Below are 69,388 nucleotides of genomic sequence, written 5' to 3'. Positions count from 1 at the left end.
GGACTTCTTCCCGAGCAAAAGTTCACTGCTGTTATACGAATGTTGGAGTATGGGTCATCTGCTGATCAGGTGGATGAGATTGCCCAGATGGGGAAGTCCACTGCTTTGGAGAGCTTGGTGAGATCTTGTGATGCAGTCGAAACTCTGTACAACAGGGACTACCTGCGCAGACCTACGCCTAGGGTCCTGCAACGGCTTCTACAAAAAGCCGAAGCTCGAGGATTTCCAGGAATGGTTGGTAGCATCGACTGCATGCACTGGCAGTGGAAGAATTACCCAACTGCTTGGCAAGGAGATTATGAGAATCGGAAAGGGCAAAAAAGTATCATCCTTGAAGCCATTGCAGGATTTGATACATGGGTTTGGCATGCTTTCTTCGAAGTTGCCGAATCTCAAAACGACTTGAACGTCCTGGGTCAATCCCCGGTGTTCAATGATGTTTTGAGAGGTGAATCCCCGAATGTCACCTATGAAATCAACAATACCGTCTACCAGAATGGGTATTATCTAGCTGACAGCATCTACCCGAGGTGGACCACATTTGTGAAATCAATTCTGCATTCGCGATCCCAGAAGCAGAAATTATTTGCTGCCCATCAAGAGGGGTACAGAAAACATGTGGAAAGGTGCTTTGGTATCCTCCAAGCCCGGTGAGCTATTATTAGGGGTGCAGCACGTCTGTTTGATGAGGAGGTGTTGAGGAGCATAATGATGACATGCATCATCCTCCATAACATGATTGTGGTGGATGAGTATGATTACGAGTCTGCAGACGTGTACAAACCGGATCTAATGAACACGGGCTTGACAAGAATATATGAAAAACCCATGGGGCCAAATGGAGAACCAGTGCAGCATGAACCGTTGCTTAGGGACGGTCGTGTAATGGGCCGTATGATTGATCGATATACGGAGATGCAATCGTCTTATATTCATGAATGACGTCATGTTGACTTGATGAAGCATTTATGGGCGGTGAAAGGCAATGATGGCGAATGAAGTGAAGTGAAGAAGTTTATTTTTATTTATTATGTTTATGTTTTATTTTTAGTTATGCTTTGTTTTTTTAATGCTTTGGTTGTGGTTTGTTTATTTTTAATGCTTTGGATGTGGTTTGTCTTTTATGTATGGAATGTGTTGAATAAAAAGGTATTTTATTGAATGCTTTCTAATGAAATAAAATACATGAAATAAAAGACAAGCAAACTAACTTAATGGTTTTCATCATTTAACCAATCTGTGTTGCTAGGAATATCGTCACGAAAAAGTCTTCGTTTCATAACATCCCTTCGTTCTAGCTTCCAAAATTGTTTTGTTTCAGGGGAGGGCTTGTATCCATGGCCATGGATTCCCGATCCGTCTTCTCAATGTTTTGTTTGCGTACATACTCCCTTTCTTTTGCATATTCCACTTGAAATGCCCTCTCATCTTCTTGGGTTTTCTTGTCTATTTCAAATCTCATGGCGCTTTGCTTTGCAATTTCCTCCAAAAATTTAGATGTATTACTAGTAGAATTACTCCTCTCTTCACCTTCGCCGCCTTTCTCCCAATAGGCCTTGGCTCCTTTTGGATGGGTGAGTCTTCACTCATCGGGGAATTGAGAGGCGAATCCGATGCCGTTGAATTATGGAGTGGTGTCTCGGTCAACACAACGGTCGGACCCGAGGGAATAATTCTGAAACGTTTGCAATTTTTTACTACCTCCCAACATTCTTGATGGTTAAAAGATTTTTTCCCTTGCCCAGTAGCACCAAATCACATTTGTGCTTGCATAATCTATTTATAAAAAAATATTGGAAATACAAGAAACATTAAAAAATATTGGCAATGCAAGAAACATTAAAAAATATTGGGAATGCAAGAAATATTAACAAAATATTGAAAATGCAAGAAATATTTATAAAAAAATAATAGGACATTAAAATTAATAAAAAAAAAATTACAAATAATTTACCTCTTCGCTAAGATTTTCCCCGCTTCTACGGTTATCCATTGCTTTTGCCAAGGCATCTCTCCATTTCCCCAACTCTTTATTGAGAATTTCCACCTACTAGACAATGCCATTTTCGTACGGGTCGAACCCGATCTTTCACAAAATTCGGAATGAATTTTTTTCCACATCTGAAAGAATTTCATCTCATTGCCCAAGACGGAACAATGAGAAATTTGGACCCAACACTCACACAACAAAACATCTTCCATGGTGCTCCATGCCCCAACACCGTCGATAGAAGAAGCCATAAAGATGATAAAGAAAAATAAAACTTGAAAGTGAATAAAATGTTTAGTAAAAAGTGAATAATAGTAGAAGTAGAAGAAAATGTATGAGGATTTGGTGTTGAAAGTGAAGAGTATTGGTAGGTATTTATAGAAAAAAAATTCCAGTATTTTTTGGTATTTTTTTTTCATATTGTTATTGCAAAAATATTAGCTGTCGTTGGATTGGAGAAGAGAATCACGATCGGAGCGCCCAAACGACACCACATGTCCCAAAGCCGTTGGCGCAACACAAGGCTGACGTAAGCCATGACGTCAACGCGCGGAGTTCAATTTTTTTTACCCCGTGCGCTGACGTCATGGCTTACGTCAGCCCCCCCTCGTTTTGGATCTCGGGCCAGCCTGTCTTCGTGGCCCCCACCTCTGCCCAGGCCAGCCTTTGTTGCCAGAATCGATTTTTTGGCCCTAACCCCACACAACCCAAGTCCAGCCTTAGCTGCTAGACTTGCTCTTACCTGGCTGGCTGATCATCAAAGTCTAGACCATTCTGCTTCCATCTCTCAACATCCTAGGCAGAAGGCAGACCACCAACTTCCTCCCGATACTCGCTCAGTAGCCACCAGCGGCCATTGCCACTCCAACCGTCTTCAGCCACCAGTCACGACGACAACCAGCCTGGTCACACCCAGTTGTTCCTCAGCCGCGAAAAAGAGAAGAAGAAGAAAAAATATACGTGCTCGACTTAACTTGAGATGCACGACAACTCCTCTCTTCGACAAGGAGTACAAATTCTCTAAGATCTCTCTCAAGCTAGAAAGTAGAGAAGTTAAGTTTGCGATGTGAAGAAGAATGAAGAGAAGCCCTACATTTATACAGGTTGGGCATACTAGGTCAAGAAGGAGTTGCAAGCCCATTGCTACTGGGAACCCAATTCCAAGAACAGTCAAAAGCCCACTCCAATTGGGAGCCCAAATCCAAGAAGGAAGCCCAGACACAGTTGGACAACCCAACAATCAATCCACATCCTCTGCATGCCACCACGCGCCATGCAAAAGCTGGGGGGCATTTGTGGGAACCGAATTTTAGCCAAACCCTAGGTCAAATATTTCCTTCCATTTGGGGATTATTTGATTTGGGGATTCTTGCCTTGAATTAGGGATTTGATTCTCATTAAATCCCTAATTGATTTAAATCTCCTAAAATCAGAAAAATAATTCATTTCCCAACAAGGATTATTTTTCTCCAAACCTTAACCCTACGAGACTCTATAAATACAAGGCTATGCAAGGCATGAGGTAAGCCATTCTAATCTCACAAAAATTCCCTCTTTGCCGCCCTCTCTCTCTCTCCCTTACATAAGGCTCTGGCCACCATACACGACTCCGGCCGCCCGGTTCACACCATACATATATCTTCGTACCCTTTTTAGCTATTGTTTCTCTACGAATCAATTGAACTAACTTAGGCATTGGAGGGCATTTGGCCAACACCCCCCCGAGTGTGGTCCTCTTATTCCAATCTATTTCACAGGGAGAAAGAGACGATGAAGAAGAAAGGGGAATCAATCGATCGAATATTCTTGTGGGATGAAATTTGCTCCCACAACCTTAATTTTATTTCTTCTATATTCCGCATGTTTATTTATCAAGAATGGGTATTGGAATGATTCCAAATCCTACTTCTCCCGTGTTTTACACATGGGTATTGAAATTATTCCAATTCCTCACCTCTTGTGTGTTTTCTTACACATAAGGAATAAAAAATTATGTGGGTTCCACATTAAAACCCGTAAGCAAATATACTCTTAAAATCAATAATGAGATTAACTAGGAGGAGTAGCTGATCTGATTCCCATTCCTTGATTACCCTATCTAAGTTCCCCAAACTTCTCGCATTTCTGATTAGTCAATGTGCCAAATCAAAGAGCAAAGTTGTTCTCTACGAGTCAAGCATTGCAACCTATGATTACAAGTATAACTTGTGAACTATATATATATTTTTCCTACAGTAATAACATATATCATCAAACTTTTCTTGGTTTCTTTAAAAGTTTACAAATATAACTTGTTAAGAATATAAAAAGTTCGCTGTCTTTGTCATAACATATAAGAGTTTGCTGGATGAAAGGGTCATGTTAATAAACATGTAAGAAGATAGAAAACATCATATAAAAAAAGGAGATAAAAAACTTGAATTTCATTAATAAACAAAAAATGTCATCGTTGTCCTCATCACTAGCATGATTTGAGTGTTAAAGGAAAGCGAGTTTAGGGTTTAGGAGACGAAGTTGGTGAAAAGAGGAGTTTGATGTAATAGTAGTCTTGGTAATTATTACGAAGATGGTGGATGTAACAACCCAAACCTTAATTATTATTTAACTATTAATTTAATGAAGGAAAAGACTAAACTACCCTCGAAATAATTTATTAGGTTTTAAGTTGACTTTTTGACTAGGAAAGAATTTGGAAAATCCACTTGTACCATTGCGTAGAGCATGACGAAATGAGTCCATAGACACGTAATGGGCTCAATTCCGAGTTGTATTGAAGGAATTACGAGCAAAATACGTAAAAAGGGTAAAAAGGTAATTTTCGAAATCAGATTTTTTTTTAAATCTGTTTCTTCCTTTCTCTCTCCTCACTCTCCCTCTCCCTCACGTGACCTCTCTCCCTCTGCAGCTTCAGCCGATCACCACCCAATCTCCCAGCCACCATGACGCCACCATCCAGTCGGCTGGACCAGATCAGAACGGAGCCCCACCGCCTCCGCACCTCACCCCAGACCCTCCCAGCCATCCAGCAGCCACGAGCTCGCCGGACAAACCAGAAATCGCGTCAGTTTTTAACAGATTTTCATCAGCTCCGTTCGTCGTCTTCCGGCCACCAAATCGGATGAATTAGGTATGGTTTTTCGACTGATTTTCATGCTCTAGCTGATGGTTGGATAGGTTTCGAGAGATTTTGATGTTTGAAGGGTTGATTTACGAGTTGAGTTTCTGCCGAGTTTAGGACACCGATATCAGCCACTTCCGGCCACGTTTTGGCCATAGTCCAAGAACAAAAGTGGTTCCAAATAGGGTGTATTACTTAGGATAGGAGTTTGGGCCGGTGATTTGGAGAAAATCCGGCCACCGAAAATTGTTAGGCACACCCCACGCGCGGCCGGCGCGTGGGCGGCGCGTGGGCCAGGTAACAGGGGCCACTCTTGGTCCCAGAACAATCCTCGTGTCCTCACGAGTGCGCAGGAGTTTACGGATCTAAATTCGGATAACGTCTGAACCCCGAACGGATCTCGCATAGTGTGCGATTTCCGTGTTCAATACGTTCAGACCGTTGGATCGTAGTCAAACTGGAGTATGTTGATCTAGGTAATTTTAGGATCTTGTAGGATTCGACAAATCGTCAATCGGAGTTTCGGATACTCCGAAAAAGCCAACCCTAGAGCTAGGTTTACGGAAAATCGTTCGTCCGTCCGATCGTGCGATCGTGAGCAGTCCGACCGTCCGATCGAGACCAAACTCTCAGGACATGTGTCCTAGACTTATCGGAACCTCGAGTAATGATCGGATCAAAATTCTGAGGTCGTGGACCCCACGGGGTCTCGGGTTGACTTTTGGGGACTTTATCGCTTTTGAGTCCCGAATTATTTCTAAATCGTGCCCTTTGAGAGGAAAGTTTTGTGGGCATAGGAATGACCTTTAAAGTGATGCACGCATTTTTAGGAGCCGGGGGTCAGGGTTTTTATTTTAATATTATATTATTGAGTTGAGTTATTAATAAAATATTATGATGGTAATACAGGCACCCGGGCACTAGGTGACCCGCTGGAGGGACCTTCAAAGGGTCCAGCTGGCTCAGAGTATCTGTTAGTGGACTGTTTGTTTTATGAACGTTTTATGCATTCATTATTTGATCTTGAATAAGTTTTACTGAATACGGCTTTCCAAGCATGACTTGATAGATTTAAATATTTTTGTTTATTTATGTGCTGCCTAGTGGAACATTTAGAAAGGGATTTGGAAAGTCAGAACTGAGGTATTATCAGATTAAATGGCAGCAGGATTTAAGGAATTGTTTTATAAGTAGTTTTTTTTAAACTTTAATCTTTTTCAGAATTATATATATATACATTTATTTTAAGCCAGCATAGGTACCCAAGGTTGCCTTCAGTATAATAAATATTGCCTCGGAAATAAAGTTGCCTTCGGAATAAAATTATGTTGCCTTCGGTATTATTGATGTCGACGGACATTCAGTTGCCTTCGGGTAGGTCAGCATGCTTGACACAGCCCCACGAGTCTCGGGGACGCTTGAACCGTGTGGTGCTAGGATTGCGGATCAGGCCGACCAAGTGTCCCTTGAATTCTACTAGGATTGCGGATCAGGCCGATCAAGTGTCCCCTGAATCTGCCAGGATTGCGGCTTGGGTGACTCGTGTTTCCCGAGGTCTGCTAGGACGTGTCACTCCGGTGGCACAAGTATGAAATTGACGGATTATATGGAATTGACAGAAATTAAAGGAATTGACGGATTATAAGGAATTGACGGATTGCTAAATGGGTACACCTAGGTGGTAGACTAAAGTTGTTTTCAATGCTTTCGAGTAATTAATGTTTAATTAAATGTGTGATTGATTCTATATATATATATATATATCTATATATCTATATATATATACGATTGCATTGATTCCAGTATGAGATATATAAAAAGAAATGATTTAGTTTTATAATTGATTTTACAGAGGGGTTAGTACGTTCATATGTTATTTTCTAAAACTTTATTTTTGGTCCACTCACCTTTTTAATGTTTTGCGCCCCCAGGCAGTAGTCGTGCGTCAGTGCGCCACCACCGGGCCGAGTCCATCTTCCGCCACCTTCCTTGACAAAGTAGGGTCTTGTTTATTTATTTTATCTCTGTAATCTAATCTGTGTAGAGCTCTGATATTGCCCTAGAACACTTGTCTAACTGTTAGTATGTAAATTTTTGTATGCTGGCAGTTAGTGTATATTTTTATATGCATGTTGACAGGTGTAATCTTGGGTTTGGTCTTTTTGTAGGGGAGACTATGCTGAGTTTTTTCGGTAAAAGTCAAACCCCAGTTTGAGTTGAAGTTTGACTAGAAGGGCAATTAGGTCTTTTGTGCTCGGCATTTGCCAGGTGTCGGACACGCACAGGGTTCGGCTCGGATTCCAACGTTTAATTTGGGTCGGGTCCTGTCAGTTGCGGCTTCGTCGAGAGACAAACATTGGAGGTCCTTGAAGGACTCCAAAAGGCTACTAAGGCCATCTCCAACCATGTTGGGGCTAAACTCAAATTTCCACCCTTTAAAATACAACTATTCATGTATTTTCAGGACTCAAATTTTTTTTTCCTCCAACCTTGCAAACTCATAATTTGAGTCCGCAACTTTATTAAATTGTTTAAGAATGATTAACCCTTAAATTTTTTTTCTTGACATTATTTTTGTTTCAACATTCGTGATTTAATTTTCTAAACATTTTAACCTACAAAAATTTAAATTCCAAAACATAATAGAATTTCACTTAAAAATAAAAATAAAAAGTACAACACCATACGTATGCCTGGAATAAATTATAAAAGTGGTTGTATGATTTAATGAATTATGTGGTTTATCATTGAATTTTAAAAAATAAATGACAATCATAAATAAAGATAAACGATAATTATAAATAAAAGGGAGAAAATATAACAAAGGGAGAAAGGAAAACAAAGGGATAATTATAAAATATAGCCGTTGGAATTATAAATAATCATAAATAAAAAAATAAATTTTTTAAAAAAAGGCGTAGCACAAGTATTAAAAATATAGTCGTTGTTGGTATCAACTTGCACAAGCCAACATTTCACGCGGGGCCCAGCTGTTGATGGCCAGACATCAAAAATTTCACGTGGGGCCTAGCTTACTTTGGTCTTCACGTGGGCTTCCAGGCCAAAAAAAAAAAAAAAGCAAAGTTTGGGCCCACTTAAAATACCAATCCATGCAATACTTGGACTGGAATTTCACCCAACATTTGAGATTTCTCAAATTTCTACCCCCCAAAATACATGGGTTGGAGAAGATTTTGGACTCAAAACTCGTAATTTGGGTTTCCACCCTTTGGGTTGGAGATGGCCTAAGAGCATCTCCAAGGGACTTGGAGATGTCAAATGCAAAATGTTAAATTTGAATTTGATGGCTTATGTGGCAATTTGACACTTTGAAAAAAATTGAACTCAACCCGACATGCCAAATATCATATTATTTTATTATATTTTAAAAAACAAATGGGGCCTTATGATGCATAAAGTTTTAAAAGAGAATAAATGATAGTGGGGTCCATGACTAAAAAATATTTAAAAAAACTTTGACATCAAGTTTTTTGATATGTTATTTTTGACATATCTCTTCCAGCCTTCAAATCCATGTAGGATTTGACTACTCGGTTGGAGCAATTCTTCAATTTTTTTCATTTCATGTCCATGTGACAATTTGACATATATCGCCCACCAACCTTCCATAGGGTCAAGATCGGAGCTTCCAGGAAGGATTTCGAGGGTTCATGGGGTCAAGCAACCCCTTTTGTCCCTCTAAAGATCCGCCCCTGGTTAGGGCCACTTATTGTGGTCATAGTAATGGCTTGGGTGTTGGTGGCGGGTTACATTTGGAGGGATATAAGTAGAAGGATGTGTGTTTTAATTTATTTTTAAGTGTTTATTTTTATTGTTTGTATGTATTTTATTCTCACTTTCTAATTTTCAATTTCATTTTTATATTCTATCTAAAACCCTTATTTCGGTATTTTCGGTTAGGCACTAATTGCAAAGTCAAACAAAGAACTAATATAAATTATACTAAAAAAATTACAAAAAAATTAAATATACTAAAATTCAATGTAACTACTTTTTTTTTTTCTTCCCACAATGTAACTACTTCATTTGCCACACATGCAATAACATAAGTAGCCCTCTCTAGCTTTTGATTAGTGTACCTTTAAATTTGCATGTTACCATGTGTCCACACCACCACAAATTTATAAAGCCCAAATCTTTGATTGCAGTGCAAAATCATACGTATTTATGAAACTTCGAAAGCCCAAAGAATTTAGTTGTATTAAAAAGATCATTGAATACATCCAAATGTGAATGAATTTTACAAAGTCTAGTTTGAATACACCAAAAAATTTATAGAAAATTTAGCTTTTCTCCATAGAAGTGATATTTCCTTGACTGCAACCCATCTCTTTATTTTCCCATGACTAGGATCTAACTCAGCAAGTTACCTAATCAACCTAGGATCCTGATTTATTGTATTTTTTAGATTCCAAAATTGCCCCTATTTACAATTCAACGTGTTTTGTGGGGGCTTTTAAAATGCGATCGTCCAATTTATTGTGGTTTTTCCCTCCAACAGATTGTATTCAAGTCTCTTTTATTTATTATATGTTTTTATTTTAGGTTTTCCTTCAACTGATTGTATGGGATTTAATCATCAATTACCATAGGTTTTTATTATAGTTTTAATATGTACCATTGTGTTTTCCGTAGGTTTTGAATGTGGGTTTAATTTGGGGAATAGATTTTTCATTATATTTAAATTTCTGAGAAAGACCCAAGTCTTCTCCACGTGTGTTTTTGTTGGTTCAGTTGCTGGTTCCGGAGCCGACTTCACAAGCTTGTGTGATCTCCCTTGCATACTGCAGGTAAATTACAGTGTTTTCCATATAAGGAAAATGGTGTTTTCCTTATAAGCATGGTTGTGTTCTTGTTGTGGTTTGCCTTTGATTACTTTAAGCATTGGAACTCCAATATTTTTCCTACTAACCCCTTCAGATGCTATAAAGTTCCTTTTAACAATATTTGCACTATCTTTCAAACTCCGTTTGTTAATATTTATCTCACAACTAGCATTAGGGAATCCAAGCAATTCCTCAACATCAAGACTAGTGAATTTTGCACGCCTATCACAATTGCGAACTCCCTCGTTGTAGCATTGAAACACTTTACTATTCCGATTATATCTATATATGTTTTCACTAACCAAACTTTCATCATAAGTTGACAGGACCCGACCCAAATTCCACTTTGGAATCCGAGCCGAACCCTGTGCGTGTCCGACACCTGGCAAGTGCCGAGCACAAAAGACCTAATTGCCCTTCTAATTAAATTTCAACTAAAATTGGGGTTTGACTTTTGCCGAAAAACTCAGCAGAGCCTCCCCTGGAATTAGACCAAACCCGAGATTACACCTGTCAAACGAGCATATAAAAATATACACCAACTGCCAGCATACAAAAATTTACATGCCAGCAGTTAGACAAGTGTTCTATGGCAATATCAGAGCTCTACACAGATTAGGTTACAAGTATAAAATAATTAAACAAGGCCCTACATTGTCAAGGAAGGTGGCGGATGATGGACTCGGCCCGGTGGTGGCTCACTGTGCATGCTTACTGCTTGGGGGCGCAAAACATTTAAAGGGTGAGTGGACCAGAAACAAAGCTTTAGAAAAATAGCATAAAAACATACTAACCCCACTATAAAAACTGTTATAAAAACTAAATCATTTCTTATATAAATACTCGCACTTGAATCACTACATTCATATATATATAATCAATCACATACTTGATCAAACATTAAATCATTGAAAGCATTGAAATCAACTTTTAATCTACCACTAGGTGTACCTAATTATAATTCCGTCAATTCCTTATAATCCGTCAATTCCATCCTTGTGCCACCGGATTGACACGTCCTAGCAGACCTCGGGAAACACAAGGTCACCCAAGCCGCAATCCTAGCAGAATTCAGGGGATACTTGGTCGGCCTGATCCGCAATCCTAGCACCACACGGTTCGAGCGTCCCCGAGACTCGTGGGGCTGTGTCAAGCATGCTGACCTACCCGAAGGCAACTGGATGTCCGTCGACATCAATAATACCGAAGGCAACATAATTTTATTCCGAAAGCAACTTTATTTACGAGGCAACATTTATTATACTGAAGGCAACCTTGGGTACCTATGGTGGCTTAAAATAAATGTATATATATATATATATATATATATATATATATATATATATTTCTGAAAAAGATTAAAGTTTATAAAACTACTTATAAAACTATTCCTTAAATCCTGCTGCCATTTAATCTGATAATACCTCAGTTCTGACTCTCAAAATCCCTTTTTATATGTTCCACTAGGCAGCACATAAATAAACAGAAATATTTAAATCTATCAAGTCATGCTAGGAAAGCCGTATTCAGTAAAACTTTCAAGATCAAATAATGAAATTAAAATGCATAAGACGTTTATAAAACAAACAGTCCACTCACAGATACTTTGAGCTAGCTGGACCCTTTGAAGGTCCCTCCTGCGGGTCACCTGGTGCCCGGGTGCCTGTATAACCATCATAATATTTTATTAAAAACTCTGCTCAGTAATATAATATTAAATTAAAAACCTTGACCCCCGACTCCTAAAAGTGCGTGCATCACTTTAAAGGTCATTCCTATACCCAAATTAACTTTCCTCTCAAAGGGCATGACTTAGAAATATCTCGGGACTCAAAAGCGATAAAGTCCCCAAAAGTCAACTCGGGACCCCGTTGGGTCTACGACCTCAGAATTTCGATCCGATCATTACTAGAGGTTCCGATAAGTCTAGGACACATGTCCCGAGAGTTTGGTCTCGATCGGACGGTCGGATTGCTCACGATCGGACGGACGAACGATTTTTCGTAAACCTAGCCCTAGGGTTGGCTTTTTCGGTGCATCCGGGACTCTGATTTACGATCCGTCGAAACCTACACAATCCTTAAAATACCTAGATTGACATACTCCAGTTTGGCTATGATCCAACGGTCTGAATGTATTGAACTCGGAAATCGCACACTATGCGAGATCCGTTCGGGGTTCAAACGTTATCCGAATTGAGATCCGCAAAATCCTACGCGCTCGTGAGAACACGAGGATTATTCTAGGACCAAGAGTGGCTCCTGTTACCTGGCCCACGCGCTTCCGGCGCGTGGGTGTGCCTAACAATTTCCAATGACCGGATTTTCTCCACAACGTCGGCCCAAACTCCTATCCTAGGTAATATACCCTATTTGGAACCACTTTTGTTCTTGGACTATGGCCAAAAAGTGGCTGGAAGTGGCTGAACTCGGCGATGCAAAATCGGCAGAATTTCAACTCCAAAATCAACCCTTCAAACCTTGAAATCTCTCAAAACCTACCCAACCATCAGCTAGAACATGAAAATCAGTCGAAAAACCATACCTAATTCGTCCGATTTGGTGGCCGGAGGAGGGAGAGCGAGAGACTTGAAATTCGGAGAAAAACTAGCCAAATTCGAGTTGTTTCCGGTGGCTGGAGCTATCGACGGAGGCGGCGCAGGTCAGGGGTGCGACGGCGAGGTCCGGCTGGCGTGTGGGGTCTGGTCCGGTGGGCTAGGCGGCTAGGTGGTTATGGTGGTGCGGCTGGAGCTACAAAACAACTGTTTGTGCCTGATAAATCACGGCCATGAGCTGGCCGAAGGAGCCCTTTCTCTCGGCCCTGGCACTTGTTCACAGAAGCTGAAACGCAGCGTTTCGCCAGGGTATTTCGCCTTCCTAAAAAATAAAAGAAGAAATGCTAAGACATGATCATCTCGGCCTTAAGCGTAGGCCGAGGCCGAGGCCGAACAAAATTGCGGCCAAGGCATTAAAGGCAAATCATCACGTGACAGCAGGGTCCCAGGCTTCATTTAATGAAGTAGTGCCTGTTTAATGCAGCAAACCCATTGGCCACAAAAAAGCATTTAATGCATGAGGGAAGGTGGGAAGTGACTGAAGTCAGGATTTGGTGATGAGGATCAGAGTGATTAGACGTGGACATTCTCACAAGGATTCTGACAGCCTGAGATGTTGGTTCACCAGCTATCCAGGCCATAAATGCGTCTCCACGGCCAGAGGCTCATAACCCACGATCAAGAGCGGCGGCCGAGATTCACCAGGATTTCTGGGGTCTCACCACCATACTTCACGATCCCAAATGTCGATTGGACTGCCCACTTGCGCTAATCAGACTCCACTACGCGTAAATTCAGCCTCGATTACTCATCCAGGGACTCTTCCTATAAATACAAGACTCGAGCTACATTCAAAGGGTTCAACACCAAAACAAAGCCTCCTACGGAGCAACTTATTTTTTCCTGTAATGCACTTTCAATATCTTTACTTGCTTTCCTAGGAGTAGTGGTAGATTGTAAGGAAAATCCATTCATCAAATATATCATACGACCCTTGATTTTCAAGGCGCCGGAGCACCATCCTTGTTATTCGTTCACTCACCCCATATATCACACGACCGTCGCTCCCTGAGCAGCGCGCCGGAGCACCGCCCAAAACCCACCACCAACACCATCACTCAACGGCCTTGTAGTTCAGGCCGTGAACCTAACAGCCGAGACCAGTTCCTCTCTCGGCTACAATCGTTTGAATAGGAAGACAGATCAAACAGGCGCACCACTTATCCATCCAACACTCATCAACACATCAACGCACGGTAGACCGTGCTGGCACGCCCGCGCACAACCGCACCGCATCCAAAAGCAGGAAACCCCGTATTAACGCACATCCCCTCGGCCCGGAACTCCAGGTCGTGAGATTTGCGCGGCAGACAACAACAGGGGGGGTGGGGGGGTTATCACGAGAGAGAAGGGGAGAGTGAGGAGAGAGAAAGGGAGAATCAGATTTTTAAATCTTATTTTCCAAAATTACAATTTTTGCCCATTTTCGTAATTTGCTCGTATTTTCTTCATTACAAGTCCGATTTGAGTCCACTACGTGTCTACGGACTCGTTTCGTCGCGCTCTACGCAATGGTACAAGTGGATTTCCAAAATTCATTCCCGATTAAAAAGCCAACTTAAAACCTAATAAAATATTCTAGGGGTAGTTTAGTCTTTTCCTCTATTAAATTATTAATTAAGTATTATTTAAGGATCGGGTTGTTACAATCTACCCCCCTTATGAAAATTTCATCCTCAAAATTTGCGTACCTGTCACTCGAAGAGGTAAGGATACTGGGCCCGCACACTTTTCGGGTTCCCATATGGCCTCTACCGTGTCGTGACTCCTCCACAAAACCTTCACTAGTGGAATCTCTCTGGATCGAAGCACTTGCATCCTCCAATCCAGAACCTGAACAGGTTGCTCTACTTAACTTAAAACCTTCTTCAACTTTATGGGCTGCTCTTCCAATACATGGGATGGGTCTGAAATATATTCCCAGAGCATAGACATGTCGAACACTTCGTGTAGACGGGAAAGATCTGTTGGCAAGACAAGTCTGTAAGCTACTGGGCCCACACGCTCCACAATCTTGTATGGTCCAATATAGCGAGGGCTTAGTTTTTCTCGTTTCCCAAATCTCACTATGCCTTTCCAAGGAGACAATTTTAGAAATACTCAATCACCTACTTCGAACTGAAGATCCTTTATCTTGTTATCTGCATAACTCTTGTCGATCCTGGGCCGCCTTGAGCCTTTCTCTGATTATTTCTACATGTTTCTTTGTCCTTTCAACATCCTCAGATACCTGTAACCTGTGCTCGCCCACTACATCCCAATACAAAGGCGTTCTACACTGTTTCCCGTATAAGACATCAAATGGTGACATTCCTATACTCTCATGAAAACTGTTATTATAGGTAAACTCCATGAGTGGCAATTTCTCATCCCAGTTACCCCGAAACTACAATGCACATGCTCTCAACATATCTTCTAAAGTCTGAATCGTCCTTTCAGACTGACCATCTGTCTGGGGGTGGAATGCAGTTCTGAACTGCAGCTGGGTCTCAAATGCCTCATGCAACTTCGTCAAAAAATGAGACGTGAACCGAGGATCTCAATCAGAAACAATGGATATTGGTACCCTATGAAGTCTCACAATCTCATCTATAAAAATCTGGCCAACTTATTCAAAGTATAGTTCGCTCTCACCGGCAGAAAGTGAGCTGACTTAGTGAGTCGATCCACAATTACCCATACTCCATCATGCTCGTCCTTTGTCCGAGGAAGTTTGAACACAAAATCCATAGTAATATGATCCCATTTCCACTCGGGAATCGAAAGTGGTTGCAACAATCCTGATGCTTTCTGCCTTTCTGCCTTGACTTGCTGACACACTAGACACTCACTAACATACATCTTGGTGCTACTTGAGTGCATGGTAAAAGTTGAACAGTGGGCCTCCTCGAAAATTCTCCTTTTAATGTCTCATCCTCAGGAACATACAATCTTGTTCCTACCATCAAAGTCCCACCATTCCTCACTGAGTAATCTGTCCTAGTGCCATTCTCAACCTCTAATTTCAGTGTACAAACTAATGGATCTTGAGACTGGGCTCTCCTTAATCGCTCCACTAGCACTGGTTTCACATTGAGAGTATCTAACAGTGCTCCCTGATCATCCATAACTAGCCCAATTCTCAATTTCCTCATCTCCACCAACAGTGGCAAATACCTCCCTGGAACATGAGCTATCGATCCCGAGGACTTCCTGCTGAGGGCATCATCTACCACATTAGCTCTTCTTAGGTGATGCTCAATAGTACAATTATAATCTTTAATCAACTCTAACCATATCCTTTTCCTCAGGTTTAGTTCCCTCTGGGTGAACAGATACTTCAAACTCTTATGATCCTTGAAAATCTAGCACGTTTCCCCATAAAATAATGTTGCCAAACTTTCAGGGCAAACACTACTATGGCAAGTACCAGGTCATGAGTAGGATAGTTCAACTCATGCTTCTTAAGTTGCCTGGAAGCATAAGCGATTACCCTACCATGCTGCATCAACACACAACCTAATCCTTGTCGGGATGTGTCACTGTATATTACGAAATTTCCTGTGTTGTCTGGAAGTGTTAATACCGGAGCAGTGGTCAACCTGGTCTTGAGTTCATTAAACTCTCTTCACACTCATCTGACCATTCAAATTCGACGCCTTTCCTAGTCAAGTGAGTGAGAGGTGCCGTTATAGTAGAGAAACCCTCCACAAAGCGACAATAATAACCAGCTAACCTAAGGAAACTCCGTATCTCAGTAACACTAGTTGGTCGTGGCCAATTCACTACTGCCACAACTTTCTGGGGATCCACATAAATACCTTATGCAGAAATCATGTGCCCCAAGAAGCTCACTCTGTCCAACCAAAATTGACACTTGCTGAACTTGGCATACAATTGTTTCCATCTCAAGGTCTTCAACACAACTTCCAAATGCTTTAAGTGCGCCTTTTGATGTTTAGAGTAAATCAAGATGTCGTCTATGAACACAATCACACAGTGATCCAAGTAACATCGGAACACTCTGTTCATGAGATCCATAGATGCAGCTGGAACGCTAGTTAATCCAAATGGCATCACTAGGAACTCATAGTGCCTATACCTCGCCCGAAAAGCTGTCTTAGGCACATCCTCCTCTCTAATACGCAGCTGATGATATCTAGATCTCAAGTCAATCTTAGAAAATACCTTGGCACCCTTCAACTGATCAAACAGGTCATCTATCCATGGTAACGGATACCGGTTCCTTACTGTGCCCCTATTCTACTACCCGTTGGCAATACACAATCTCATGGTGCCATCCTTCTTCTTTACCAACACTACTGGAGCGCCCCATGGTGAGGAACTGGGTCAGATGAAACCCTTATCCACCAGCTCCTGTAACTGAGTCTTTAACTCCCTTAACTCAATTGTTGCCATTCTATACGGCGCCTAAGAAATGGGTTTCGCACTCGGAACGAGCTCAACAGTGAACTCAATCTCTCGGTGAGGTGGTAAACCTTGAGATCCTCCGAAAGCACATTTGGCAATTCCTGTACCACTGGAATATCCTCCAACCTCAATCCATTATCCCGGGTATCGATAAGGTGCACCAAATTTTCTGAACATCCTTTCCTGAGCAACTGCCTTGCCGTCATGGTTGAAATGAGGCAAGATGGAAGTACTCTGAGCTCACTTTAAAATGTCACCTCAGGTCGTCCGGGACTACGAAACATGACCTCTTTCTGAAAACAACCTACGGAGGCATAGTGCTTGTGTGAGATCCCACATCAACCAACGGAGAGTGGGTGATGTGCCTTATATGTACACACCCGCATCCATATAGCACGAGGCCTTTTGGGAGCTCACTGGCTTCGGAGTCGTAGGACCTCCGAATTTAAGCGAGTTGGGGCCCAGAGCAATCCCAGGATGGGTGACCCACTGGGAAGTTGGTAGTGAGCTCCTAGAAACAAAACCGTGAGGGCCAGAGAGGGGGGGCCCAAAGCGGACAATATCGTGCTACGGCGGAGCCGATCCGGGATGTGATAGCTTGGCTAACCAATCCATCCCCAAAATGACATCTAAATCCACCATCTCCAGGGAAATTAGATCTGCCTCCAGAAATATGTCTCTCAGCACCTCTAGCTGCTCCATCTCCAGAGCGGTTCCCAGAACTACCACTTTGGTTAGAGTATCTGCTGGAACCTACTCCAGGTCGAAAACCTCCATAACTGCGGCTACTAGATGATTCCGAACTGAAACTGCCCCTTTTTATGACCCCTGATTGACGCCTTCAACCCTCGGGTGAACAACTGACACTTCTTTCTTTCATTTGCTACCAGTGGAATACAATATTTAGATAACTCGTTGAACTTCTGTTCATACTCCAATATCGTCATCCCACTCTGTTTTAGCTGCAGAAACTCTTCCATCTTCATATTCTGATATGCGAGCGGATAGAACTGCACATCAAACTCTGCTCTGAAATCTGACCATGTAATGGGCGATGGGTTCTGATATCTCCTCCTGACTGATTCCCACCAATATTTAGCATCTCTGGCCACAAAAGAAGTGGCCAGGGTCACCCTGTGATCCTGTGGAACGGCCATCACCTCCATAATCCACTCTATCCGCTCTATCCACTGCTCGACTACAGCTGGGCCACCATCACCATCGAAATCGGTGGCCCCAATCCTCTTAGCCTGATCTACGTAGCTCAGAGAAAGATCTCTGGATTGCCCAGTTCTGGATAGGGCCTAAGTCCACAACTCCAAAGTCTGCTGGAAATTAGTGTCCAGGTGTGGGAGAACTCTCGCCGGTACGGCCCCTGTCTGACCTCCCACCTGAGACTGTTCTACCTGCTCTAGTTCAGGATGGGGATCCTGTCCTCGAAGTCGGGACAACTGTCTAGTCCCTCTCCTAGTGCCACCACGTTATGGGCCCCTGATTCTGTCAAAAGAAACAGAAATTCCTTGAAACCGAGATGCACACACAGTGCGGAGTCTACAGGAAGTTAACCTAATTCTCTGATACCAAGTTGACAGGACCCGACCCAAATTCCACTTTGGAATCCGAGCCGAACCCTGTGCGTGTCCGACACCTGGCAAGTGCCGAGCACAAAAGACCTAATTGCCCTTCTAGTCAAATTTCAACTAAAATTGGGGTTTGACTTTTGCCGAAAAACTCAGCAGAGCCTCCCCTGGAATTAGACCAAACCCGAGATTACACCTGTTAAACGAGCATATAAAAATATACACCAACTGCCAGCATACAAAAATTTACATGTCAGCAGTTAGACAAGTGTTCTATGGCAATATCAGAGCTCTACACATATTAGGTTACAAGTATAAAATAATTAAACAAGGCCCTACTTTGTCAAGGAAGGTGGCGGATGATGGACTCGGCTCGGTGGTGGCTCACTGTGCATGCTTACTACTTGGGGGCGCAAAACATTTAAAGGGTGAGTGGACCAGAAACAAAGCTTTAGAAAAATAGCATAAAAACATACTAACCCCACTGTAAAAACTGTTATAAAAACTAAATCATTTCTTATATAAATACTCACACTGGAATCACTACATTCATATATATATATATATATATATATAATCAATCACATACTTGATCAAACATTAAATCATTGAAAGCATTGAAATCAACTTTTAATCTACCACCAGGTGTACCCAATTATAATTCCGTCAATTCCTTTAGTTTCCGTCAATTCCTTATAATCCGTCAATTCCATCCTTGTGCCACCGGATTTACACGTCCTAGCAGACCTCGGGAAACACAAGGTCACCCAAGCCGCAATCCTAGCAGAATTCAGGGGACACTTGGTCGGCCTGATCCGCAATCCTAGCACCACACGGTTCGAGCGTCCCCGAGACTCGTGGGGCTGTGTCAAGCATGTTGATCTACCCGAAGGCAACTGGATGTCCGTCGACATCAATAATACCGAAGGCAACATAATTTTATTCCGAAAGCAACTTTATTTCCGAGGCAACATTTATTATACTGAAGGCAACCTTGGGTACCTATGGTGGCTTAAAATAAATGTATATATATATATATATATATATATATATATATATATATATATATATTGAAAAGATTAAAGTTTATAAAACTACTTATAAAACTATTCCTTAAATCCTGCTGCCATTTAATATGATAATACCTCAGTTCTGACTCTCAAAATACCGGCAGAATTTCAACTCCAAAATCAACCCTTCAAACCTTGAAATCTCTCAAAGCCTACCCAACCATAAGCTAGAACATGAAAATCAGTCGAAAAATCATACCTAATTCGTCCGATTTGGTAGCCGGAGGAGGGAGAACGAGAGACTTGAAATTCGGAGCAAAACCAGCCAAATTCGAGCTGTTTCCGGTGGCTGGAGCTGTCGACGGAGGCGGCGCAGGTCAGGGGTGCGACGGCGAGGTCCGGCTGGCGTGTGGGGTCTGGTCCGGTGGGCTAGGGTGGTCGGCTGGGTGGTTATGGTGGTGCGGCTGGAGCTGCAAAACAACAGGGGGGGGTTATCACGAGAGAGAAAGGGAGAATCAGATTTTTAATCAGATTTTCCAAAATTACAATTTTTGCCCATTTTCGTAATTTGCTCGTATTTTCTTCGTTGCAAGTCCGATTCGAGTCCACTACGTGTCTTCGGACTCATTTCGTCGTGCTCTACGCAATGGTATAAGTGGATTTCCAAAATTCATTCCCGGTTAAAAAGCCAACTTAAAACCTAATAAAATATTCTAGGGGTAGTTTAGTCTTTTCCTCTATTAAATTATTAATTAAGTATTATTTAAGGATCGGGTTGTTACAATAAGTCTTGGAAAGACCCCAAAATGATGTTTTCCTCAAACCATTAAAAACATTAAAAAAAAATGGCCCAAAACCAGATCTGTACTGGATTTTCCTATTCCAACATACGACCTACAAAAATAAAAAAGGTACATATCCAATGTCATCATTTAACATATAGCTAAACTTGTATTCAAACAGATTGTAATTTTTTACTTAATAGGTATGCATATAACTATAAAAAGAACATATAAAACACAATTAGTAAACTACATATGTAGATAAAAAATAAATTGCGGGACCATATCAAACCAGATAATGAACAATTTAAAATGAAAAAAACAAAAGAACAAACTTAAGTCATTATGTAGGCTTTTTAGATTGATTGCTCCACACTATACATGCAAACAATGATTGCATAAGTAAACTACAGTGCATGTTTGTTTATACCACATATGACCAATCTCTTTGGTAGCTAACAAAGGGCATCGACAAGTGCTCAACCTTCAGTTAACACCCTTGCCCGATCGTATCAAATGTAGGCACACATATGCCCTAGGACACGTAGCAATCCCACAAAGGATGCCCATGAATCCCACATCAAAAGATCACCTCAAGTAGGTCTCCCATATTTCTCCTCTAGAAATAGGGCCCTTGTCCAACCTCAAAAGGTAATAGTAATTTGGCTTATGTATCCATACTTTGCCGAATTACTTACTCCCCTCATACTTAGCTAACTTAAGCATCGAAGAGCCTTCGACCGGTACCACACCGGTGCTAAGGTCTTCACCCTTGCACTCTCCTTCTGCATATCTCACTCCGCTTGCCGAAGGGAACTCCATTACCAAAGGCAAGCCATCTCTAAGTTGGGTCCAAAAGTGATCATCTATTTTTGGGCATCAACAATGTTCATACCACCTCCAAAAATAGAAAAAGTACATACCTAGTGTCATCATTTACCCCTATAGTCAAACTTCTATAAAAATAAAATAAAAACTCCTTGCACTTACCTTCACTGCAGTATACTTGCAATTTACCTACTTGTTCCCGTAAGTAATCTACATCTCCTGCATTATCTATGCAGGTGACATACCAAAAAGGTAAAATATGCATCATAGACATGGTATCTATTGCTACCAAGGTGTTTTTTTTTCCCTAATCCCCTGGTTTACATATAAAAACTGTTTATAACGAATCATCAAATCGCATAAAACCAAAAAAAAATATTCTAGGCATTCTTGATCTTGTGATGCTTTTCTTTCTTTTTTGCAATTTACCTACCAGTTCGCGTAAGTAATCTACATTTCCCACATTATCTACATAGGAAACATACACAAAAGGTAAAATATTCACTATAGACAAGGATGTATTGATAGAACCTTCTTTTTTCCTTATCCCCTGTTTACATATAAAAATTGTTTATAACAAATCATCAAATCACATACAACTGAAAAAAAAAATTCCAATCATTCTTGATCTTGTGATGATTTTTTTTCTTTTTTGCTTCACGCTACAACAATTTACCTACTACAAAAAATACTGAGCTACTACTATATCGCATCTCCTATTTGTAAGTTGAAGAATAAAAGGTAGTGATCGGTTCATAATTGTATATCATTTTGTACCCTTCTAGCTTATGATTTGGTTATGTTTTTTAGTTAAACTTGTGCTTTTAATCATTTTTGTGTTTATCTTTCAGTTCATTGAGCTTTAGGTAACAATGATGGCTTTGGATAGGAAATGATGCAATCCATGCATGTTAAGGCCTGATTTGGGTGAATGGAAGAAGAGCTTAAAGACAAACTAATTTTGGCTACAAACCCTTGCCAGCCCAGTTTCGTAGGTCAACGTCTTGACCTTGGATCAGCATGCTCTGGGGCTCGGATGAGGTGAAGATCTTCATGAAAGTTGTTCCAATGGGTGTGTACTATAACATATACAAATTTCAGCCCAATTGAACATATCTGGAGTCCTTAGCCCGTCCAACACTGAACCCTGCTCAGGAGGATTTGCAGCTGCCAGCTTTTAGCCATGTGGCTCCTTTTAGCCATGTGCCTCACCCTAGCTATAACTGACTTTGTACCCAACATAATGAGTGAAGTAGGGAGGCATTCCAGCTATGAAAGTCTAAAGGAGCAAGTTGGTACATGCTGGAGCTATTAAAGAGAAGCATGTGCATGCATGTGAAGCAAAAAGAAAGAAATGAAATGAAATGAAGTCAATTCCAGTCTCTGTTCGGCAGCCAACTTGAAAGGCCCAAAAAACACACTTCTACTTCTCCAATAGGAATACTTTCTTCATAGAAGTTGCTCCAATGGGTGTCTACTATAACATAGCCAAATTGGAGCCCCATTGGATACGTTTTGAAACCGCTGGCCTTCCTACACCAAGCCTGGTTCAGAAAAATCATTTCTTTTCAGCAACCAAAATAAAACCACATGGGTTGGCAGCAAAAGGCAACCACAATTGAACACCTTTGAAAACCCATGTGAAGAAAGCTTCAAGAGCAGCAAAAGAAGTATGGGATGAAATTGATTCCAACCACACTAACATAGACAAGATGAAGTGAGAGTTATGGGTTGTATCAAAAGAGGAATGGTGGTGTTGGAATTCATCATGATGTTCCTCCCTCTTAGCCCTATAAATAGAGAAGTCTTCAAGCTTCAAAACACACCCCAAGGGGGGGAGCTCTCAAACACTTCTCTAGAGCTCCCTTCCCTTCTCTCCCTCAAATTCTCTTAGTTTCCTTTCAAGTTGTCAATTGTTGTAACAAAATGATTTTACTAAATTTTCCTTCAAGTTTTCTTAGTTCCACTTTACTTTTATTTGTAATGTACATTCTTTCTTAAGTATTCAAGTTTAATTAGTTTCCAAGTTTCAATTATGGTTTTTGTTCTTATTCATTATGCTTATAAGTTAATATGCTAGTTTGAATGATTGATCACCATTTTGGCTTGCATGTTAGCTATCTTGGTTTGAATTAAGAGTAGACACCATGCTTTAATTCGAATTGAACTATGAATAGGAAGAGTATGTATGGACATTCGACAACAGGGATTAGATACATGCTTGGTTGTTTAAATTGTTCTTCTATGCTTAATGGGTTCCTAATGCTTAATTTTAGGTTAGACAACAAATGATCAAATTAGGGAATTAGGAACACAAGGTTATGACCAAACACCATGGCTTAATCATACTTTAGCTAGAATCAATCCGTTAATCTAATTGAACTTGGGAACTTATTTGCTTGAGTTATTTCCTTTTTTTCTTGTTTTATTTATTTTCTTTTTCATTTCTGTTTTGTGTAGGGGAAATGAATTGGATCATTCAATCACCAATCCTTGTGGGATCGACCTCGCACTTACATATGCTATATTACCGAACGGCTCGTGCACTTGCGAGTATCACAAGTTGAGGATGCAGCTGAATCCATTTTGGTGCAGTTGAATCGACGCAACAGGTAGTACTAACACAAGGTAAAATAACATCACAAATCACTTGTGCATTCACCTAGGAATTTCCTCAAACACATAATGTGCGCAACAAAAACACAAGCCCAACTTTTAGGTCATAGACAAATTATGGAAAACATAAACAAATATTGAACAATATGAAACTCTGAAACAAATAGTCAAACAACCAACTGATGGGGCTCCATGGAATTGCATAATTTAGGGGTAGATATGATCACATAGAGGATACGAACAAAAAGTGCTAAAAATTCAAAACACATGAATCGTAATTTACCTGCAATATACAAGGCAGACCATACAATTGTGACGTCAGCTCTAGAATAGATTGTTTCAGTCACTATCGTTTTTTCTTAGCGACTAGTTTGATGAATAGAATGTACCTACGAACCCAGAATTTGAACAACAGAGACATTGGAGGGGAATCTAACGTTGGAGAATCTATGGTTTCAATGATGGGAATCGATCAAGGCTGAAATGGTTGTAAATTGAATTTGTCATGAATGAAACGGTCGTTCCCAGTTATTGAAAACCATCAGGATGCATATCTAAACTCTAGTGGCAACTAATGTAAATACGTTGAGTATTATGACCTCTTATATCTTACAGGGTATTTCAGTTTGAATTTGGGTTTTCCATATAGATTTATAGATTGATGGGTTTGTGTCTAGAGAATATAAATTGTAGGGGCCTATATTGGACTCTCCCAAAATTTTATTTATTTATTTATTTTAATACAAGCGATTGGGGGAGGGGGTTTATATAAATATTCATTGGGTGCATGGAGATTTCAAACCTCTGCCCATATGAGTGAAGGTGAAAGAGCTCAACCAATTGAGCTATACCCTACTGACTACCAATAATTTTATATACTTCTATGAAATCTTAATTGAATACTCAACCTACAAATTGGTCATGTCATTATCCAGTCCGTCATTGGAGTCGTTAAGTGATGACGTGGCATATTAGACGTGGATTTTTTTTTGCTTGCGTGTTTTTTTTTGCCAACGTGGATAATTTCTGACCCACGAACCCCAAAATGGAGAACAAAAACCCCAAATTGATATCTTCATCTCGCCATTCAACCTGGACTGAAACCCTAAATCCAATTTCAAATCTAAATCAAATAAAGGCGCCCTTCTGTAGCTGTGGTAAGAGAGCTCGCATTTGCATGTCGTGGACAAACACAAACCCAGGCCACCATTTCTAGGGTTGCACAAACTATGGGGTAAGTTTGTTGTGATTAGATTGAATGGTTTGAGATTTTCAGAGGTTACCGATTGCTAATTAGGGCTTGTTCGTGTCTCTCTACAAAGATCAAGAAGATGCGCCTTCTTTCACTGGATTGATCCCAAGATGTGCGAAAGGTTGAGGAATGTGATACATGGGCTTCTGAATGTTAGATATATGCCCTAAAAGCCAATATAAAAATGGAATACTTTAAGGATATAATATAGCTAACATAATCAAAGGGGCACGAATGTTACTTTAAGATGCATGATGTACACAGAGTAATAAGTTCATTGATAAAGATATGAATGGAAAGCATTCTAAATAAGTTAGATTAACGAGACCTTTCCACCATAGAAGTATCGTATCCTAAAAAGGTTCCTAGTCATAGGATCACCAATTGGACAATGGTGAACCACAAAGATTGGTACAATTATGTCTGCTCAAACAGAAGGATGACTGGTCTCAAGTCATTTGTGTAGAGACACTGAGACATATGTGTACGATCTATAGAGATAGAGTTCACTGAATGCAATCAACTGAAGAATTCTTGTATGGAAGTCTTACTCACAAGTGTCAAACAAAGAATTCTAAGTTATGATAATCCAAATTAGTCCTTAGACTTGAGATATCACGGTTGTTATATGTATGGGTTGTTTGTCTTCGAGAGCACCATACAGTTATATCAAAAGGTTGTAACTTAAAGGTGTTCCTCAGGATACTCAGCATGTACACAGAGGCATGTGAATGTAAAACAAGGAATCTCTACTCTTAGTAGGAAGAAAGAATACTCTAAAGATATGATTTGTTGAATCTTTGGCCAAAGTACATGATGGGAATTGAAACAAGAAAGTTTGCAATTGCATCCAAGTGAATCATATAACCAAGAGATGTCATGTTAGGGATTTGACACAAGTTAACCATGTCCCAACAACACGACATAGAGTATTATAATAAAGAAGGACTGAATTGCATTGTAATCACAAACTAACTAGATTTTCTAAATGAACTCTATTTAGCTTGGGTAGCCATGACGTATTGCTAGGTGTCACTCATGGTTTGTGAAATCCCTATAAGGACTAATTATAATTAGCCTTCGCAATAGGGAGAATTGTATAAAGGGATACAATTCACATTCGATTTAGAAGAAACCATTCTTACTCACGGCCTCGCTAATTAGAACCTATAAGATTGCACACCTAAAAGGTATGAAAGAATAAATGATTTTGCGGCTTGGTCAAAGTCAAAGTCAAAGTCAAAGTCAAAGTCAAGGTCAAAGTCAAAAGTCAAAAGTCAAAAGTCAAAAGTCAAAAGTCAAAATCAAAGGTCAAACCATTGACCCAAGACTTGACGCAGTCAACATAAGGTTGACTAGGACCAATGCTTGTTAGAAAACTTAGTGATTTAATTAGTTAAGTCATTAAATTAATTAAACTAATTAGATTAGCTTGATGAATTAATTAAAGTTATGGAACTTTAGTTTTGCTCGTACATGACTTAAACATTTATAGGAAAATGGACCTTATTGACTTAGGCAAAGTGTGACACATTATGGGATTAATGTGGTAGACCAAAGTAGCCCAAAATGGCCAAGGGATGAGGGGGTGCGACACATGGGATCTTTAGTGGCACATGCGTGACAATATGTCTCTTCATATTCATAGCCATATCACCACACCTCCTTAGGGTTTCAAGTTAGACATTTAGGAAGAGAGGAAACATCAAACCTCCCTAGATCAAACCTCCCTCCCGATCACTCTCTTGGCCGGCCACCTAGAGGAAGAAGAGGCTAGCACGCATCTTCTCCTCTTGGTTCCTTATTCTCCTATTCTCCTCCATCCTTGGTGAAGATTCTTTGGGGAGGCATAACCTCATTGTGCCTATTTGGAGAGCAAAGTGGAGAACCAACATCAAAGGGACCAATCCCTCTACTTGAACATCATCCTTGGTTTCAAGATACGCTTCAAGGGTATGTATTCCTTAATCCCTCTCTAAATAGTTGTCTTAGAGAGTCTATGGTGCTATTTCATAAACCTATAAAGATTGAGACATAAGATGAGAATTGTATGAATCTCTAGCTATTTCCTGGCTTCCACTTTATTTTATTTCATATTTGATATGCATATGCTAGATGATTTGTTTTCTAATAGCTTCATAGGATTTTAGAAATCCCTACCCCTAATTTTCCCTTCACTGAAAAGCTTGGCGAAGCAAGAAGAGGGGTAGAGAAAAGCTTCCAGGAGATTTAGGTTTTTGTGGATTTTGCTACTATGCTTCTGTTGGTTCTGAGTGGGGAAGGATGCAAAAAAGATAAAACCGACCACAGTGTGAGGCTATAACTAGAGTTTCAGGTGGTTTCATGTGCATTGTGTATTAGTGAGCCACATTCGAAGTCCATGTGGATTTGTAAAATGCAATTGGCTTTGTAAAATGCATTTTGGTATAATGAATTGCATTTGGTAAGGTTTTGTAAACTGCGTATGGTGCAATGAATTGCATTTGGCTTCGTAAATAATTGCAAAGAAGAATTTGCCATCAATATGGCTGCATCCACTATATATCAAAGAATTTGCATTTAGTTCAAAATACATCAATATCCCTGTGCAAAAGACTGCATCCAAATACATCCATACCCTTGTGCAAAATATATCCTGCATAAGTAATCCAAAAAGTACAACATGACTAATCCAAGTTACATCCAAACCTCAAATGCTCTAGGCAACCCCCTTTGCTTGTCTGAGATAAATGTCCACCCATGTTGCTGATTCACAATTCCAACATCACTAGCCAACAGTTAAAGAAACCATGTCCATGAATCCCTAGTTTTCATCTCCACCACTACATAAGGTATGACCCATGTTTCATTATTAACATCAATTCCAACAGCAGTCAAGAATTGACTCTCAGACTCCTTTCAAATGAAAACCATCTAATCTAATAAGAGGCATGCAATACTCCTTGAAGCCCTTCTTACAACCTCCCAAACAGACATATAATCTTTGAAAGATTGCATCACTTCCATTAAATTCACACTTCATCTTGGTGGTTGTTCTTTGGTTGCTCATTTTCAGTTCTTCACAATAATCCCAAAGCATAGTATAATGTGCATCCAAATTACCCTCTATCATCTCAAAAGTTGATCTCTTGGCTCTATATGCTTTTATGCGTGAAACCCCATTGCCTACTTCTTTGAAGCAACATCCTTGATTGAATGTGGAGGAATATTAAGCTTAGATTGGACTTTTTCAATGAATATTTTAGTGAGCCACTTCACATTTGCTAGGTTGTTATCCCAAACTAGTACACATGTATGGATAGGATTGTATATCTTAACAACCAATGTTTTATCCTTAGATGACTTGCAAGAGGCATATATGTTCCAAGGGCAATGCTTGGTTCTACAAAATGTCTTTAACTTGAACCTCACATTTCTTTTATACCATATATCGTGTCCATACTTTAGTGAGTAAGATTTGACTCTCTAAACACATGGCAATCTGCAAACATCATTCCCAATTCAAAAATTGGATTGTTGCTGTCAGTTTTAGGATTGTATTCTTGGACTCTCGGCATGCATCTTTGCAGCATTCTGGGCCTGTTCACCCTCATTTTGGGCCTCCTCTATTCCAATAGTCTCACTTCCAATAGAACCACCTTTAAACAAATCTTGTGCAAATAAAATATTTGATTCAACGAAGCCATCATCTCTTTCATGACATATTCTATGTCAACAAGGCATAATTCTTCAGATGGGTCTTCATCAGATGATTGAGAAGAATCACCAAGCTTCCTCCTTTTAGGCCTTTGTTTCACTTATTTCTTTTCTTTTGGAGAACACTTCCTTCTAGTGTGAATGCTTCCTTTACTTTTTTTTGCTTTTTCTGCTTTGTCTGCTTTTCTTACTATCAATTAAAATATTTTTCCTTTTTCTAGCCTTATTGTATGCTTCCCTTGCCACTGCTTTGCCTTTTGAACCTTGAGTTGTTAGAGGAGCACTGCATCCTACATCAAACTCATATGGCTCCTCATCTATGTAGCAGATCTTGGGCCATTTCCACTTGGTATAATAGCTAGTGGATTGTCATCAAATTGCAGCAAGGTCATTGCATTTGATGGCCCAGGTAGCTTATAATGGTACAATATGATCCCATCCATATAACCCAAATGTTTAACCATCTAACCTATCTCAACCATAGACATCATAACCTTGTCAACATAGTCAAAATATGTCATATCACCTCCTACATAGGAATTGTCACTAAATCTTCCACCATGATACATTGTAATAGTGAAATGCTTGGGATCAACTGCAAAGCACATAAGAACAAGCAATGAGACAAAAAATGCAGTACGAATTTGGGACCACCTAAAAATGCATATGCAAACTCACATGCCTAAACTAACTTTCTACAGTGGCTACTTTAACTAGACAAAGTCTCCTTTATTATAAAAAGAAGGCTTATTAGTTAAAATGCCCCTTGAAACTTGGGTCAAATCTCATTTTGCACCTTGAAGCTGAAAGTGACCCATATACCCCCATTTGACTGTGGTTTCGGGTTTCACTTTGCCCCTTGTCGTCAACTCCGTTGCTAACCCCATCGAAATTGCTGACATGGAAGGGTAATTTCATCTTTTCATTAACTTCGCAAATTGTGGAGCCCACCTTTATTCAAAGAATAAATAAAAAATGCAAAAATTAAAGAGTACATCAATTCAAGGGGATTTGAACCCTTAACCTCCAATGCCCAATAAATGGTCTTTACCACTGGAGCAAGTTGTATTCTTGAGTAGTCTTTGTACAATGATGATATTTATTATATGCTTAGAAGAATTTAAAAAATGTTATACTCTTCCTTCTCCATTATCCGACTTTCTGCTTCTTTTTCTTTTCTTTTCCGCTTCTTCTTCTTTTTTCCTTCTTTTTGGTCTTCTTTTCTCATGTTTTCTTCTCCTTCTTCTTCTTATTTTGAGTCATATTTGGGGAAGAAGGGTGGAGGATAGTTGGGTTTTTGTAATATGAGGTGGGGTATTAGTTGGTGGTTGCGATTTGGGGCGGGGGATCAATTGGGGTGGCTGGGTAAGGATGGATGTGTTGTAGGTGGCGGGGTGCAGGTTGGCTTTTTGGAGTTGTGTGGTTTGGGGTGGGTGTTTTGGGGTTGGTGGATGAATGTGTTGGAGGTGATTAGGTGGAGGTAGCTGGTTGTGCGGTGGTGGGGTGTGTCCGAGGGGAGCATCTGTGGGGATGAGGTGGTTTCCATGGGTTGAGAGAGATGGGAGATGGGGATTGCTGGAGTGGGATGTTCTAGTAGGTGGGTTGAGGTCGCGGTGGGGGTGTAAGAAGGTGGGAGAAGTGGTGGTGACATCGAAGTGAGGGCTAGGTGGAGATGGTTGGTATGGGTGGGGGATGAGGTTGTTGGTTAATTTTTAATGTTTAAATTTTAATTATTTAAGAGAATTTTTACATTTTTATAATGTTTTTATGCCATATGGGACAAAAAGATGAAATTACCCCTGTCACGTCAATAATTTTGACGGGGTTAGCAACAAAGTTGACGGCAGGGGGCGAAGTGAAATGCGAAACCACGATCAAAGAGGGTATATGGGTCACTTTCAATTTCAGGGTGCAAAGTGAGATTTGACCCAAGTTTCAGGGGACATTTTAACTAATAAGCCTAAAAAGAAACCCCAAACTCTAAAAGGTAACTGGCTACCCCCATTTTGAAACTTACCATAATCTGGCTCGATTTCTCCTTGAGGTCGACAAACCCATACCATTGCCGACACAATAACCTTAAAATTAGCAAGATTCTCCTGCACTTGACATTATTCGAAGGCTTTTGTCAGTTTGAAATGGTTTTGCTTCAAAAGCTGGGTGAAAAGGAATCAAGTGGTCTGGGATTGCTTTTGTGTAATGTTTGGGGATTAGGGATTTCAAGCCACATTTGCGGATTAAGGTTGAGGGTACACCAGATTTCAACACATGTCCCACGATGGGCTGGAAACCTAGAAATTATCCCCGTTATCTTTTTAAAACATTCACCCAACACGAAAGGAAAAAAAAAAAAAAAGCCACGTCAGATACACCACATCATCACTTAACGACTCCAATGATGGACTGGGTAACGACTGACCAATTTGTAGGTTCTCCAAAAGTTCATGTATGTGCTTGAAAATTTTAGATGATTGGGTACTTGCTTGTAATGACCCCTAAAGTTTGGGTACTAATATGTAGTTTACCCTAAATTTTTTAATAAATTTTTAGTCCACATGAGAACATAAACGTGGATTCTACCTACCACTTCATCAGTTATCATTTAACACACATATTAACGGTATGGCTAACAAATATACTTTTTTTTTCCCTTAGGGGGGTGTATTCAATTGAGATTTTAAAAGACTATTTTGGAATAAAAAAGTCTTGTGGTATTCAATTAAGACTTTTAAATAATCTAAACAAGTCTTGTGGTATTCCATTAAGACTATTATGATTTTTAAAAGAGGGCGTTGAAATCACGTGGTATTCAATCAAGACTTTAAACAAGTAACAAAAAATCTTATGGTATTCAAAAACTTGCTAATTTCGAAGGATTTTTTAAAATGTGAAATTGTGTGGGACTTTTTAGTGGGAGGTATGAATACCAAACCCTATCTTAAATCCCACCCTAACCCATGAGATTTTTCACGTGAGATTTTTTTTTTCTCTGGAAAAGATGAACCCCGGGCTCTGCTGAAGGACCTGCCAAAACCCATTGATCCAAATCACTAAACCACCCTCTCCAGCGATCCTCAGGTACATAACCATGGCTCATGCTGGCCTTGCCTTTACAGTTTTTATACTTTACGTTGTGGGCAAGCTCTTAGAGGAATACTTGAGACCAATTCAGTGGGCTGTGCTTTGTTTAATTCCTCTCAGAGGTATACAACAAAGTCTGGGTATTGTGTTATCTGATCACATTTGAGTCTGGTGGAGTGACTGAACAAGTGATGAGTATGCTTCCAAATTCAAAGTCTGCGAGGGTTAGATGTGTTGAAGTTCTGCTGGTTCCCACCATCTGTTCGACAAAATGCCTCAAAGAGGCTTTGTTGCAGCAACTGGGAACCAATATGGGATTGTCCATGGATGTTAACTTACCTGATAACATGCCTTCTGCCGTGGAAGGAGAGAATGATCCAAATTCTCAGCTCACTAGCTCAAGTGGAATATACTCTAGTGGGGTTGCAACTCAAGACTCTGTTAGTAAAGGAGATAATGTTTCTGACAATCTGGTTGCAACTGAAAACAAAATGGTAAATGATCGTGATGATGGGAGTACTACCATTGATTCTGTCGAATGAGAGGTAGAGAATTCAGCTGAAAATGCAGCAACCCAAATCTAAACTTGTTCAATGTTGAGGAGACTATGTGGTTTTCTCTTTCTTAATATGAAGGAGAAATTAATTTCAGCATTTTTTGTGTGGAATTTTGCTCAATGTGCATGGTAGAAAGAATTAACCCAACTTTGTGTTTTTATTATCTTTTATTCTCGCCACCATGTGCATCCATCTTTTGGTGATTCTTCAAGAAGTTCAAGAGGGGCTAAGGGTTACTAGCAGAATTGTAGTTAGCATTGTTAGTTTCAAAAAATAAAACCAAAACTTATTTAGCTGATGTGGTATATTCTAAGCCATTGTTTCTTTTAAACTCTTAATCCGTTAAATCCATGTGGTCCTTTCAAATCTTATATATCTTGATATAAATCTTTTAAAATACATAAGTAAAAAGTCTTGATTATAAAAAATCCATAAATAAAATCTTATAAGTCATTACATTGTTTAAATCCATTAGACTTTTTTTTATCTCTAAATAGTCTTTTAAAATCTCAATTGAATACACCCCCACTAAATACTTACGTGTGTGTTTTTCATAAACTTGTACATCATTATTTCATTTTTAGAACCTTAAATGAGCGAGAATGTTATATTAAATTAATAAATTATTTAATAATTTTTCAGTCCACGTGGAGCACATAAAAGTGGAGTCTACATTTACCACTTCATCAGTTATCATTTAAAACACATATTAACAGCCTGACTACCTTAATATACTTACGTGTATGTTTTTAGTATATGAGTTTGTAAAGTCTTCGGATATCAATTTTTTTTTTTGGTCTAAACCATGAGGTGGTCCTGGATGGACTCCAATTATGGGTGGCACCTTCTTAAGGAATGAGAGTGCCGAACCACTCACACCAACCACCTTGGTTCTTCGGATATCAATTTGAAACCACCCAAAAATATGATGTTTTTACGTAGTGAACCAACAAATTTATACCTTTTTACCTTCATTGAAGGAGTAATTTTTGTGTATTGGATAATATTTCTACACATCTTATGTGTATCGAACGGTACTAGTCCGGAGCATACGAAAATTTCTCCCCTGTGAGATGTTCTCTTTGAGGAAAGGGGTTTGCTGAGTGAAGGGTTTTTACGAATAGATCCTCTCCACACTAACCCACTCTCTCACTCCCTACCATTTTCCTCACTCTCCGTCTCTCTCTCTCACTGCAGACACTCCCAACTTCCCACCAGCAACCACCGCAAAAATGGCGACGGTAGACTCCTTAACCCACATAGACATCACCACACTCTCTCAATCCGAGCTCCACGCCCTCTCCCTCTGCTCCTCCTCCTCCTCTGCCTTCAACCTCTTCGGGGCCCAAGACCTCGTCGTCCCCAAAATCGACCGATCTGTCTTCAATGAGAGCGCTGGCTCCCGCCGCCAGACCTATTCCCGCCCTCGCCGCTCGCAGTCCGATGCCTCCACCGGCCACCGTCGCCGCGTCGCCGGCCTCCACGCCACCCCCAAGCTCTCCCCTGTCCCGCCCGACGACCCCGAGCGCAACGAGAACCACGCCATCATCGCCCACCTCAAGAACTTCATTTCCCAGGACCCCAAATTCGACCAAATCGACTTCGAGGCCGCCCATATGGCGTCGTTTCCCATGCTGCTGGGCCCGAATCACGAGTTGAGGAGCGGAATTGTGGGTTTTGAGGGGAGAGAGGACGAGGGGGTGAAGAAAAGGAAGCGGGGGAGGAAGCCGAAAGTGAAAGTCTTGAGCATGGAGGGTGAGGGCTATGTGGGTATGGAGATGGTGAACAAGAACGGCGCTGCGGTGGACGTTTCGGGTTTGGCGAATGTGGAAGACCCTTTTGGGGAGGAGTTGAGGAGGAGGACTGTGGGTTTGGAGACTGAGGAGCAGTTGTTGGGGTTTATGAGGGAATTGGGTGGGCAGTGGGGAAGTAGGAGGAAGAAGAGAAAGATTGTCGATGCAAATGAGTTCGGGGATGCGTTGCCGGTCGGTTGGAAGCTCTTGTTGGGGCTTAAGAGGAAGGAAGGACGTGCTTGGATATACTGCCGCCGATTCATAAGGTTTTACTTGCTTTATTTCTTCTTCAGTCACTTATACTAGAGTATGCAAAAATGTCCATGGCTTTGCAACCATTGAGGTCTACATAGTTCTTGTTTGAAAACACATATATATTCTTTTGGTTAGCATAAGCATTGACTTTGCTATGACTATTTTTTTATGCTCTATTTGTTTGAAAATTTCTTGTGAGTGTTGAATGTTAGAATTTTGTATGCATTTGCTTGTAGGAGCTCTTGGGTTTAGAGCTTATAGTTGGTATGCTTATTTTTTTTGTCTCATTGTCACTTGAGAATGCTTCTCTTCTTTGGTTACATAGGTTATCTTAGCAGATCATCCTCAAGTAATGAGGATCAAATTAGAATTATGTACCCATTATCACTGCCACTTACTAAAGAATTCTTGGGGCTACAAAGAGAGTTTCTGCGATATGTTTGGGATATGGTTACTTCGAGCTAGCATCTGCATTTTCTTGGTTGGTTGTAGAACTTGACAATGACATTGAAAGATGTACAACGAAGCTTTAATTCTGAATAGTTTGCTAAAGGCTAATTTTTTTTTAATTTGATGGATATTGATTTACCAATAATTTAGTATAACTATGTAGCATGACAATCCATTCAAAGGAGATGTGGCAGTACTAGAGAAAGCAGAAATGTGGGTAGTATCTGAAGAACATGCATAACTAGTTAACGGGTGGTTATTTATATTTGCTTTTCAGCATTTCTTCTACTTCATGTCCTGTATTTTTGAGCTCTCTCTCTCTCTCGCTCTCTCTCTCTCATAGTTACAAGTTACTTGATACTTTCCAGCCCAACTGGACAACAATTTCTGTCCTGCAAGGAAGTTTCTTCATTTCTCCACTCCGTCTTTGGTTTCAATAATGTGCGACAGCCAGATGGTCGTGGGGGTGAGAACCTTCAGGAAGAGTGCATAATGACTACTGAAAACGTAAGTATATATTTGTGCAGTTGTTTGGTCTATTGTACCTTGGTTTATAAATCTTCTTTAATAAGCTTTGTTTGGGGTACAGCAGCATTCTGACAAGGATGGAGGCCGAAGGCAATATGTGAATTCCAGCTCTGCTCTAGTCGTGTCTTCTATAACTAATGAGCGTGAGAAGGAAGTTAGCTTATCGGGAATGGAGAATCTTGCAGAGGTTCAGATACGTGACCTTTTTGAATGTCACAAATGCAGTATGACTTTTGGTGAAAAGGATTCATATTTGCAGCATCTGTTGTCCTTTCACCAGAGGACTACAAGGAGGTATAGACTTGGTTCTACTGTTGGTGATGGTGTGATAATTAAAGATGGGAAATATGAATGCCAGTTCTGCCATAAGGTATTTCTGGAAAGGCGTCGCTACAATGGTCATGTAGGGATCCATGTTCGTAATTACGTGAGGAGGGTGGAAGAATCCCCAGGTCCAACGACTGTTCAAAAGAGAATAGAATCTCCAAGCGGGGAAGGTTTTCCTTCAAGGATTTCTAAGATGGATGCTTTAATTGAAATTGCCCAAAACTCTATCCTAGAAACCTCAACTGCTGGACCTAATAATGAATCAAAATGTGGTCCTGCTGCCAATTCTCATCAAGAAATGAACATAGACTCCCCCCTCAGTGAACCGGACCTGGATGGTAGCATGATTGATAGGACTGCTTCAGATCAACATGATAGTGAGCATACAATAACTGATGGAAGTATGGAGGAAGCTGACGATCCTATGGAAGTTGTAGATGTTAAGATGGATTCTGGTATGAATACAACTTCTAAAGAGAAAAATGGCAAACCATCTGAAAGTTCTTTGGAGAAAGATGGTTTGGGCTTCACATCTGATGAGTTAGAGAAGTCTGGTACCAACCAGGATGGAGCTTCTCAGTGCCTGATACATGCTTCTTCAAATGAAAAAATTATTTCTGAAGTTGTAGGCAATGAAAATTTGAATTTCACAAGTACATTAGAGCATCCCAATGCCGTTGAACTCAGTAATAAAAAAAATAGTGAACCTGCAGTTGAGTTTGGTAGCAGCAATGATCATGGACCAGCTAATGATACTTTGATAGAGCCTGTACGCCAAGCTAATGAAGAAAATGAAATCCAAAGTGGGATTTCTGACTCCTCAATGTCTCTGGTGCAACCATTGGTCTGTTTTCCCACATCTAATGCAATATCGGATAAGGTATCAAGCATTGCTGCCATATTTTGTCTTTTTGTGGTTTCCCAATACATTGAATACACCTTAGTTGTGTTTAAAACTTTTTCTTCAAAATTAAAACTTAAAAATTTGCTAAAGAATTTATATTTGAAGAATATTTCATGTTCTCTTTCCTGGATTCCAAGATCATGCTGATCTATCCAAAATGTAGCAATTATATGAGTATAATTTTATAGGAGTTGAGTCATCATTCTGTTGGTATGCTTTTTTTTTTCTTTTTTTTTCTTTTTTGCTTGTATTTGTTTCTAAGTTGTGAGCATGTTGGCTGTGAGACTATTTAGTCTAGTGGCTTTCGTATGGTTTTTAATTTAATGTTGTCTGTTTGGCCTATCAAAATATTTGATTGATTACTGTTACTTCTAGTATTGCATTAATATGAATGGTAGAAAAAAGGAAATGGATGCAATATGCTCAACACACAGACACACAGACACTTATAATAATAATTCTCTAATGGAGATGTCATTATTTTAAGAAAAGGACCATAATGTGGGACCTGTCAGATGGTCTCATGATCCAAGTCATTTAGTTTTCAGTTTCAAGGACTAGCGTTGCAATAGGTTTTAGCCAAATCAGAAACTCTTTAGTCATCTAAATGCAGTGAAGTACATAGATGAACAAAGTGTTGATCATGATGATAAACTAAAGAGATTCTGATTTTGAGAGTTTGAAGAGATGATGCCTGAAAAAAAAGCCACTCAGCCATACCTCCAAGTTGTTGATCGGAATTTGATGTGCCGGGTTTGGTTACATGGTTCAAATATAAGATCAGAGTAGACCCCTAACTAATTGTATGTTTTAACTGTAAATCAATTATCATGCGCGCTAAAATAGTGATATGTTAGGGCCTGTTTGATAACCATTTCAAATTTAGTTTTTAGTTTACATTTTTTGTGCTAGAGTATTAGAGGAAAAAGAGGGAGAATGGAAGTGAGAATGAGAGTGAAGATGGGATTGATTGGGAAGATGAGAGGGAATAATGGGAGGGAGGAGTAGCAAAAGTGAAAACTAAAACAAAAAACTGAAATATATTTGAAATTGTTTTCACTTTTAAGTTTTGTTTTCACTTTTGTTATTCATCCCTCCCATCCTCCCCTCTCATCCTCTCTCTCAATCTTATCCTCACTCATTCTCACTCTCATTTTCCCCTATACTCTAGCATAAAAAATGAAAACTAAAAACTAAAATTGAAATGGTTACTAAACGGGCCCTTAGTTTGTTGGCAGGGACTCTTCTTTGACATGCCTATATTCCTATATTCTGTGATATTTACTTTTGAAATTTGATTTTGTTCATGGTTTTGATTGACAGGGGGAGCAGCATGTTAGCACTGCTGGCCAGAGACATAACCATGAAACAGGTTTTGAGGAGCTGAGGCTGGATGAAATAGAACCTCTGAAGTATGGTTTTGCAGGTGGGCAAGAATCTATTACAATGCAGGAGGTACCGATGGATTTGACAAATAATGCAGAGATGGAAAGGGCATTTGGCTCCTCTGTCCAGTTTGAACAAGAAGTCATGCTAAGCATGGCTGCAAGCCATCAGCTTACATGCGTATGGTGTGGAGTAGAGTTCAACCATGAGGCTGTTGATTCCGAAATACAAGCAGATTCCGTCGGTTTCATGTGTCCAGCCTGCAAGGCAAAGATCTCTGGGCCACTCAATGTATAGGATAACGATATGCCTGTGAATTCGAATCCACTCTAAACAGTGGCGTCCTATCATTCCATTGTGATTATTATCATGGACGCCCGTTAATTTTATTTGCGCATGTAACCTTGCTATTTTAGAACGTTACCCAGTCCTTTTTTATTTCTCAACCATAAGTATCAAATCATCTTTTACTTAACCCCTTTCTGGTTTGGCTGGTGTTGAAGCGGCTATTTTTTCTAGTGTGCATTGGCCTCATGAAGTCTTCCTATGTAAATGTGGATCTCAAATTTGGATAATTCGTACCTCTAGCCACATTGCGAAGTGGCCCGAACAATGTGATACCTCGACTCTCAACACAAGGGGATCATAGTGTGTTGGGCCAAATGGATATTGTAATTCGATGGTATGAACCATTTATATTTTTTTAGTCTCCGCTAAAGAATAATCTTTGTAAAACATCATACATATTAGGACAGTGATAATTTCAGCCAATTGTGTTCCTATAATTTTTTGATAAGAAGAAAATGTTTTCGTGGTTTCCGATTTAATTGATTAATTGCAAAGATGATCTTTTAGTGGACACTTTGAAAATACACAATTTATACATAGTCCCCTTTTATTGAGGGATTCCTCAAATAGGGACACCCTTTAGGGTCTTCTACAAAAAAACAAAATTTCAACGATCGAAACCATCTATTTTTTAAGTCTACATTCACAGATCATCTTTACAAAAAATTAGACAAATCGGAAACCGTTTCAATATCCAATTGTGTTCTACAAAATCAATGAACATGGTGCTTCAAGAAAATACTAAAATTTCAATAATTCAATTGAGTGGTCAAATGATATCGGATTCAAGTGATTTTTTGTAGAGATGATCTTTAAATGAGTATCTACAAAATAGACAGTTTGAATGAGTGAAATACAATACGGAGTGAGCCCTACAAGGGTGTCCCTCAAATAAGCTTATTCGAGGGATCCCTCAACTGAAGCTATATATATATACAGTCCCCTTATATTGAGGGATCCCTCATATAATTTTATTTGAGGGACACCCTTTAGGGTTCCCTATGAATTTTTTTTTCAACGATACAAACTATCTATTTTTTAAGTCTGCATTCATAAATCATCCTTGCAAAAAATTAGACAAATCGGAAACTATTTCGACATCCAATTGCAAAAACTATTTCTTGAAGAACTGTGTTGACATTATATTAAACCTATTGATTTCGGATTGAGCCCAAAACTTGGGCAACATCATATTGTGGTGGGAGGAGTCATTCGGTGAGTTTTGAGTGAAATCCAATTGCTAAAACTATGCAACACACCAACCACTCCATTTAAGGAACACCCTTGTAGGGCTCACTCCGCATTGTATTTCGCTAATCCAAACCGTCTATTTTTTAGATAATCATTCAAAGATCATCTCTACAAAAAAATCACTTGAATCCGATATCATTTGACCACTTTGGGTTATTGAAATTTTAGTACTTTCTTGAAACACCGTGTTCATTGATTTTGTAAGATACAATTGGATGTCGAAACGGTTTCTGATTTGTATATATATATATCCGCAAGTTCACACCGTGCGGACGCCATTGTAAACATGGAGAAAAATAAGGAGGGGTAGTAAAAAATACATGGTGTTTTCATGGTAATAACGTCCGGACGTTCGTATAGGAGAAAATCTATATATATACAAAGAGCTTGAGTTGAGGGATCCCTCAAATAAGCTTATTTGAGGGACACCCTTATAAGGCCCACTCCATATTGTATTTCACTAATCTAAATCTTTATTTTGTAGATATTCATTCAAAGTTCATCTCTACAAAAGATCACTTGAATCCGATATCATTTGACCACTCAATTGAGTTATTGAAATTTTAGTAATTTTCTTGAAGCACCGTGTTCATTGATTTTGTAGGACACAATGCAGGACCGGTCTTGAGATTTTGAGGGCTCTGTACGAAATTTAAATTGGAGAGCATATAACAACAATCACAAATCAAATTCATAAATTTTTTTAATGTTTTCATTTGATAAAGTTAAATATTAGTATGTTTGGTATGAATTTTTTTTTTGGTTTTGTTTTGAGTGGAAGAAAGTTTTTTTTTCGTTTTTAGGAGAAAGCGTATGCGTGTGATATATACTGTTAGTTTAGTTGGATCTTTGTTGTTATAATGAAAAAAGAATAAAAATATAAATACAATGGCATCATTGAGACTTGAATTTGGGCTTTGTACCAAGGAATATGCACTAGAAACCAACTTCACCAAATGCAATTTTGTGGCAATGTGTTGCACACTTAAGTATATATACCTATTTTATAATATTAATATATATAATATAAAGTATAATTTTTTTGGGGGCCCTACAAAATCAGGGGCCTTGTGCGGTGGTGCCACTTGCACCATGCCAGGGCCGCCCCTAACAATTGGATGTCGAAACATTTTTTGATTTGTTTAATTTTTTGCAAGGATGATCTATGAATGTAGACTTTAAAAATAGATGGTTTGGATCGTTGAAAAAAAGTTTATAGGAGACTCTAAAGGGTGTTACTCAAATAAAATTATTTGAGAAATCTCTCAATAGAGCGGGACTGTATAATCTTCTCATTTAAGCAAAGCAGTAACCCACTTAATTATTGGTCCAAATTCTTGGCCTCACAGGAGAACAAAGTAATCAAAACAATATTTTCAATCAAGTGGTGTGATCTTTGTACTGAAAAGTTTAAACAAACAAGAAAACCTTTGGGCGAATATGTTCAGTGCGTGCTTTTTATATGAAGATTGGCATTTCGCCCTGAACGTAGTGTGAAGAAACCGAATCCCCTGTGTGGCCCTTTGCCCTTTAAAATGTTTAATATTTTTGGCCTTTGTTTTCAAGACGGTAAAATCAGAATAAAGAAAAAAGATAGGGCATCTAGTTCTTCTTTCTTTATAACATGACAGAATAAAGAAAGGTGACCCCATGCATGCTGTTTGATTGGACAGATACTAACCCTAATTATTCTATGGATTTTGTTGAAAACTAAACGATTTTCAACTGTTAAATTCATCAATTCACGTATTAATTTCCAAGCTAGAAAAGTGAGTACACCCTCATGTAAGAATATAGAAATTTGGATCCACATATATATTTTCAGATCAATGGGAGGTGGACATGCATCCTTGACATTGACATTATGAACCATGATAAATGCGGCGCTTCCTGCAGTCGAGATTTTGTGTTCGATTCTTTCTTTTTCACTGTCGCTTGTATTAAACAAAAAGTAGATTAATTAGCCGACTGCCTATGATATATTAATTTTTAATTGTACCTAGAAAAGTCAATGTTGTAGCAATACATACACATTTTACATAAGGCCCGGAATAAGGTAAAATTAAGATGCTCAACACAGCCACCCAAAACGTCTCCACGGTTGTGATTGCTTGTTCACAATAACTAAGAATCCCAGATATGATATGAAGCCTTTTCCACCAAGCTATAGTTGTGCCCAAACTGGGGCCGTCCCTAGCTAGGGTTAAGCTTGTTTATATATTTTGCTTAAAGCCTCATTATTAATTGGCGTTGTAGCCTTCAACATATTAGGCATATATCAGTGATCAGATATGGAAACCACAACACCAATCACATGCAGCGATTGCTATGATCACCAAGACACACAAGAAAGCTGCATCCGTGGCCATATAATTGCTTGCGGTGGAGGTGCAGATCACAAGGACAAAGGAGGTGAGCATGGCCTGAGGAAAAAAGTAAGTAGGCTTTTTCATGGCAAGGCTTCATCAAACAGTCCGGATGTTAATTCATCATCAGTGGTCACGGCCAGTTTTAAGACATCTTTTCTAGGGAAGTTGACGTCGTGGCCCTCTGTCGAGATCCCAGCCACCCCGGCTGCAGCATGTGGAGGATCGAACAAGCGTGCACTTCTTTGCGGGGTGACATACAGTCATCAACATAGATACAAGCTCAAGGGCACTGCTAATGATGTGAGTAACATGAAAAACTTGTTGACTAACATCTTTGGTTATCCTGCCGAATGCATACGCATACTTTCAGGTAATTAATTAGGCCCCAAGTTAACTATTTTATCCATCTTTATTTATTATATAAGTGGTTCTACTTAATTAATGGAAAAGAAAATGGGAAAAGAAAACAAATTGTTATTGAATTGAGCTTGAGAAGACATGATTCCAAGAAATTATATAATTAAAAAAAATCAAAAGTAGGGGAAAAATGTGTGGGAGGATTAAAGGAGAAATGAAGGAGAACTTATTGATAAGTTTAGAAGTCAATGGCAACATTGTAATTAAAACATACTTTATTTATTCTTTCACTCTATATCTCTTGCTCCCTACTTTTCCTCTCCCATTGTAACTCTCCATATGCATAGCATATATATGTGATGAATTCTAGTATAGTTGATCTTCTATTGTCAGACTGTGTCTTTGTAATAACATGCTTATATTTTCATACCATATATGAAACTAAACAATTGATTAAGTTGATTTCTACTGTATGGTTCGAATTTACAGTCTAACAATATAAGATTGACGAAAGAACATAATTATATATATATGGTGTTTTCGGTGCAATTAAATTATCAAAATGAATGCAGAAGATGATCCGTATGCCCAAGATTTGATACCGACGAAGAAAAACATTGAAAATTCTTTGAAATGGCTTGTGGAGGGCTGCAAGTGGGGAGACTCCTTGGTATTCTACTTCTCAGGGCATGGCTTACGGCAGCCTGATTTCCAGGGCGATGAGATTGATGGGTTTGATGAGACTATTTGCCCCGTTGATTTCATGAAAGAGGGCATGATCCTTGACAATGATATCAACAAAACCATTGTTTGGCCACTCAAGGCGGGTGTCAAACTCCATGCTATTGTTGATGCTTGTCACAGTGGAACAATTCTCGATCTTGAACACGTGTATAACCGAAAACAGTGAGTACTATACGATATACTGGTTAATGTACATTCATTTGCGTAGGTATACTTACGAATATGATATACGCGTGTGTGCATATGTGGGTTAGGCGAGTTGGCTAGGGCAGTGAGCCCACCTCTTTGCACTCAAGTTTAAATCTCCCTCCACGTAGATTAGATTAATTTAGAATAATTTAGGTGTTACACCCCCTCAAATTATATATAATTGGTATAAGGAGTTAGCATTTAGGGTCTATATATAGAATGAATTGATAATAGGGTTTAGGCACGCATTTGTACGGTCTTCAAAGTTTGGATACCAATTTGAAATCAACCCCAAAATTCGCGGGGGAATTTATGTAGTTGATCCTAAATAATTAGGATAGTTTTTTATTAGTTGAATTTAATTTGCAGGAGGATTTGGATTAATAACAATCCTCCATCTGGTGTTAGAAAAAGTACAAGTGGTGGGCTGGCGATTTCAATCAGTGCTTGCGAAGATGATAAAATGGCAGCAGATACTACTGTAAGGGATTTTGCTTCAACCATTTGTTTCAAGTATTAATATACGTGCAACTCTGTATGTGGCAATATGAAAAAAAATAAAATAATAATTATTCTAGTATGATTTGATAAAATTGGGAAATTTTATAGCTGTTTAAAATTGCTAAATTAGCATGCTACGTGGTCTTACCGTCCCGTCACACTTTATATTTTCGAATATTTGATCATTACTCATTGCTAATAATTGTGTGTTTTTTATTTATCATGAAGCAACTTCTTGTTAATTATTTTATGTTTTAATCGTAAATGCAGGTTTTTACTAAAAAGGTAATGAATGGTGCTATGACATACATTCTCACTGAAACTGTTAAGAGAAACCCTCAAATAACATATGGGGCTTTGCTTGACACCATGGCCAGTGAAATTGAAAATATTAACAGCGAAAGATGGATCAAGTCAAGAATCATAAGGAAAGTATTTCGACACAAAACCATACAGGTTTGATTTTGTTCCCATGATCCATGATAAACAAAATCTTTATCTTTTCTTCCATATCCGTATGTACCAAATGTGAATTTAATTCGTCTTCCCTGATATTACTTGTATAAAAGAAAAATTAAAGACATAAAGTAGTTATTAATTACAACACATTAACATAAAAATTAGGCAAAAAGTTACATTTAGTTCATGTAATTTGCCGCTTTTTATCATTTTGGTCCATAAATCCTAGCAATTTAAGGACATGTTACAAATTCTATCAAATTTCTTTCTATTATGTTTTGAGCACGAGATTTGACAAAATTTGTAACGGAACTAGAATGATTTTGACAGAATTTTAAATTTGTCCTTAAATTCCTGAGATTTAAAACTTTATAGATAAAATTGACAAAATCAAAACAACGGAGACTAAAATGATAAAATCGCTAGACGACTGAAATCTCAATTGATTATGGGTATGTGTCAAGGTAACATTGGTTCGGTTCACGTCAAATCTAAATTTACCTTCCTTAATTTGTTGGACAAGTTTTGATTACTGCATTAATCTCATGATCATCAATAGGTCAAAACTCGACCCACCCGATTCACTTATAGACACTCAACCCATATTGAGTCCTTGACCCTAAACCCTAAATTCTAAACCTGTATTCTGAGCCAAGAGTGAAAAATGGTTAGATTGGGGTTTATTCATCTCTTCCAATGGTACAAACTCATCTGAGTAGCGTTTCTTAATTTTCATACCCGAGACGTTTACATTGTCTCGTTATTTCTTTAACTCTACAGAGACGTTTACATTGTGCCTAATGTATGCAGGAACCTTTGCTGTCATCTTCTACAAAGTTTGAGGTTTACGACACGAAATTTATCTTGTAATGAAGATCTATCATTGTAACCACTGTTAACTAATTTGCAAACGCATCAATTGTTTCTTAATATGTTTTCTATATAAATTACATAGTTTGACTAAGGTGGAAATAATCTCATGTACAGTCAGTTACAAATTGATAATGGCTGTACAATCGTGTAAGTACGAGGGAACCAAATTGATCCAAGACTATTTGCTTTTGCTTTTGTACTTAAAATATCGATTCTGGTTTTATGCTTCAAATTCATTGTAGTATGTGGGGATATTCTCCAATAAGTATTTAAGTTAAGAATTGGTTACATATGTCTAATTTTGGCCATTGGATTACATCTAAGAGACTATCAAAACATTTAATGAATGCAATCCAATGCCCAAGATTAGAAGTATGTAACTGTTCACCGGTTTAGATTTAGTTCCTGTGATGGTAGGGTAAAATTCCCCATTGGCTTGAAAATCATTGGTGGTCAACAAGTCAACTTTCTTTGGTGTGCGAACGTGCCACTGTTAGCAATCAAGACCCTAACAGACTTATGAAAAATAGATTGGTGGACTTCACAATTTCTCATTGTAAAAACTAGTAGTTCTGGCCAAAATGAATATTAAAAATAAATCAAACTGTTTTAAAGAGAATTGTTTATTACACAATTTAAAACAAAAGGGAACTGCCACGTCTAAAAGGACAACAGAACATTGGGTTTCGATTTCTGCTCGGATTGTTGCATGTGACTCAGGTTGGATTGGATGTATTTGTGCTGGATTCAAACGTCAGCACCTTCAACTAATGAGGTTCAATTGGATATCGATACCAATGTTGAGATTGGCAGAGCTTTAATCTATTTTAGCCATTGAGAGGCTTGTTGGATGGGCATAACTGGGATTTCTTTCGTCTAGATTGGATTGTAAGTGGCTGGATTGATGATTTCTAGTCTAGAACTGCACTTCAGCACTTGTTCTGCTTAATTGTGGATCACCTGCGATTTGTTCTAATGATTCTTAGACATCAACGCATCTCTGTAAATTTGTTGAGGTTTTCATATTATGAAAAACCTCTTGATTGGCTTATGCTGAACCAAATTTGTAACGAGAGAAATCTCATTTCCTTTGTGAATTGCCTCTCTGGATTGAGTTGAAGTGAAGTCAGAAACCCGAGTTTTGCCTTTTCTGTTAGAGACTGGATGTCTTTTATAAATCAAAGAGCTTGGTTGCTTCAAAGTCTGAAGGCTTTTGAGATCGTATGATCTTGTTTGAGTTTGTCAGTATGACTTGATAATTTTTGTTTTGATTGAATTTTTGGCTGTCCTTCACCCTGTTCACCTCCTCTTATATTTATAGAAAATCTGAATGAGGGTTTAATCCTTAATATCTGGAGGACATATCTGTTGAGATGATTCCTTATTCCAGCGCGAAAAAAGGATAGTGGTTTAGTCTGACAAAAGAAATCCCCCATCAATATGATGATCAATTTTGATCTTCTATCAACCAACTCTCTTATCTCTTGTTTATCTCTCATAAACCCCACTTGCCTTGATGCAAAGCCCTCACAAGCATAGGAAAGAAACCTGGCCCTTTTTTTTTCTGGCATTAAATGGTTATGGGGAGTGGTTTTTTGATTAAACCTTCTACCAACTTCCCATCACACTACTACAAAAAAGGCAAAAGACGACGGGAATTCACCGTCGTGAATTTGGTTTTCAAACCGTCGTAAAATCGATCGACGTCTTTTGCAAAGTAAAACCACGACGCGAAATCACCGTCGTTGTTATAACAAACAACGTCATTAACAAAAAAACAACCGACGTCTGTATACTGAAAAATGAACCAAAAAATTGTCTTGGAGAAGAATAGACGACCTATTTTATACAACCTCCGTCGTGTAAAAGAATACAATACGTCTTTAACTAAATAAAATATGACGTTATTAAATCATACGACGTCCAATGTATTTATATAACCGTCGTGCAATAGTAATGCCACTTCGTTTTTTCCATTAATATTGACGTGGAAATAGCGGTTAGGGTAAATCACCGTCGTTGTTGTAACAAATAACGTCATTTACAAAAACAACCGACGTCTGTACACTGAAAAATGAACCAAAAAATTGTCATGGAGAAGAATAGACGACTTATTTTATACAAAATTTGTCGTGTAAAAGAAAATACTACGTCTTTAAATAAATAAAATATGACGTTATTAAATCATACGACGTCGAATATATTTATATAACCGTCGTGAAATAGTATTGTTACTTCAGTTTTTCCATTAAAATTGACGTGGAAATAGCGGTTAAGGTAAAGCACCGTCGTTGTTGTAATAAACAACGTCATTTACAAAAACAACCGACGTCTGTATACTGAAAAATGAACCAAAAAATTTTCATTTAGAAGAATAGACAACCTATTTTATACAAACACAGTCGTGTGTATGTATATACTACGTCTTTAAATAAATAAAATACGACGTTATTAATATTTACTATGTCTTATATATTTACATAACCGACGTGGAAAATATGTTAGGCTCATGACTTACGACATATTTATTTCTATAAACGACGTAGTATGTGATATACAACGTCGTGATCATGTAAAAGACAGCCGTGTTTCTCTATTTATACGTCGTCTTTAGTAAAATAATAGTCGTCTAATCCATCCAAGACGTCGTCTTTTGTAACGTTCAGGTTCGATATCTGTCCTTTTAGACGTCGGTATTATTGTACTGAAGTCGTGTTATTTGTAATTACATGTCGGCTCTTTATCCTTCTCCGACGTGATATCGTTAATAACTGTTTCACAATAACGTCGTCTTTTTTCACTTTTAGTTCGCTTTTAGACGTCGGTAAATTCAATGCCGTCGTTGAATGCTCCAAAACGTCGTTTTTGATTGACAATTTTATGGCAACAGACGTCTGTTTTTCACAGTTTTATAAGGACCGTCGTTTTATAATACTGAACCAGTATTTTATGTACTGATTGTTTTGTGTCCAAAACCTGCATAATGAAAGTGAAGAAAACACATTACAATTTATTGCAAAATTAATGTCATACAGTAGTGCTGTTTAGGGCATAAATAATTTCATAAATTACAAGAGCATCATTCAATCCATATATCTTCACACCCATCTCGAATATTTTGACTCCCAAACTCACCCACTAGTTCATCAAATGTGTCAACATTTGGCATCCCTCTAGTAAATGGCTCACACTCAATTCTCACATCACCTAAGACATCATCACCAATAACATCATCATTATATTCTCTATTAGGCGCTGATAACACTACCGACCAACCATGATGCATCGGGTCGTCAACAAAAAATACTTGTTTGACTTTAGAAGCCAAAACAAATTGGTCATTCCTATGTCCAATTTTACTCAAATCTACAAGGGTAAATCCAAGTTCGTCGACTACAAGGCCGGAAGTACTATCTATCCAATCGCACCTAAAGACTGGGATTGTAAACTTTTGGTAGTCAAGGTCCCAAATTTCTTGAATGACACCATAAAAACCCATATTTGAGAGAATTGGGTTTTTATCCTTGGCACTAGCAACTTGCATGGTATGTGCAAGTAAATAAACTCCACTATTTTGAACTGTCCGCACATCATCTTGTGCCTTGATGTTAAATTTAACACCTTTAATAAGATAGCTCCTATATAATGGCACTGCCATGTTTGGACCAGCTGCTAGCCACCTTAAATTTTCTGATACCCCATGATTGCCTCCCTCATCAAGTTCACTTTGAACCTGCAAATTAATCATATCTTAATTCAATCTAACATAGAAAGAAGAAAATTAAAAGTCCAATATGTTATTGAATAACATATACCTTGAAGTGTAGCCATTGAATGAAAGTGCTATTGTGCTTATCTTGCAGCCACTTTGTTCTCTTTCTAAATTTTGGATAAGCGGCCTTGATGTGGATCATATGTTCCCTACATGACACGAAAAATTCAAGCATTACGGTCCCAAACATATAAGATAAACATAAGGAATAATTTAAAATGGAAACTTAAGGAATAAAACTCATACTCGATATAAGGTAGAACTTCCTCCGTATTCTCCAAGACATATAGATGTGCTTGGTTCAACAGGTCCCGATCAACTAAGCTCACTGTGCAACCTGATAATGGCTTTGAAACTCCTATCTTCTGACTTGATGGCACTCCAATTGTACTAATATCAGATAAATGTTCAGTGCAATATTCTACAGCTTCTTCAGCTATATAACGCTCCGCAATGCAACCTTCGGGATGAGTACGGTTCTGAACATACCCCTTTAGAACTTTCATATATCTTTCGAACGGATACATCCATCTAAAATAAACTGGCCCACATAGACGAACTTCTCTGACAAGATGTACTACTAGATGAACCATGATATCGAAGAATGAAGGTGGAAAGTATTTTTCAAGCAAACACAAAGTAACTACTACATCTTCTTCCAACTTATCTAGCTTGGAAACATCAACCATCTTTGCACATATAGCATTGAAGAAGAAGCACAAACGAGTTATTGCATACCTTGCAGGCTTCTCCAAAACAGAACGAATTGCCACAGGGAGCAATTGTTGCATTAAGGTATGACAATCATGTGATTTAAGGCCAAGAAGTCTTGAATCTTGTAAAGATACAAGATTTTTTATATTTGAAGAATAACCTTCAGGGACCTTCATACCATAGAAAGAATTGCAAACCGCTCTCTTCTCTGCTCTTGACAAATTCCAAGGCCCTGGAGGCAAACGAGTACTTCTTTCTCCATACTCGGGTTGCAAATCAGTTTTGACCCCCATGTTCAATAAATCTAACCGAGCAGCAATCCCATCTTTATTTTTTCCAGGGATCTCCAGCAATGTACCAATGATACTATCACAAACATTCTTCTCAATGTGCATAACATCGAGGACATGCCTCACTGGAAGGTATTTCCAATACTCAAGATCAAAGAATTTTGACTTCTTCTTCCAACAAACTCTGTCACCATCATTTTCACCTCCACCTCCCCCTTTTTTCGATCCCCATATGTAATTAATATCTTCAACCATATGCAGCACTTCTTCTCCCCTTAATGGCTCCAAAGGCGTGCCATATTCAGGTTTCCCATTAAAAGCTGCACGTTGCCTTCTATATGGATGATTAATTGGTAACCATTTTCTATGCCCAATGTAACAAATTTTGTGGCCATTTTTCAACCTGTGACTAGGTGTATCATCGCCGCATATTGGACAAGCTTTATATCCTTTAACAACACAACCAGATAAGTTTCCATAGGCGGGAAAATCATTAATGGTCCACAGTAATGCAGCTCTGAGTGTAAAATATTCTCCTATGTGTGCATCATACACTCCTCTAATCCCATCCCACAAAGATTTTAAATCATCAATCAAAGGCTCCAAGTAGACGTCTATATCATTTCCGGGTTGTTTAGGACCGGAAATCAATAAAGTCAACATCATGAACTTTCGTTTCATGCACAGCCATGGTGGGAGATTATATGTAACTAAGATAACTGGCCAGCAACTATATCTGCTACTTAGAGAACTGTGGGGATTGAATCCATCAGATGAAAGAGCCAATCTCAAGTTTCTCGGCTCATTACCAAACTCGGGCCATTTATCATCAACAAGTTTCCAAGACGAGGAATCCGCCAGATGAGACATCTGACCGTCAATTGATTTTCTAGCAGCATGCCAAGTCAAATTCTTAGCTGTCTCATGTGATTGAAACATCCTTTTAAACCTTGGAATTGGAGGAAAATACCACAACACCTTCGCTGCCACACCCTCTTTCAAGAATCCATCTTTGGTTTCCTTCCACCTTGAGATACCACAAGTAGGACAATTAGTTGAATCTTCATACTCCTTCCTATACAAGATGCAATCATTGGGGCATGCGTGGATTTTCTCATAACTCAGCCCCAATGCACACAAAGTCTTTTTTGCCTCATACAAAGATGCCGGTATTGTATTTCCTTCTGGAAGCAACTCGCCCTGAAGTATCAATAATTCTGTAAAACATACATCACTCATCCCATGTTTTGCCTTCAAATTATACAACTTCACTAATGCTGATAACTTGGTGTACTTTCTACAACCAGGGTACAATGGTTGATCTCCATCCCCAATCACATTAGCAAACTCATAAGGATCGGATCCAAAATCACCAAAATCATTATCATCCATCTCTATTTCTTCAGACACAAAACTGTACCTACTATGGTCATCATCTTCTTCAACATTTCTACTAGCATTACTAGTTGCAATTGGTTCCCAAGGTTCTCCATGAAATGTCCAATTCTTATAGCTTTGGTCAACTCCATTAAAGTATAAGTGATCCCTTATAATTCCAACCCCAAACAATTTCAAATTCGCACATTTAACACATGGACAACGGATATGCGTTGTAGTTAGAAGATTTTCTACAGAAAATTGCAAAAATGCTTCCACCCCTAACTCATATGCCTTCGATCTTCTATCCGAGTGCATCCATGACTTATCCATCTCCGACACTATATCCTATTATCTATAATAAGGTGAAAAGACAAGCAATGACTATCGCTTATAGCAGATTATATAAGGTTTTAATAGCAAATAATAGAGTAAACAGACGACGGTTTTTAAACAACAACAGACGTATTACACATATATAGACGACGGGTTTTAAAAGAAACGTCGTCTAATGCTAGCAAGAAACGACGCCAGCGAACTTGAACCACGACGGTAGTTAAAAACTGCGTCGTGGTATATATTTACAAACGACGGTTTGTTAAAAAAACCGTCGTCGTATGCATAAAAAGATATCGAAATCCCAGTTTATTTTCAAGAACCCAAAATATATTCAGAACACAATATATATAAGGTGAAAAGACAAGCAATGACTATCACTATAGCAGATTATATAAGGTTTTAATAGCAAATAATATAGTAAACAGACGACGGTTTTTAAACAACAACAGACGTATTACACATATATAGACGACGGGTTTTAAAAAAACGTCGTCTAATGCTAGCAAGAAACAGACGCCAGCGAACTTGAACCACGACGGTAGTTAAAACAAGCGTCGTGGTATATTTTTATAGACGACGGTTTGTTAAAACAAGCGTCGTCGTATGCATAAAAAAGATTTCGAAATCCTAGTTTATTTTCAAGAACCCAGAATATATTCAGAACACAACATATACATTAATACTAAGCACGAAACCAACATATACTAAGCATGAAAACATTAAATCCATTCCCGATTCATAATAACAGAGAGTATTAAAAGATCCGACAACATTAAACCCTAAACCCGATTCATGAAAACAATAAACATTAAATCCATTAACCCATACCGTCGACAACATTAAAACATCACAAAACCCTTTACCACAGAACTGAATATCATTCAATGAATTTACAAGCATGAGATTAGGGTTTGCACTTACAGGTAGGCAGAGCTCACAGCTTATGGCCAACTTGGATTCGACGGAGAGACCAACTTTGAATTAGAGTTGAAGTGAGAGAGCGGAGCGAAATGTTTTAGGACACATAAATTTTGGCAACTTGTATAAGAGTTAGAGCGAAATCTGAAAATTTTAGGTCGAGGTGAAATTTTTAGAAAGCGCGCTTTTTAAAAAACATCGACGGAAACAAAAACACAATCGTCATTAAAAGTTCAACCTAAACATGACGCTTATTTTAAAAATGACGTCGTTGTAAATATCCTTACGACGCAAAACCAAACTACCGTCGTTAAACCCTAATAGACAAATATAACCTAAACCCTAAACCCTAATAAATAAAACCACAATTATATATATATATATATATATATTTTTAAAATAATTTCTCCAAAGGGATTAGGGTTTTATGTCCTAAAATATCTCGTCCATAAAACCCTAAACCCTAATCCCTTTTCTAAATTTATATAAACCCTAAACCATGAAAGTATAAGTGATGTTGTGACTCATGAAAACATTTCTCTTTTTGGTTTTAATTTTAAATTTGTATAACTCAAACTTAATTTTTTAAAGCTTAAGGGGGAAGAAAATATCTCAATGACTTCATAGGAGTTGACGTTGCATTTTTTGGATTTATTTTCAATTTATTATGAATATTTCGAATTAAATAGAATAAAATATTATTAATAAAACCCACAAACCACGTCGGCGTTAATAAATTAACGACGTTTTAAATTATAATAAACGACGTAATTTTTAAACAAACGTCGTTTAAAGTTAAAACCATGGCCATTTTTACACAGAAAACAACGTACAAACCATTTTCCACGACCTAAATGTGTATAATGTAATTAATACACGTCGGTATATTACAAAAAACGACGTGTTAAATAATATACCATGACACGAGAGATTAATTTATCGACTTATTATTTTGGAGCATACTACGACGGTACCTACAACACTACTGTCGTGTTTATTTACCATGTCCTAAGTTCAAATTACCGTCGTATTTTTTCAATTTATACGTCTGCCTTCTCTGTAAACCGCCGTCTTATTTTTATAGCTTTTTAAAATTAATTAATTTTTCTTTTATTTTGGTAATATCTTTCTTAACACAAAACAAAATTTAATTCTCAATCCTCAACAACATTTTCATCTTAAAAGGCAAATCTCTTCGTGTTAAATATTGATCAATATTTACACAATATATGTACACAAATTTGGCAAATACATTTGAAAAATATATGTTCAACTGTTTCTTCCTCTCATATGCAAGCTAGGCCCTCTCCTTCCTCTTGTTCTCAAGCTCCTGCACAGCCTCGATTCCTGAAAATCAAAATCAAAATCAAAATCAACAAAGTGTGAACCCTCACTCCTCGATTCCTGGTTACATTGTAGTCCCCTTTTCCACAGTGATCAACTTCAAAACTCCTGTGTAGCAAGGTGGAACCAGCCTTAGAACCTTGTTTGGGCCCAAATTTAGCACGCCAAAAACAAAGCCCACACCATCTCCTAGGCCGCTTGTATCAGACGACCTCAAGCCCATCAGCACGACCCAGCCCATTAAATGAGTGGACAGGCCAAAAACACGGCCCAAAACATTAAAGGGCTTGTGAACAATAGGAATCAAAAAAAACTTGGGCCTCAAAGAAATCCAAAGTTAGGCTCAAAAGCAAACTAGACTCAAGCTGGCCTTCAAAACGGAACAGCCCCACGTGATCCCTGACTTGGAGGAGTCAATAATTTCGGCTGAAAACTGGAAATAGAACAGGAGCAGGTATAAAAGAAGAAAAAATCTAAAGTAGCTTGCTGCCAAAAGATTAGAACCCGCTTAGTTTATCTAAAAGATATTCTGATATTTTGGAGGAATACCATTTTCGAGGATAAGCAGACTCTGTTTTTATAAAAAAGAGAGATAAGCGGGAAACATGAAACTGTCCAAAAGCCGAGAGCCAGCCATCTCCAAGGCTCCAGACCTTTTGCAGAAGCAGGTGGAATGGAAGAATAGGCAGGGCACTCCATAAAAAATACAGAAGTGGTCACCTCAGGAACTAATCGTTGAGTGCTTACTCGCCAGAAAATGGATAGAACCCCTGTTTATTTCATTTTAAAAATTAAAAGATCTTTTGATTACTTGCCGCCCATTCTCGGAGGAACACTTCCTATATATACAAAAGAGGGTGAATAGAGCAAGGGACAATCAATCAACCAATCAACCAAAACTCAGTCAAAAGACAAACACTCAAATGATCACTTGATCACAAAATCCTAAACAAGTTCCAACAGACTTCGAGCCTGAAATATTCAAAAGCTTGCCAACAAGCTTGCAGAATCATCCTGTCTTCTCCCAGCAAAGACAAGTTTAAATCGCTACCTCTGGTTTGAATCCCAGTTCACTAGTCAACAATAACGAGATTTCTCTCGTTACAAATTTGGTTTAGTACAAGCCAAGCTAAGCAGAGTTTCGAGTTTTCTCAAATATGAAAAACTCAACAAATTTGTGAAGAGCCCTGACTAAGCAGCACAGGTATTACAGCCCGCTTCCAGCTCGAGTCCAGCCACTTCTGCCCATCCAAAAACCTTCCAGGGTTCGAAATAGATTAAAGCTCTGCCAAACTCAAGCTTTGGTATCGATTTACAGCTGAAGCCTAACAGTTGAAGTTGTTAAAAGTCCAGTCCAGCCCAGAACAGAGGCAACTATCCAGACAGAAATGGAAGCGCAGCCCTCTCCTTGTCCTTGTATAGTCAGTTTTTCCCTTTTTGAGTCTTGTAAAAGGGAGTTCTGTCTGAAATTGGTTCAATCTGTCATCTTTCATTCTGGCCAGAACTGCCGGTTTTTATACTGAGATAAATTGTAAAAGTCCTTACCAGTCTAAGGCATAGAAAAGAACTTACTTGGGAGATATTCCTCACCCAAATTCACAATCGTTTGGTAAAAGTTAATAACTTGGGGCGCAAGTTATTTTACCATAAGTCTGTTAGGGTTGAAAAATTGCTAACAGTGGCACGCTCAACACATAAAGAAAGTTAATTCACTGACCAAAACATGGTCTTTGAATTAATGGGGAACTTTGCCCTGTCATCTCAGGAAGTAAATTAAAACGGGTGAACAATTTGGCACGCCCGGTGGGACTTCTCAGTATATACACCCTACAGTATTTTGAAAGTATATGTATATTGGAAGTTCTAGCCAGAACCCATATCACACGATGGAACGAGACCAAGCAGCTTTCCAAGAAGGACCAGACTCGGAAGAAAGCGACGCTAGACAATCAGCTCATGGCAGTACAGGAAGCAGACGTTCCAGAACTGGTTCCAGGAGGCTGAACCAAATACAGGAAGCCGTGTTCCGACAAGAGGCCACAACACAAAGGAGTCAGGAGTCTTTGAACAACATAACAGCCATGATGCAGTGGCAAGTTAACAGGCAGTTCAGGAAAGACCGCGAGGCCGCTATGGCCAGGATTCCAAATCCTGACGCCGTAGTGCAACAGTTGGACCTTCCCTACGGTCCTCCACCAGGACTGGCATGGCCATATCAAGAGAATCCTCTTATTGCACAGATAGCTGGAGTACCGGGACCCGAAGAAATCCAAGCTGGACAGAGGGGCGGAGCCCTTCTAGCCCAAGAACACGAGGCCCTAGCCAGGCCAGAAGAGCTTGCACCAGTTCAGCTTCCCCAGAACCGGCCAGAACCCCCTGCACCACAACCTGTGGCCCCACGAGATCAACCATTGCCACTTCTGCCTGAGGCGCCAGCCGTGCCACCCTACAGACCAAGAAGAATGGACCCCAATCCATTCCCTCCATTAGCAAGGGGCAGGAGAGGCAGAGGGGGAATTAACCCTTTTGCCAACAATGACAGGAACAGACCGGGGGCAAATTGGAGAAACCATCTGGAGATTGAAGAAGAGGAAGAACACAGGGAGGAAGCTCTGCCCCGACCATACAGAATAGAGCATAGGTTTGATAATGATCAGCCAGAACAGGGACGAAATCCACGTCCTGTCAATGCTTTGAATGACACGGGGGCACTACAGAGAATGATCAGAGAAATGATGGAGCCAGAGGCCAGGAGAGGAGAAAGGCCCACCTACAGAAAGCCGTACCCGGCTTACATAGATCAGATTCCTTTACCTGCAGGTTTCAAAGTACCAAACTTCACCTTATTTAACAGAGAAGATCCTCATGCTTCGTCCGTTGAGCACATAGGCAGGTTTTCTGTCCAGTGTATAGCCATAGAGAATAATCCTCTGTTAAAGCTAAGGCTTTTTGGGAATTCTCTCTCCGGACAGGCTTTCACCTGGTATACCAGTTTGCCAGCCATTTCTGTTCAAACCTGGGAGCAAATGGAAAACATTTTTCATGACTATTATTTCAGGATCCAGCCAGAAGTCACCATCAGTGATCTTGCAGCTCTTAAGCAAAGCGAAGACGAACCCGCCCAGGATTTCATAACCAGATTCAGGAAGCTCAAGATGAAGTGCCGAATTCCCATGGAAGAAAGACATTTCATTCAGATGGCTCAGACTTCCCTCAAAATTTCATTGAGAAAAAGATTTGACGGGATGCTGTTCGGAGATCTGGCAGAACTGGCAGACAAAGCGTCCAAATATGAGGAACTGCTGAGGGAAGAACAGCAGAAGAGGAACTCTTCCAAAGGCACATACTACAAGTCCCCTTCTTCTTCAATTCATTTGATTGAAGTAAAATCAGAAGAAGACACAGATGGCTTGGAGGAAAGAGAGGTTGCAGTGGCAGAAATGGCAAAGTTAAAGCATCCTATCAGCTGCAAAGCTCTTACAAAGCCACCAAAGGACCAGAAGCCGCCACCATTTACAGGAGGATTTGTTCCAAACAAACCAACACAGAACAAGGTTTACTCTTTCGATCTAACCAAGGTCGATGCTCTGTTCGATGAAATGTTGGCACAAAAGGCAATAGAGACGCCTCACAAGCTGCCCAAACCAAAAGAGCTTAAGGGCAGGCAGTATTGCAGATGGCACAACTCTTGGAATCACTCTACTAACAGTTGTGTCGTGTTCAGAGATGTCATACAGGAAGGAATAACTGCAGGAAGATTGAAACTAGCAGAAAAACCACCTTCAGTCACCACAGATCCGTTTCCCCAACCTCAAGTTAACATGGTCAATTTAAATTGGCCAGAACGGAGGGAAGATGCCAGTTCCAGCAAAAGCAGGAGAACTACAAAGGAGAATTTTCAAAGGCCAAAGGCGACCATCTCGGCCGGGATAGTATTATGCAGTAAATGCAAGTGTGAAAGTGAGTTAGAAGTTACTCTGGACAGGCAGAAACAGCCCATACACAGCGTATTTGACCGGATTGGAACGTCGCACCAGCAAGGCCTAGCTCCGATTCCTCCCAGAAACAGAGTCAGACAAAGGGATTATCTCAGGCCAGTTCAGCAAAACAGAAGAATGCCAGGACAACCTAAGGAGGAGATACCAATTAGGATGCCAGGAAATGACAAGCCTTTAGCAACTATCATAGAGGGAAGATGGTATTCTGTCGGAAAAAGCGGCAGACCAACCTTGGAATTAACCAGAACTCAGAAAAGAAGGGTTCAGAGGCAATATTCCACCTTCCTTAGAAACAGTAAAGATGTGCAGGTGTTGACAGAACCAAATTCTGCCAGGAGAAGAGAAGATCCAGAAACAATTCCTCAGGCAGAACAGACAAAACATAAGTCCCAAAAGCTGATAAAGACAGAATCCTTCATCTGTTCAACCTCATCCCCCGCCGATCAACCCAAACTTCAACAAGTACGAGAAGGGCCAGAACCTGTTCCAGAAGAAGAACAACAAGGCTGGACAGAAGAAAACGAGGAGGAACAGTTGGACTATGAGCCATCTGCAGATGATCAAGCTGGTTCCCTTGAAACAGGAGAACAAGGAGAATGGACAGAGGAGATGGAATACGATGGGGGATTAGATGAAGAAACCGAAGCTTTTGGGGCAGAATTGGAGAACTTGTTGCAAGGTGATCTTGGCATTAACATGGTATTTATCCTATCAGAGAAATTCAGGGCAGCAGAAGGACAAGGAAGCACTCTAGAGGGAGACGTACTCTCGCAAGAAAGCTTCGAGTGCAGACTGACGGAAATAGAAGAAGCGCCAGAACAGCAAGTGCCTGCTGCCAGAACAGGCGGAACCACCATGAAACTAGTTGCAGAACAGCTTTGTTTCTCGAAACCAACCGGGGAAATGGCCAATCACCTCAGGCCTCTATTCATAACTGCAAACTTTGGAGGCATTCCTGTTTCCAAGGTAATGATAGATGGAGGCGCAGCCATTAACCTTTTACCACACAGACTGTTAAGTAAAATGGGCAGAACAGAAAAGGATCTAATTCCAACACGTCTGACCGTCACCAACTTTGCCGGGGGCATTACTAAGACTCATGGAATTTTGGACGTGGATGTCATTGTTGGGACCAAAAAGCTGAAAATTGCATTCTTTGTGGTGGACACTACTTCTACTACCTACAATGCGTTGCTCGGAAGAGACTGGATTCACCAAAGCCTCTGCGTTCCTTCTACTCTGCATCAGCAGCTAGCTCTTTGGCATGAAGAAGGTTACATGGAGATAGTAGAGGCCGATCCACGGCCATTTCTGCCTTCTGCCATGTGTTTTGAGGCAAGATACTATCACGATGACCTTGGTCCTTTCACTTTCTTTGGAGTCAACCAGAACGGCCGCCCTCATGGTGTCACGGCCCAAAGGCTCATTGAAGACGGTCTGGCCAGTTCTCTAGAAGACTGGAATAGGCCTTTTGTTCTGAACCTCCAGAACTCCGATGTTTAGTCCCAATCAACAGGAAAAGGATCGAGCTTCAACAATCCGATCCATTACAAAAAGATTGTTGATATACTGGGAAGAAAAGAAACTCATTATGCAGAATCCAGCCATTAATATGGCAGAATTCACGCATGAGAGCATCAAAGAACAGGAAGAGAGTTTACAGGAGGAAATATTGGACTTTGCACCATCAGCACTAGATGATTCCTTACCAGAAGTGGAAGATCCATTACATGAGATTAATCTAGGGACAGAAGAGGATCCAAGACCCACTTTCATTAGTGCACTATTGGAAGAACCGCTCAAAAATGAAATCATCGCACTTTTGCATGATTTTAAAGACTGTTTTGCTTGGCATTATCACGAGATGCCAGGATTAGACAGGAAACTGGTAGAGCACAAGCTGCCTATCAAAGAAGGCTACCTTCCAGTTAAACAGGCCAGAAGAAGAATGTCCATGGAAACAGAATTAAAAGTCAAAGAAGAGATAGAAAGACTGCTTAAAGCAGGATTCATCAGGCCGGCCATCTACACTGACTGGCTAGCCAATATTGTGCCAATTCTAAAAAGGAAAACAGGGGCAGTTAGGATCTGTGTGGATTACAGAAATTTGAATGAAGCATCCCCCAAGGATGAATATCCTATGCCTATGGCAGATATGCTAGTAGATGGAGCTGCCCAGAACCAAATGCTATCTTTCATGGACGGCAACGCAGGGTATAACCAGATCATGGTAGCAGAAGAAGATATCCACAAAACAGCTTTCATGTGTCCAGGGCACATAGGTGCTTTTGAATACACTGTGATGCCTTTTGGCTTACGAAATGCAGGAGCCACTTATCAAAGAGCAATGAATTCTGTTTTCCATGATATGATAGGACATTCTCTAGAAGTATATATAGATGATGTGATAATTAAATCTAAGGAAGCTGAAAGTCATGTGTCGGATTTGAGAAAGGCATTCCAAAGAATGAGACAGCATAAATTGAAAATGAATCCTAAAAAATGTATTTTTGGAGTGCAGGCAGGAAACTTCTTGGGTTTTTTGGTCCATCAAAAAGGCATAGAAGTCGATAAAAATAAAGCAAAGTCCATCATAGAAGCTCAACCACCTCGGAACAAGAAGGAACTGCAAAGTCTTCTGGGAAAAATTAACTTCCTAAGAAGGTTCATATCCAATTCCGCGGGAAAGATTCAGCCCTTTTCGTCCCTGTTAAGGCTAAAACAGGAACAGATCTTCAAATGGGAGGAACAGCACCAACAGGCTTTTGAAGAAATCAAACACTATCTGTCAAATCCACCAATTCTGTCCCCACCAAAGAAGGGCAGACCGCTCAAACTCTATGTGTCTGCGTCAGGAACATCTATTGGAAGTCTGTTAGCCCAAGACAACAACGAAGGGAAGGAGCAAGCGGTATACTATCTGAGCAGAACTTTGACAGAAGTAGAAAGAAATTATTCTGTGATCGAAAGGCTTTGTCTGGCTTTATATTTCACTGCTATAAAACTCAGACACTACATGCTGCCATTTACCATTTATGTCATTGCCAAGACAGACCTAATCAAATATATGCTAACAAGGCCAATGCTAAGAGGAAGAATTGGGAAATGGACTCTGGCTCTGACAGAATTTGCTTTCTGATATGTCCCTCAGAAAGCTGTCAAGGGGCAAGCTGTAGCAGACTTCCTAGCCGATCATCCAGGAGAAGAAATCGAAAATATGGACTCTTTGGATATAGCAAATGTAGATCTATTGACAAGAGCTCATGTTTGCCTTAACAATCCCATTTATTCGATTCATCTCACACCATGGAAGCTGTATTTTGATGGATCAAAAACTGACTTAACTTCCGGAGCAGGAATTGTTCTAGAAGAACCTTTGGGAGTCAGACATTGCTATTCTTTCCAGTTGGATTTCCAATGCACCAACAACAGAGCTGAATATGAAGCTTTAATCATTGGCCTTGAAATGTTGGTGGAACTAGGAGTCCAGTCTGTGGAAATTTTGGGAGATTCTATGCTTGTTTTAAAACAGATTGCTGGAGAATACAAATGTTTGAACCCTGCCCTAGCTGTCTATTTAGTAGCAGCTAGGAATCTGTTGACAGAATTCAGGGAAGCCACTTGGGAACACATCCCAAGAGAAGAGAACTTTGCAGCCAATGAACTGGCTCAAATAGCTACAGGAATACAAATCCCGGAAGATTGTGTGCAAAGGATTATTAGGGTAGGAAAGAAAAGTCTGCCATCTGTTCCGACCAGAGGAATGGAGGTAGATGTCAATTCTGCCATAATCACTGAAGATGATTGGAGAACTCCCATCATAAACTACCTGCAGTATCCAATTCTGCCTTCTGAAAAGAAAGTCAGAATCATGGCTTCAAATTATCTTATGTGGAATGAAGATTTGGTCCGGAAAAGCAAGGATGAAGTATTATTAAGATGCTTGGGAAAGAAAGAATACATGAAGGTCATGGGAGAAACACATGAAGGGATATGTGGAGCACATCAAGGTGGAAGGAAAATGTGTTGGATAATCAGAAGGTATGGTTATTTCTGGCCAACCATGATGAAAGATTGCATTAACTACTCCAAGGGATGTGAAGCTTGTCAAAGACATGGACCGATCCAGTAGGTTCCTTCGGTTCCCATGAACCCAGTAGTCAAGCCATGGCCATTCAGAGGATGGGCAATGGACCTCATTGGCAAGATTTATCCAGCCAGCAGCCAACAACATTGTTTCATCATTGTAGCAACGGATTATTTTACCAAATGGGTAGAAGCCAAGCCTGTTAAGTCTACCACGTCTCAAGAAATCATCACTTTCATAGAGGAACAGATCATACAGAGATTTGGTATTCCAGAATCAATCACTACCGATAGGGGATCTTCTTTCATATCCGGAGATATGCTGAACATGGCAGAAGCGTTCAAATTTAAGCTACTCCAATCCACGCCTTATTATGCTCAAGCCAACGGACAGGCAGAATCAAGTAACAAAGTGATAATCAATATTATCAGGAAAATGCTTGAGAAGAATCCAAAGCAATGGCATGAGAAGCTGTCAGAAACCTTATGGGCATATAGAACTTCGAAAAGGGAGGCGACTGGTATGACTCCATATGCTTTGACTTATGGTCACGATGCAATTCTGCCTATGGAGATAGCAGTCCAATCCCTCAGAATTGCCCATCAAAATGAATTGGTTGGAGAAGACTAAAACCAAGCCATGTTATTAGAACTGGAAGGGTTGGACGCAAGTAGGATTGATACCCTCAACAAACTCTTAGCAGGAAAACAGGCCGTGTCAAGAGCATACAACAAGAGAGTTAAAAACAAGAGTTTTGAAGAAGGAGAAATAGTCTGGAAAGCAGTTCTGCCCCTCGGAACACATATAGCTGGTTATGGAAAATGGTCACCAACTTGGGAAGGACCTTTCATAATTAACCAAGTCCTAGGATTAGGGGCGTACAGACTACAGGATCGAGATGGAGAAGTCCATGCTGCGCCAATCAATGGCAAATGGTTAAAGAAATTCTATCCAACTATGTGGGATTCACAGGCTGTGCAGACAGATCCTGGGATAGAAAGACAACAACTTGAAACTGTTGTTTGATCTTGTTTTAAGTTTTAATTCGGTATTAGTATAAGCTTTTATTTCAGTTTGTCAAGAGAAATCGAAATTCCAAAAAATATAAATAAATAAACTTTCATTTTCAAATAGTCACTTTGGTGACTCAACCAGTTCATTACAATTCCAAAATCTGAATGTTAAAATCCTAGTTTTCTAAGGGTTTCCTGCAGACTCGTCTTCTTAATCGAAAGCTCTTTCTGAAGCAGTACTCCCTGATGGATTGAAGCCTCTGCAACTTCCAAAGCTGGCCTGGAGGCTGAAACCATGGTCTGTGATGAGCACAAAATTAATACAAGTTTTATCCTTAAATTTATATTTGTTAGTATTTTCTTTTGTATTATGTAAATCTATTAGAGTATTTGTATTGGTGATTTCCAATCTTTGTTTTTGTATTTAATGAGTGGTTGTTTGTAGATATTAATTGTCTTCCACCAATGGCATGAGAAGGAGGAGAAATAGGCAATGTGTTGCAAAAAGAGAGAAGAACTCAAGTTGGATTTGATGACTTTGCCTTTTACAGCTCATGCTGTACAGTCCATTTGCAGGCCTGAAAACAGAATTCTCCCATGCTCAAATGAATAAATATCCTTCATGAAATTTGTTCATTAAGATGTCGACTAACACATATCCAAAAATTGGAGCAATTGGATAAAAACTCAATCCACAGGCTGTCACACACCAAGACGGGTTCTAGAACTTTGCCTTTTACAGCTCATGCTGTACAGTCCATTTGCAGGCCTGAAAACCGAATTCTCCCATGCTCAAATGAATAAATATCCTTCATGAAATTTGTTCATTAAGATGTCGACTAACACATATCCAAAACTTGGAGCAATTGGATAAAAACTCAATCCACAGGCTGTCACACACCAAGACAGGTTCTAGAAGACAGCTTGCACATGCAGCTGGAATGAAAGGGACTTCATGCTTCTATAAATAGGCAGCAACTCAAGAGGGTGGAGAGGATAATTTCAAGAGTGATACACGGCAGAAGGAAGGAAAGAAAGGAAGAGAGAAAGAGAGAGAAAGAGTGAGGAAGAAAGAGAACAATGATGGAAAGGAAAGAACCAAGAGCTAATAACTCTTTTAAACTTGTTCTTCCTTTCCTAGTTCTCATGTAAATTATGTATTTTAGTTTCTTTGTTTTGTTTTAAATATTAATTATGTCTATTTAAATTACTTAACTAAGGTTGGATGAAACACCATTATTAAATAGAATTCTAGTTTTTATTTTCAATTCTCAAATATTGTGGTGTTCAATGATTATAATTTTCACTTCACATGATTAATAGATTAATCTTCTTTTCACCACTTCTATCATGTATTGTGACATATAACATGTATTTGTGGTAGTTAAGAGTTTGGATTAATCTATTAATTCATCCTTGGTTTATATTTTTAGTTTACAAATTTCTTTGATATTTTGTTATTCAAATAAACTTTTTCACATAGGATGCTTAGGAAACTTTGATCCTTTGTAGTTAAATAATTTTGTTTACATTTTATGCTTAGAATTTGTACTTATGAAGGGAAGGAGAATTTACTTATGATATAAATTACAAGCTTAATTGATAAATCTTGAGAAAGCAGTAGATTGATTTCTAGATTGCTACTCCATGGGAATTGAAAGATAAATAATTAGGATCTTATGGAATGATGGTGTGGATTCCAATACCTTAGTTATTTTTCTTATAAGTTTAAATCTTAATTTCAGTTTATTGTCATTTCCATATTTGTTTTATGCTTTATTTAATTTTCTTTATCAACAAACAAATCACCATTTGAATCAACTAGGTTGGCAATGAAATTAACTTGGGTATAATTGGTTTTCTATCTTTACACGCAATCCCTTGGGTACGATCTCGCTCTTACACGCTTATGCTATATTCGATTCGTGCGCTTGCGAGTTTATAAATTTTAAAAGAAACCTCTTTTGAGGCACAACAAGTTTTTGGCGCCGTTGCCGGGGATTGCAACGGAAAACTAATCATATTTTGGTTAATTAAATTCTTCCACTAGTTATAATTTAGTTTTGTAATATATATAAAACTTTTAAAAAAGAAAAAAAAACGAAATTATAAAACATAAAAAAAATAATTTAGATTTGGTCAATTATCTTGTTTCTATTGTAATATGTATTAACCTTTTATAAAAAAATATTACAAAAAAAAAAAAAATTGAAAAAAAATAATTTTGATTTTGTTAATTCTCTTGTTCATATTGTAATATCATTGTGTATTAATTTTTCATTTCTTTGTTTCAGTTATATCGTTAAAGCTTCTTTTGGTGCAACTTTGGACTTGGAAGAAGTTTTATATTTTATTTTATTTTATTTTAAGAAAGTTCATTTCTTTTTCTTTATGTCAATTTGTGTGCTTATTGCTTGAACTTTATGTGCTTGTTTGTACAGGTATCAATAAAAAAGGAAAAGAAGACAACTCTAATCATAAGGAGGAGAAGTGTGGAGTAGTAGGAGAAGTCGCGACCTCCAAATGCATCCATGCTCGACCTAATCGCTTCAAGGGGGATCATTCCAATCTTTTCTCTTTTCTTGTTTTGTTATTGTTATTATTATTTATTATTATTATTATTATTTTTATTTTTATTATTAATTTTTTTTTTAAACAAATTTTTTAAAATAAAAAAATAAAAAAAATTTCATATGAGCTGACTTTTGGTAACTTCAGTGAGTGTCTTCGTCAATACAGTGTCTAGGAGTTCTATAGGCGACACCTTCGGTGTCTAAGAAGTTTGGGTTTTAAGCGGGACCATTGTGACCCCTCCAACCTTCCCGGATCCCCTGGCTGTGTTTTCTGAGGCCCTTAACTGGTCATCCGTGAGTTGCTTGTATATTTGTGTTTTTAAAATAAGTTATTGTTATTATTATTATTATTATTATTATTATTTTTTTACAAAGTGTAAAATAAAAAAAAATAAAAAAATAAAGACAATATAATTTTTGCTTATTTCTTTGTGTGGTTATTTTTGTATTTTTTATGACTGTTTATTTTGTATTTGTATAGATTTTAGTTTTCTTTTTGTGTGTTTTATTTCATTTTGGTCTTTATTTCTTTTTTTTGCTTGGATTTTTTATTTTTTATTTATTTTTTATTTTTTATTTTTGTCTTTTATTCTGCAATGGATAAATACCAAGGGATTGGCACGCATATTTTCCAGGTGTTATCTTTCTATATCATTTACCCTCTTATTTCATACATTTGCTATGCTTTTATTTTGAAACATTAAGGACAATGTTTGATTTAGGTTCACGGGTAAGGTTTAGAAGTTTTGTTTTATTTTTATTTATTTATTTTTTTTTTAAAGTAATTCCGAATTTCTTGTCTCTCTTTGCTTTTATTACTGTAATTCTTTCTTTCTTTTTACTTGTTTATGTATTTAATTTGTTGTTAAGTTTGGGAAGTAGATTGCTTCATGATTGCACACTTAGAAATTTGGCTCAAAAACTTATTCATTTCATAAACATGTGATTACATACACAAATGTGAAAATGCATACATAAATTTCTCAATCACATGTTTGTTTCCAGATTCTGAGCCACCCGAGGCATCATGCTAATTGCCTCTATTTGCTCTTACTTGTAGAACCTGCAAAAGTTCGACATGATCATTATTTCTCTTCTGCAGTGCTTCTACATTCTGGTTGGCCAAGTAGAGCCGTTTCTGCAAATCCGCCACCAGAGCTTTCAAGGAGGCCACCTCCTCACTCAGTGCTGAACACTCCCGCGTCCTCGCCAGTAGGCGCAAGCCCAGATTTGTGGCCGAGACCGCTTGGAGCGCGGTATAAGTGTGGGACTCATCCACTGCCACATTGTCAGACCTGTGTGCTATATGCCAATGATCTGCCGGTGTGAGCTTGCTGCCAATCATGCCTCCCAGCAGCACTGCTCTGTTCGGCCTTGCCTTAGCAAAGTTCGGTATTGCCTCAGCAAAGTTTGAGGCCGTGCCGTGATGATATGTAGAGTTTGGGAAGACAGGGTTTGGAGGAGCCCTTATCTGGGCATTCGGAGGTGCAAGGGACAATTCAAGGTTGAGATCATCAAGGTGAGCGCATGAGGATGCCATTGTTTTGTTTCTGAATTATTTGATGGTTTTTCTTGAATTTGCAGGAAGAAATGAAGGGTACTCCAACACTTAACCAATGCACGGTTTAAATAGACATCTACTGATGAGGGAGCCGACATCCACTTCGGATCTCCAAATTGCTATCCAGCCGTTGCCCTTTTTTTTCTCGGATCCCTACGCTTCACGAGGATTTTGCGGTCACATGCATTTAGAAGGGAGCATTTCTACTTTCACTTTACTTTTCTTTTTACCTCCGTGTTTTCTGGTGTTTTATGTTTTTGCCCGTTACTTTCATTTTTTTTGGTGCTTTGTGTTTTGCTTTGTTTTATTTTAAGTTTGGGAAGTGTGTTTTCCCTTTCGGCTGTCATCTTTGTTTTGTTTGGGAAGTGTGCTACTCTTTCTTTTGCAACTTAATTTCTTTTATTTCTGGAAAAAAAAAAAAGAGTGAAACAAAATGAAAATGAAAAATACAGGGGAAGGGCGAAACAAACAGGCACACCAATAATACATTAGAAATTATTTTTTCACAGTGCTCGGTGTCTCGACCATAGGAGCTTTGAGTTTGGCCCTCTGGATGTCCTCTCCAGGGTCTTCACGCACAGCCTCTTGGGGCTCATCACTTGAGCTCCCAAAGATCGCAATCTTCGCTTCAGCAAAACTTCTCTCGCGATCTGATTGCTTGCGTTTCCCTGGTCGGTCTAGGTCCTCCAGCTGCTTTCGCATGTCTCGAGAGTACAACTCTACCATCTTTGATAGGTTTTTATTCTCGTCCCGCAATACTTCTAGCTGGTGTCGATTCACCTCCACTATCCTTGACCTCTCCCTTTTCAAGCTTTTTATAACACTCTGACAATCTTCAACTATACTTCGCTCCGCCGCCAACTGACCTTTCAGCACCTCTACCTCATGGGACTTCGCAAGTAGGCGATGACCCAAGCTTGCGACACATGTTGTACTCTGCACGCTTAGTGCCAGGGCGTCGCTCACAACTCGATTGTCATCCCTTGTGCCCAGCACACGTATATCTTTAGGAGTCACTAGATTTCTCGCAACTCCAATGGCAACATCGTTGTCCAGGAGTATTGAGTCATTTACTGTTACAGGCCCTCGTGCGGAGGCAAAATAGGGCACCCATACTGGTGCCACTGCTTGGCCCCAAGTCTGAGTTGGTGGAGCTAAGTTAAGATCTAACGAAAATGGATAGGAAGAGGCCATTTTGATTTTTCACTCTCTTTTCTTCTTTCTTTTCTCTTTTGTTTGTTTAGGAGTTTGTGTTTTTCATTTTTTCTCTGCCTTTTATAGACTTAATTTTTTCTAAACCCTAGCCGCTGCGCTTCTGAGTTTCGCGCACCCCTACGGCTTATCTCCATCTGCCGCACCCGTCCCCCAACTCTCTTAACTGCATTTCTGCCTTTCAGCGCTTTCAAGAAATAAAAAGTCGCCGCGCCTTCCTACGAAGCCAATAATTCTGGCTTGGGGGATGTAAAAGCGGCCTCTGCACGCTGACATGTCCCTCACCTCTTTTGGCCCGTGACCTATCAGTAAACGAGACATCCGGCCCCTCTTCTCTCTTTTCAGAAATCTCGTTCCTTGCGCTTCTGACAACGCTTCTTTGTTTTCTTTAATTTTTAATAATAATAATAATAATAAAAGAAGTGTTTGGGCTTTCGTTTGGGTTGGGTTTTCAATTGATTTGAACGTCCTCATGGGCTGGATTTCTGCGTGCGTAGAACTGTTGTTAGGGCTTACTGTTGTATTTAGTTTAGTTTTGTTCCGTTTGATTTTGTTTTGTTTTTGCAACTGAGTTGTAGTTTTAATTCTTGTTTGTTCTTTTATTTAATTACTTTAAATCCCTTTCATTTCTTGTTATAACTTTGCTGATGCCTAAATTTTTCAACATTGAGGACAATGTTTATTTCTAAGTTTGGGAAGGGATAGCAAGTCTTATTTTCGTTTCACTTAATTTCTTGCTTTCTTTTAGTTTGTTTTCTTTTCAGTTTTGAGTCATTTTGTTTTCAAGTCACTTTCCGGACACATAAGATGAGATTGTGATGAATGTTTACATGACTTGATTGAAAATGTCTATATAAAAAAAAAATTATTATTCACGTATTCACTGAATGGCATCGTTCTAGCATGATATGTTTGAACCACTCTATGCACTTGCCATTTGTTTCATAATTCTCTAGTTAAGGGACTTGCATGATCCAAAGAATTGTATCAAGCATGAATTAGACTTGTATAACCATATAATGTGAGCTTTGAGCCTTGTGCTTCATTTCATGAGTGTTATACACATATTCTTATT

General features: G+C 39.1%; 2 protein-coding genes and 1 pseudogene across 4 annotated transcripts; 2 read left to right on the top strand and 1 right to left on the bottom strand.

Annotated features, from left to right (window-relative positions):
• Nucleotides 1-14,955: 14,955 nt before the first annotated feature.
• LOC110767496 (uncharacterized) lies at nucleotides 14,956-29,630 on the bottom strand (annotated as a pseudogene).
• A 3,810-nt stretch (nucleotides 29,631-33,440) lies between these two features.
• On the top strand, nucleotides 33,441-38,499 carry LOC110767495 (uncharacterized). Of its 2 annotated transcripts, none has more exons than XM_088245689.1 (4): nucleotides 33,441-34,440; nucleotides 35,248-35,386; nucleotides 35,472-36,614; nucleotides 37,962-38,499. In XM_088245689.1, exons 1-4 carry the CDS (start codon nucleotides 33,614-33,616, stop codon nucleotides 38,319-38,321), a joined length of 2,469 nt encoding a protein of 822 aa, XP_088101815.1. In that variant the 5' UTR covers nucleotides 33,441-33,613; the 3' UTR covers nucleotides 38,322-38,499. The 2 variants fall into 2 exon arrangements, with proteins under 2 accessions (XP_088101815.1, XP_088101814.1); XM_088245688.1 differs by having other exon boundaries at nucleotides 35,469-36,614.
• Nucleotides 38,500-41,648: 3,149 nt separating this feature from the next.
• LOC110767494 (metacaspase-1-like) lies at nucleotides 41,649-45,321 on the top strand. Of its 2 annotated transcripts, none has more exons than XM_021971043.2 (5): nucleotides 41,649-42,362; nucleotides 42,925-43,255; nucleotides 43,652-43,763; nucleotides 44,054-44,239; nucleotides 45,053-45,321. In XM_021971043.2, exons 1-5 carry the CDS (start codon nucleotides 41,915-41,917, stop codon nucleotides 45,110-45,112), a joined length of 1,137 nt encoding a protein of 378 aa, XP_021826735.1. In that variant the 5' UTR covers nucleotides 41,649-41,914; the 3' UTR covers nucleotides 45,113-45,321. The 2 variants fall into 2 exon arrangements, with proteins under 2 accessions (XP_021826735.1, XP_021826738.1); XM_021971046.2 differs by having other exon boundaries at nucleotides 41,659-42,362; nucleotides 42,922-43,255.
• The last annotated feature ends 24,067 nt before the right edge of the window (nucleotides 45,322-69,388 follow it).

This window comes from Prunus avium, chromosome 8 (assembly GCF_965620075.1).
Source record: "Prunus avium chromosome 8, drPruAviu1.hap1.1, whole genome shotgun sequence".
Classification (NCBI taxonomy): Eukaryota; Viridiplantae; Streptophyta; class Magnoliopsida; order Rosales; family Rosaceae; genus Prunus; species Prunus avium.
Note: the sequence above shows the minus strand (reverse complement) of the source record. Positions and strands in the feature narration are given on the sequence as shown.

Coding starts and splice junctions, on each gene's coding strand:
- LOC110767495 (XM_088245688.1), top strand. CDS start 33,614: ATGGCGACGGTAGACTCCTTAACCCACATAGACATCACCACACTCTCT. Junction 34,441..35,247: donor TACTGCCGCCGATTCATAAG/GTTTTACTTGCT, acceptor GATACTTTCCAG/CCCAACTGGACAACAATTTC. Junction 35,387..35,468: donor GCATAATGACTACTGAAAAC/GTAAGTATATAT, acceptor TTTGGGGTACAG/CAGCATTCTGACAAGGATGG.
- LOC110767494 (XM_021971046.2), top strand. CDS start 41,915: ATGGAAACCACAACACCAATCACATGCAGCGATTGCTATGATCACCAA. Junction 42,363..42,921: donor ATGCATACGCATACTTTCAG/GTAATTAATTAG, acceptor AAATGAATGCAG/AAGATGATCCGTATGCCCAA. Junction 44,240..45,052: donor TTCGACACAAAACCATACAG/GTTTGATTTTGT, acceptor TAATGTATGCAG/GAACCTTTGCTGTCATCTTC.